Here is a 66,669-nt window from a genome sequence, read left to right as displayed (position 1 = left end):
TGCACAATCGGCGTCATGACGATTTTCAACACCGCACACCCCAAAAAATGCCTTTTCCAGAAAGATGTCAAAACAGGCAAACTTGCATCGACTCACAAGACAACTGGGAGTCTTCTACCTACGATATCGTTGAATGTAATTGTAGATGGCTCTACATAGTTTGTGCATTTTTGGTTTTAGTTGAGTTCCCGGTCCTTAGTGATGTGATTCATATCGCCGAGGACCGGCAACTAATCGATTAGCTTCGCATTTTAGCCACGCCGCTTGAGACCCATTTCAAGGCAGTGAAAAATGCGCCAGTGGATGTAATAAGAGACGGCGTTACAACGCTGGGGGGTGGCACCGTGCAAATAGAGCAGCAGCTGACGGTCTACACGCTCTAGGCTTTTGGCAGTGTCGAGGGGGTTGTGCAGTGTGGACTTAAGAGTCAATTTGAGTGCTTTGTTATTTTGTTTCGTATTGTTCATAAATGCCTACCGTTGGTGGATAAGAAAGTTATATCATCTTCTTGGTTCTTTCGGTAAAGTCACGTAGAAGGGAAATAATTCAATCATAACATTCTAACATAATAAATAAAAAATTCTCACGACGTTTCGGCCACAACACAAGTGGCCATCCTCAGGTGAAGAAACAGAGCTGTCGGAAAGACAGCGTCCCCTGAGGACAGCTGCTTGTGTTGTGGCCGAAACGTCGTGAGAATTTTTATTTTATAATGTTTTATTTTTATTATTTTATTATTTCCCTTCTACGTGACTTTACCGAAAGAACCAAGAAGATGAATCCCTGCAGTCACGAAAGCTTTAAATCGAAAAATCAAGATAGAACACCATCTTTCAGAGGTCACTCACAACAGCCCCACCTAGTGGACATGTCAAGAGCCGCCACTGGATATGAACCCTGACAAAGGCTTCCCCCCTTTTTCGAAAATGCCACGTGGTCCTTAATGTCCACTTCACACAGCTGGTTAATGAGCCCACACACTTTGCCACGGCAGCACTGTAACGTCGCACACGCAACTGGTTCAGTTAAAGACGAATTTAAAGTTTAAGCCAAACATAAGCGTTGCAGTGCTTTGCATTAATAGGTTCCTAAAACAAACTGATTTACAACATCCCATGACATCTTTCAGGAAAAGCTCACAATGTTTATCTTGTACAATACACGGGGTTATTTTTTTTATATGAGAGAGAAAAAAATAATTACAGGACAAAATCGATTTTAAAAGGTGTACAAATCCAGCTTAAAACATCCAGGAGTCATGTCAACGTCAAACGCTTAAGGAAACTATATCCCGCCGCTTCAACAAACAGGAGATTCGTTACGATACACTTTAATTTATATAAAACTCCCCCCCCCCCCCCGACCGATTCCGTGCGTCCCTCTGCGCGTGGCCGGTTCGCGGAGGGCCGTCACGTGGAACTCTTGCCGATTCGCGAATACCGCCACCCCACGTATTTTACGGTTCACAACGAAATCGTAAAATTTCGATTTAAAGCTTTCGTGACTGCAGGGATTCGTTTTCTTGGTTCTTTCGGTAAAGTCACGTAGAATGGAAATAATAAAATAATATCAATAAAACATAATAAAATAATTCTCACGACGTTTCGGCCACAACGCAAGCAGCCCCTCTCCATCCCAGCTTAAATATTCGCTCCAAGCCTGGGGTGTGTCATTCAGACTCTGTCTTCTCGACAGACCTGTTCTCCACCTGAGGACGGCTGCTTGCGTTGTGGCCGAAACGTCGTGAGAATTATTTTAGTATGTTTTATTTGTATTATTTCATTATTTCCATTCTACGTGACTTTACCGAAAGAACCAAGAAAACGAAAGCGCGCGGTTGCTGCGACGCAACAGCTTTGGGGCGAATCGACTCGTCGAGGTTTCACTATTATTTTGGCGTCGGCAATTTCAACGCCGCGAGCGAGGACCGATGTGGCGCGTAACGAAACGAGGGCCAAGAGACGGCCGCAGCGCCCTTACCATCGTCCCTCTGGACACGGTGAAAACGATCGTCGCGTTGCTACGTTGCGTCGGTTGTTCTTAACGGAGAAGAAGCCGGTGCTTGAATGGGGCCAATTTTCACCCGTCGGCTCACGAGGAAGGGGGCGCAATGTTTACGCGAAGCGTGGGGCAACTGATCTTCGACAGGCAAGAAAACGAGCCACAGGTCTGTGTAACAAAAATATAACGTACGCAATGCACCGCGACAATGATCTCACAGTTAACGTGGCTGTTATGCTGGTATGTGTCTCAGGTAGGCCTCGGCAAGGTAAGGTAAAAGTGTAAAAATAAGCCTAACTTTACCCTACCTTTTACCTTACCACAATACAATCACTCTACCCTACCTTTTACCCTTTAGCAGGTAAGGTGAAAGGTAAAAAGCAACGAGCCTACATTTACCCTACCCTTTACCCTTACCCCTTGGCATGTCGACACCTTTACCTTTACCCGGTAAAAAGGGTAAATTACCTTACCTTGCCGAGGCCTAGTCTCACGGCCGACAATTTGGAGCCGAGGGTTGGTGGATAATACAGCTTTCTGTAATGGTTCAAACCTGTGGCAGGAACCAAAGCGGGTTTGTGAACAAGTCCGCTTGAACCCTTGAGCGCTATTCCCTCGTTTGAAGTGGGGTTTCTCCTTTATATGAAAAGAAAAACTCCCAATTCAAATTTTTAAATCCTTTATATTAAGTTCACTTGCTTGCTTGCTTAGGACCGTGCAAATCTTTCGGTCGTTTTTTAACCCACTTCCCGTGATCCAATCGAGCTGACATTTTGCACACAGACTCGTGCGTGACAATTTATTTTCCTGAAAAAAAATTGCTACAATTTTCCACTTTTTAGGAAAAACATTTTTTCATATTTAATTTAAAATACCAATGTGATAAAAATGAAACTCTTACTCAAGAAAAACAGAAATGAATAATAAAATAAAACCGATGCCACGCATATAAAGGATTTATAGTGAAAAGCTTTGTTTTTACGGGTTAATTTTTTTTATTGGTCAAATGTCCCAATGCGGGGCCGTCCTGAAATTGAGCCTTGAGACTCAGCGAGGCTTTCCTGGATAAATAAAACACCGTATTATCAATCCACCGGTTAATTAAACAGTGGCCCTCGCATTACTCAACAATAAAACATCTCCAGATATATTCCCTCCTTATAGAGAGACACTATAGGTGAGACGATGTGATGTTAAATCACTTGAACTGGATGCATGACACGTGGAAAAACAGTAAGAATTCAGGTCGGTTTACAAAAACATTCAGGACCAAGTTGAAATATTACGTATGATTAAATATAAATATATATATCGGCTCGGTTATAAATACATTTCCTGATAGAGCGCCAATATATATTCTTTCTAAACAATCAAGCTTTACACAGCCCTGGTTTGAAGTCTCGGTGGTTTAGAAAAAACAAGACCGGTTTGAGTTACAATGCAGAAAAAAAATCACCCAGAATTCACCGCAAACTCTTGAGGTCTCAGAAGCTCAACACGCTTGAGAGCCTGCCTGCTTGGACGATCACCACATGTGTAACACATGTACCACATGTACCACGTGTACCACGTATACCACGTGTAACACATGTACCACATGTACCACATGTACCACATTTACATGTACCACATGTAACACATTTACATGTACCACATGTACCACGTGTACCACATGTACCACGTGTAACACATGTAACACATGTACCACATGTACCACATTTAACACAGGCCACTGTGAAGCGAGGTGGTCGGCAAAGGGCACGTGCAGCAACATCGATTTGTTGTTGCGCCGCACGACACTCCACAAACGTGCGCCCTCCTCACCTCCACCGAAACCCGCACCGACCAGCTGGGTGAAGCATGGACAAATCACCCCCCCCCCCCGCCCTTCACGAACCGAACAGCGTGGAGCGGTCCTCATCTAGCAGTGGATCGACAAAAGGGTTGCACATGTTGGAAGTGATGCCATGAAGGAAAAAGGCGAGTTCCCCTGCCAATGCATCTGCATGTTAACGAGGCTCGATGGAAACAGAGGCCAGCAGCTTCTGAGATCCAGAGTACGAGTTTGGGAATACTCACCCTGTGACCTCACGCGCGCGGTCTGTTTCATAGTGTCAGCCTGGTCATCTCTGAGTGTTTCATGGTCTCAGCCTGGTCATCTCTGTGTGTTTCATCGTCCCAGCCTGGTCATCTCTGTGTTTCCTCGTCCCAGCCTGGTCATCTCTGAGTGTTTCATAGTCTCAGTCTGGTCATCTCTGAGTGTTTCATAGTCTCAGCCTGGTCATCTCTGAGTGTTTCATAGTCTCAGCCTGGTCATCTCTGTGTGTTTCATCGTCCCAGCCTGGTCATCTCTGTGTGTTTCCTCGTCCCAGCCTGGTCATCTCTGAGTGTTTCATCATTCCAGCCTGGTCATCTCTGTGTTTCCTCGTCCCAGCCTGCTCATCTCTGAGTGTTTCATAGTCTCAGCCTGGTCATCTCTGTGTGTTTCATAGTCTCAGCCTGGTCATCTCTGTGTGTTTCATAGTCCCAGCCTGGTCATCTCTGTGTGTTTCATAGTCTCAGCCTGGTCATCTCTGCTTGCATTAAGCTCTACCAGCAGAACAATCGGTCGTTCATCACTGTGTCAAATTAATTGGTCAACTGACCACGTGAGCCAAAAAATTGGTGCGTTAAACGCACGTACACCAAGTGGTGATTTCATTAGTTTGGCTGTCTGGTGGTGGTAGAAGGTCCGACTGGTGCCTAAAATTTGGCAGAGATCATTGCATGGCCGAACCGACAAAATCAATAACGAATCATCAATATTGATTAAGTACTCGACACATAAATCCAATAGTGCACGAAAGAATCAGTTTTTCAATTAATGTGTTATACGCAATGGGTTTGCGTGACCCCTGCAGCCACTAGAGGCCACTATATTCACGGCAATGTTGAATAAATCGCACGACTCCAAAATTGCGACTGTCTCAATCTTTCAATTCCACTCTCTCAGCCCGACTCAACTGATGAAGACCAAAATTGACGAAACCGGTCAAATTTGCTTGCTTAAACAAATGTTTCTCGAAAATATACTTCAGCCGAGAGCTTAATAATCAGATATTTACACACTCACTCTTCCACACGGCAGAAGCAGCCACGTGCAGTGGTTTCTCAGTGGATCTGCGACACCGCTTCCGGGTTCATTCCGTAAAATGTTGTGAATTTAAACTATTCAAATATTTTTTTATTTTACCAGGTAAGGACTACTGGGCTATATCGCTCTTTTCAGAATCGACCGGATCACAAATGACAGCTAAACGAAGTGCCTTACGTGGACATTTATGGCTGCCGAATACTCTAAAACGCGTGATTCTAAATGCAGAGGGAATAATCGGAGGACCCGGAGAAAAATCCACACGACCACGGGAGAAGAGACACGCAAGCTCCAAATATACAACAGGCGTCAGGGTCGGGATCGAACCCACAACCTCCTCCATACCAGACGGGGTAGTTAACATCTCACCACTGTGGCACCCTGCACAGCCATTCCCCCAATGGATGTGCATCTCTGATGGATGCAGAGGTGGGAGGGGGGAGGGGGGGAGAATCCCCAGTGTGTTACACCTGCGGTCCCATTTCACCAGCCTTTAAAGTCGACCTACAAATGACTAAATTCGGACCGTACATAGTCAATACCCTACTGGCAGAATAATGCCCGGGTCAAACTTGTAAATGATGCCATCTTAGTCTCTCGAGTTCTCACCTAGCTCAACGAGATAACTTCATTTTTGGGGTTCCGCAATTTGAATGCAATTGAAGGAAAAGGGGAAATGAACAAACTGACAATCACACTTTAACGGCCCAAAGAATTTCAACCGTACGCTAAACGATCCATTATTTATTACAAAATAATCATCAGCGGCGTGGAAAATATTTGTAACAAAATAAATAAGCACACAATACGTCGTCTCCTTCATATATTTATCTCTCCACGTAAAAAAATAAGTTTTTTTTTGTTTACATCCCATCAGCTACAAAGCCTTCTGGTCATGCATAATTTCAATATTCAATACGAGAAAACTCTTGACCGGTTTCAACACACAATGTCTCATCAGCAGAGTCAGCCTTGCTTGAACAATATGCTGGTGAACTGCCAGATGCTAGTGGTAAAGACCCTAACATGCAATCGTAAGACTACATCCTACATGCCTTGTTGTACAGAATCCGTAAAATCAAATTTTTTGTTCACAAGGTTAGATTTAAAGACTTTGGTTACAAATTGGCAAGGTAAGACATTACTATCATACTTAAAACGCTGTCTGTTCTAAGACCAAGACTTGTTAAGCCAGTTAAGGGACCACATGCCATAAGGATGGACTTATAAAAACATGTTATCAGATTGGAACGGTGTTCATATTTTTTTGCAAATTCAGCTTTTTGCATCGTAGTGCACTTATAAGAATTGGTAAAATCTGTAAAAAAAAAACGGCCTCATTCATTTGAACAATTTAATTTATTTTGAAAATCTTTATCATGAAAAAAATAAAACTCTGCTATAAAGGTTAACAAATTTACTGCACAAAGGACAGACGCGACATTAAAATGTGGAAAATGTGTCCATTGCGACGCTTTTGTGGGTTACATCTCATCGTTCATTCCAACAAAAGACGAATCAGTTGTTAAACTTCTCCGTTTCTTCTCCCATGTCTCTATTTTACAGCGTTTTGCCCTGTAGGTTTTTTGACATTTCCCTTAAAACTCTATCCACAACGCCCACATTTAAAAAAATAACCCACTCAATCAGCTTAAGAATATTAGCGCGCTGGCCTCATTTTAAAACCCTTATCCCTTAGACGTTTATACGTGGAGCAAAGGCTGAATCAACTATCCATGAGCCGTACAAAAAACACTCGTTTAAGAGATGCCAACCGCCGCTCATCAAGCGGGCCACACACCCCGCTTCGTTCAGCTAAACCCCCGCGCAAAACAATCTCACCACGGATCATGACGCGCTTCCCATCTCCAAACGATTCACCAACACTGGATGACAAAAAGAGCCGGAGATATCGGAAACACTTCGCCGCAAAAAACACCTAACGACAATCCACCAATTTTTTTTTTTTACTTTAAAGAAACTGACTCTCGAATATTGGGGGCGGGGGAGGGGGGTGGCTTTTTTGTACGCACATTTCTGTAATCTGATTCGTGCTGCCCCATCCAATATTTACAATCGCATTTATAAACTGGGGCAGTACTGGCCAAATCACAACATCACTACGACTGCAGTATTTCACATGCGTGCGCCACAAATCGGTGCGTCTACGAGAGAATTCCTGCTGGAAACTCGGAAGGCTGCTGGATACTCGCAGGCCTCTGCAACAAACCTCATCGGGGCCGTTCCCTGAAATGTTTTGTTCCGAGTTACTATTTTAGTTCTGCCGCATCGCTTCCAGAAAAATTGATGAGCCTCCGACACGAATCTATCCAGACGTGGTTGCACGTAGGCAACCGCTAGTGTCGCGTCGGATCGGCCAGGGTTTTTATTTGGAGAGGTTTTAACAAATTGTGTAGGGTGAACCGCGAGTACATGATGAACAGAAAATGTTCATGGGAGAAAACTTCCATCCTCGCGCTTGCAGTCACTTAAAAGAAAAAGGGTTGCTCAGCCACAACAGAGGTGGGCATATTGCAATTTTTTTACACGTCCGGAAAAAAACTGTGACGGTGCGTCCTGGTCTCAGCTTGGTCATCTCTATATTTCGTAGTCGCTATATTTTTCCTCATCTCAGCCTGGTCACCTCCGCATTTTCACTGTCAGACGCGTTTGTGAAAGTGTAGCCACGTGCACGCGTGCGTCGTTCGGTCAACGTCCGCGTGCAACAGCGGGCAAACGTGCGCGGTGCGTTTCAGTGGCGAGCTGCTTACCCAAAAGTAGTCCACAGTATCACCGATACGCTACTCGCCCACGTCCGTTCGCTCCGCCGCTGACAAGACACGAATAGGTACACACCCACACACCGCTGGCGGTGCGTGTCCCCGCATCTTCACCCTCGCACACGCGTGGGTGACGCGCCCAAGTACAAGGGACGTCACATGAAGTTATCAAGCTCAGCATCGAGCGCAGCTGCCATCTCGTCTGCCTCCGAGCTGCTTCCCTCTGGCTCCTCTTCTTCCTCCTCCTCCTCGCTCTCGTCTCTCCTGCGCTTGTGTCCTCTGTTGCGCGCGAACACACGCACGCATGCACACACACACGGGCGGTTCTCGTTGCGTGCACACAGCAGCGATGTCACCTGCCCGTCGAATCCACGCCACGTGGCGGATGACACAGTGTCCGCAACTGCTTGCGCATGTGGCTGAGCAGATGTGATCTAGTAAGGAGGGACAGCCTAGGATGAACCAACTTATATGACAACTCACGTATTTTTTTGTATTTGGTGTGTGGTGGTCACATGCCTGTGAACCGCCAACTTAATTTCCTCAAATGCCACGTATATTTCCACTTTGGGGCAATGCTATTGATGAAAGTTAGGTTATCGTGATGTGTGATTGTGCACCACTGCGTGAAGCAATGATGAGCGATGCGATGTTTACGATGGTGACAATGCGGAAAATTATGCCAACTACCACGATAAAAGTAAGAATATGCCGATGATAAACACAAGAATGCCAGCACTACTGGCAACGCCATTGGTACGGCTCCTGCTGCTGACGATTACGATAATGGAGATGATGCTGACACTACCATTAACGACACTGATGCTGATGGATGATGCTGCAGTTTCAAAAATAACACCGGTGATGCCAAGATAATCGTACGTATTTTTATTATTGCGCCTTTCATGACATCATTAATCCACGGTGCCTTACCAAGTACTGCATAGGTAAAGATAAAGATGCAGCCCTGCAATTAAATCGCTCACACCGCTGTTAGCAGTAAGGGCCTCCCCCCCCTCCTACTCTCCCACGCTGCTCAATCATCTTGGAAGAGGGTGAGAGTACTTCCCAATTGAGCCCGCTACACGGGACCTGCATTGTTTCAACTGTCGCGCACGATACACCAAAACCGGTGGCCTCTTCTAGATTGCAAGTCCAGTGTGAAATGTGCCAACCATTAACCCAGTGGTTCTTAATTTTTACTGCTGCCTTGCACCGCTTTGGTTCTCATTCGTTAAACAATGTGCAATGTTAATAAACACATAGGCGCGATGAAACAAAGTAGTCGTACTTACATACCCGTGTTTAATGTGTTTCGATGAATTTACCTTCTAAACCAATCTGGCCATCTTCCTGGTTCTTTCGGTAAAGTCACGTAGAAGGGAAATAATAAAATAATAAAAATTAAACATAATATAATAATTCTCACGACGTTTCAGTCAGACGCTGTCTTCCCGACAGACCTGTTCTTCACCTGAGGACGGCTGCTTGCGTTGTGGCCGAAACGTCGTGAGAATTATTTTATTATGTTTTATTTTATTATTTTATTATTTCCCTTCTACGTGACTTTACCGAAAGAACCAAGAAGATGAATCCCTGCAGTCACGAAAGCTTTAAATCGAAATTTAATCTGGCCATGTCTCAAGCGCCCAGAAGGGGCATCTCGCACCCCCAGCGGATGCATGCACGCCAGGTCAAGAACCACTGCATTACACCATGGCAGCGTCCCTACCAAGTACGTGACAAGAATCCAAATACCACCACCTCCACTAATGCTTGTGCAACACTGTACCCATGGTGCACACTTTAAACCCATTTCACTCTAGTCATCGCTTCCATGCCAAGTTCGATTGGAAAGGGCACTAGGCTCATTAGCCCCTTGCTATGACGCCTCGTTAAAATAATCGGAGCCCACGACATAACTTTCTGCAGGAGATGATGAGCTACCGAGAAAACTCAAACTTGATACAAAAAAAAGCATCTATCACCAGAACAAATTAAGCATGAGCAGAAATGACAGCAGACGTGAGTCAGCTAATCTGGCCTCCAGCGACGGGTTGTGATTCATCACATTTACTAAATATGAATCTGGCTCAACCCACCCACCCCCCGACAATTAAAGAAATTGTCCCAATCAAGGGACACGCTTCAATTCAAGGTTATTTGTGTAATTGTATGCGTCTCACCCGAACAACCTTTGCCACATGCTTAGTCGATGTAATGTCTGCCTCACTTGTACTGCTTTTCATTTGCTCGCTTATTTGTTGTTGAAAACTAGCCAAGAAAAAGTTTGCACGTAACTTACCCCGGCCCCCCCCCCACCTTATCCCATTACCTTTCCACGGATTTATCGTTTCTTTCTCGCACCACAGCCGTGAACGTCACACTGAAAATGACCATTCCAAAAAGAGCAACCCTCGTCATTATGTGAATGCGGATGATGCTGCCGACAATTTAAAAAAAGATGATAACGCGAATGTGAGAAGACGCTGGGTGACTGTGATATGACAATAACGTTAGTGGAGATGACGCTGAGTGACTGCCAAATGATAATAAGCGTGAGACGAGTTGACGCTGGTGAGACCACGACGATGTGAACAGTAGGAGAGGATGCTGGTGTCCGTGAAACCACATTGGGCCTCACGCTGCCAGGCGCTCATCACCGCGGGACGCTGCCTTCAAGGCTGCCGCCGCTCGATGACGAAGGGGGCCTTTCGATGAGCGTCCCCAGCTCCTCCTTGCTTTGCGGGGGGGCCCTGCCTCCGGCCCCCCGCTCCACCTCCATCTCGGACACAGAGGGGGCACCGCTGCGGGCAGAGCTCCCTCCAGCAACCTCCGCCTTCTCCGCCGTCTCCTCCTCTTCTTCCTCCTCCACCTCTTCCTCCTGCTCCTCCTCCCCGTCGCTCTCCTCCCCAAGGATGTCATCCACCTGGCCATGCCACCACAATGCATCGCTGAGATGGGTAGCCCTCAAGGGAAGTGGCTCGGTTGGTCACAGCGGCGAAGGGTTACGATGCCCGTGCCACAACAGTGAGAGGCAGCTCCTGGTAGCCTTTGTGCCGTTAAGGTCGGCGTCTGGTGGCTAAACGGTCGAGCGAGCGGCTCACGAGCAAAAGGTTGAGAGTTCAAATCCACGGCTTGGGGCGTGAGGGGGGGCGTATGAGAGGTTGACTCACTTCCTTGTCCATGCTGTCCAGGTCGTCCTTGGACAGGGTGTAGAGCGGCAGGGCCTCCGACATGCTGGGCTGCCTCTGCCTCCGACTCCCCTCAGGAGCATCCCTCACTTGCTGCTGGCTCAGGCACCTGTGTGCAACGAGGCAGCGAGCAGAGGAACGGCTGGTAAAGAGTCTGCATGCGTCGGGGGACACCCAGAATTTGTTCGCCACTGAGCAAGTTTGCGTAGAGAACGACGGAGCAATTAAACTATTCTTTTATTTTACAAGGTAGGCTCACTGAGCCACAGAGCTCTTTTTCAGAAGCGACGTGACCACAATTAATCGGTCAACGGAACGGCTTATCGCGCGGACATTTATAGCGGCCAAATACTCTGAGAGCAAGTTGATTCTAAATGTGTTGGGGAAAAAACTGGAGGACCCGGAGAAACATCCACACGACCACGGGGAGAACATGGCAACTCCAAATACACCGGCGTCAGGGTTGGGATCGAACTCACGACCTCCTGTATGCTAGGCGAGATATGATAATTGGTTTTTTACCCTTCTATCTGGCAACAAAACTGACACCTTTTTACAAGGAGTCATGTTTGCATAGACCGCAATACCTGCAGTCATAATACAAACAAAAGAACATAACTCTGATAATATATGCACTGTCCTTGAAGTTGATTGGTCCACACCCGAGACAGCTTTCCTTAGAGCCTAGTCTCACATGGGTTGGACCAGATGACGCCAAAAGGCGCACAACTCAAAGACAATGCACCATCAGAGTATGAGAGCTCGGGGCAAGCATCTACACTATGGGAACCTCATTTGCCAGTAAAAATATGATAATTGGTTTTTTACCCTTCTATCTGGCAACAAAACTGACACCTTTTTACAAGGAGTCATGTTTGCATAGACCGCAATACCTGCAGTCATAATACAAACAAAAGAGCATAACTCTGATAATGGCAAATGAGGTTCCCATAGTCTAGGCGAGGTAGTTAACATCTCGCCACCGCGGCACCGGTTGAGCTGCCACATCGACCCGGTAATTTCTGCCGCGGCGTTACTACCAACGCGCGGGCCAGGCATCAAAAAGCACATCATCCACAACATCATCAGAATGATAATGGATTGTCAGCCGAGGAATGTAATGCGTCTGAGAAAACGTCCACCGAGGAGATGCAGACGCTGGGTGGCTTATCACGTCGCAGGATCGTGAGAGGCGGTGGCTTGGGGAGGCCTTCGTCCAGCACGGTTGATGATAATTGACCGTGGATGATAATGATAATTATCCTCATCATCCACAACAACACTAATTAGGGTTAATGGATCGTGGATCACTACGACGCCACTCTCATGTTTTGAACATGTCAATGCAGTGACGCAACTTGGAAACCATGACGGCGCTCCTGATTTTCTCACGAAGCTCAAAACCCACGACGGACAATCCGCGACGCTAACGTCTACATTCGTAACTACTCAGTCTTTTTGATACCCGAGCCTTTCTTTCATGACGCGGAAACCGGTTCAACACCCCGACTGGCGCCTTAGCGCTGGGCAGCAGCAGCATCAGCAGCACTCTCGTACCTGAAAGGCGAATGGTCGTCATGCCCCAGGCCCCCGGCAGGCGCCGGCGTTATACTGGGCACCTGCAGCTGTTGCTGTTGCTGCTTCTGCTGCAGCAGTTGCCGTTCCTGCCGCTCCTGCCGCTCCTTCCGCTGCTGCTGCTGCTGCTGCCCTTGCCAGCTGCTGGCTCCTGGCGCGCACGACTGGACGCTGCCCTTCCTCAGCAGGCGCCCCGTGACGGGGTCGTACACGCGCGCCTCGGGTGGCGCCGGCGCCGTGCTGCCCCGCGGGTGCATGGGGGTGGGATGCAGCAGAGCGTGGCGGGTGCCGTCACTGGCGCCCGCCTCCGTGTACGTCGCTGGGCTGCTGCTCCTGTCAGGAGGCCACCGCGGTGGGAGACGGTGAGGGGGGAGTGTTGTACGTATTATTATTTGTATTGTTATGTTGTTGAATCAGAAATATTGCATTTCACAATACGATGGTTTCGATTTAAAGCTTTCGTGACTGCAGGGATTCATCTTCTTGGTTCTTTCGGTGAAGTCACGTAGAAGGGAAATAATATAATAAAAATAAATATGAAACATAATAAAATAATATTTTATTATGGTTTATTTTTATTATTTTATTATTTCCCTTCTATTTTTATTATTTTATTATTTCCCTTCTACGTGACTTTACCGAAAGAACCAAGAAGATGAATACGAGGGTTATCAAGATATCGTGTTTTCATATTTCCAGTTTCTCGTAACTTTGTAATTGGACTTGACGTTTTCCGTCATGGTCTCGTGCTTTGATGTACCTCCGGTTTGAATAAGAATTACTGAGCAGTACCACAACTGCAATTCACTCGACATAAGCCTGCCACGAGACTTATACGCATTGTAAACTTACAATCCATACTGTGTTTAACGCACATGCTGCTGCCAGTTACACAACAAATAAATTACAAGCACGAATCACTAAATCTTGACTTAAAGCTTTCGTGACTGCAGGAATTAATATTCTTTGGGTATTTTGGTCAAGCCACGTAGATAGGTGAAAAAATATCGCTACTTCTTCACCCGATGACGATTGCTTGTGTTGCGATCGAAACGTCGTGATATTTTATTATTTTTCTATTTACGTGGCTTGAGAGGAATGAAATATAAAAAAAAAAATTCAATGAGCAATGCTAATCACAAGACTATATTTTGAAAAATTTTTACAGTTCCGCTGATCTTGAATTATACGAGATTTTGTAGTATCGCCATATCACGGCGAGCCTCTTCCCAACTGCTACGCGAGTGATTAGGGATGTATCAATTCCCGACATCCACAACTCGAGGAAACATTACAATTCAACAGGGTTCATGCTTCAACTCGCATATTATCATCTTTTTTTATTGCGGTGCGTGTATTACAACGCTTGTCTACCCTGGAAATCCTCATCAAGTTTTCAGAAAGGTCCCGATACATTTTCATAGTCAGGGGCTGACGATTGGGAAGTGTTTCACAATGAAATAATTAGCAAATAATTTTTTTTAATCTTGCAAATGTGAAACATGATGCAGCCACACATGACCTACTCTTCTTCGAATGACATCACAGAGTCTTGAATGTCTGCAATGAAGGAGATGTGTCCTATTATGGTTAATACACCAACAGTATTAACCAGGGCGGCCTGCTGATTCAACCCTTGAACCTCTGCAACTAGCAGAAAACGCAACACGTCACCACCCAAGAATCTATAGTTGCACTAATCTACAGGCCTTGTGGTCGCATGAACATTATGTACGGGACATTTTTGGAACACGAATGATTCAATGCATGGATCGTGGGGTTATGAACTTATTTTCATGAGCGAACCAGAAACATGATAGCATCTCCGTTCTGCTCAAGGCTGATTTGTGTTTAAATTCCAACTTGCTCATCTTAATCACAAGTGCGTGTGATGGCTCAGTGATGTGACCAAGGGCATCACAGTTTCCCGAGGCACTCAGTTCCTTCCACAGTGCCAAAACCTTACCGCTATCAATTCATTTATACGGCGACTAAAAAGCTAATTAATATGACTTTGCAATGGTCAAGAAACACGATTACCAGCTATGGTTACTGACCATTAAAACCACGGAAATATATTTTGAAGTCTGTTCAAACAACTCCCGATCACCGACTCTGCTTGCAGGAGGGCCAATGTACGAGCTCCATCCCTGCAGCATCTCCGATTAACACGGTTGGCTAAGTACGGCGCGAAAAAAGTTCAACGTACGTACATGCAAGACTCCACACCAGAGGTCGCAAACGGGTTTTGAGTCCTTACCCGTACCCGGCCGCACCAGGGTCGCAAATTGGTACCCGTACCCGGCCGGGTACGGGTAGCCGTTCCCTACCCGTACCCTACCCGAAATGAGTGACAAACGGCTACTCACCAGTGACTCACGGCCTACCCGTACCCGGCCGCACTAGGGTCGCAAACGGCTACCCGTACCCGTACCCGGCCGGGTACGGGTAGCCGGGTATCGGGTAGGGTACGGGTATTGGGTACCCGGTTGCGACCTCTGCTCCACACGCGTGTTGTGCAAGCAAAGGCTGGGGGGGGGGGGGTGGTACCTGTGCGTGCGCGTGTACCCCTCGGTGAGTGTGAAGAGGCACTCCTCGACGTGGTCCCAGCGATCGGCGCAGGCCCACAGCCAATCGGGCGTCACCACACGGACGCGCCGCGACTCGAGCGCTCGCCGCACCTTGTCCGTGCCTAAGCAACGCAGAGCCACATGTGTTTGTCCAACATCAATTTACGTTTTCATATACTTTCGGAGGTGGGAGGGAAGCCGGAGGTACAGCGGAAGAAAGCCGTGCAGAATAGGGGAAGAATATGCAGTAAGGCACCCGAGTCAGGAATCCAACCTAGGTTCTTGTTGTATGTATGATGAACTTCATTCGCACCGTACGTAGCCAACCGTGCTAATCGGACGTGCGGGTGAAGGACAACAAACTAAACACAAAAAGGAGTTCTAAAGAAATTCGTTTTCAATCTCGATGATTTAAAAGTGGATAGCTCCGGTGGCTTCCTAATACCGGAAGAGCGTTCCAGACGGCCGCAAGTGTTCACACTGCCGCATCACCCTGCCCACTGATGCCTTACTCCGCAAGTGTACATGCGTGTATGTTGAACTCCTTTCGCATCGTACGCGGCCAACCGTGCCGATCGGAGGCGCTAGTCGAAGGACCGCCCTGCGACAGCCGCTATCGCTCACACCCACCGGCCTTAGCAGCGACGAGATGCGTGGTGGCGCACTGAGCGCCGCTGGCATCCAGCACCAGGCTGGAACTGACGATGGCTCCCAGCGCAGAGGCCACCCGGTATTCGCGCGTGCGGTCCGCCGGGCAGTTCGTCGGAAACACTGCCGGAGAGACACCGCGCGCGGTATGAGCACCCACGGCACCCTTTGGCCGTCGTCGACCGATCCGGGAGCTGCTCTCGTTCGGTGCTCTACAAGAGCGTCGCGGTGGTGAGATGTTAACTACCTCGCCTGGTATGCAGTAGGTCGTGGGTTCGATCCCGACCCTGACGCCTGTTGCTGTATATTTGGAGTTTGCGTGTCTCTCTCTCATCATCATCACGGTGGCTAGGAGATGTGAACTACCTTGCCTGGTATGCAGGAGGTCGTGGGTTCGATCCCGACCCTGATGCCTGTTGAATATTTAGCGTTTGCGTGTTCTCTCTCTTCCCGTAGTTGTGTGGATTTTTCTCCGGGTCCTCCGGTTTTTCCCTCCACATTTAGAATCAACATCACACGTTGAGTATTTGGCTGCCCTACATTTCCACACCACAATAAGCCACTTCGTTGAGCAATTGTTTGTGGCCAGGCCGATTCTGAAAAAGAGCTGTATAGCTCAATGGGCCTTACCTGGCAAACAATATTTCGATATATATTAACAATCCATGACTGGGTAGTTAAGGCTGCGCCAAGCTGACACCACAGAGATCCTGCGTTTGGGGATTAAACCGGGCGCTCCAGTGCAGTGGTTCGCAACCGGTACACCGCGCTAAAGTCCAAGGTTTAGCCGTGGTTTTTTTCGAATTATGGAAAACGAAAAAAGAACATCACTGTTCACAAGCTAGGACAGACAAAGTCCCCTCCGTGCCGATCAGTGACCAGTCGAGGCTACCGTTACATCAGTGCATGAGAAACCAGCACAAATGTTAATCGTGTCACAATATTCTGGCCGTAAGGTCAAGAGTGCTTACCATTACACCGTGGCATGGACCAAATTGTCATCTGAAAGGCGATATATCTATGGGACCTATATATATATACTAGCTGTACTACCCGGCTTCGCCCGGGACTTGTATCCACCACGGCCGGCCGCCTTTGTCTCCCCAGTGGCGATGTTAATACGCCACACCAGTTACTCGTTTGAGGCTGAGTCGACGTAAGGGAGGTTCAAATAATCGTCACCGGTGGTGGCCGTGAGCGGGAATCGAACTCGGTTCGCCGGGTTTGTAGCGCAGCGTAGCGTTAAGCACTACACCCACGCTCCTCACACACCACACACGCACAGACACACACACAGACACACACACAGACACACGCAGACACACACAGACACACACAGACAGAGACACACACACACAGACACACACACAGACACACACACAGACACACGCAGACAGAGACACACACACACAGACACACAGACAGCACGCTAAGCACTACACTACCGCTCCCCACACATCCACACACGCACACACACAGACACACACACAGACACACACACAGACACAGACAGCACGCTAAGCACTACACTACCGTTCCCCCTACACAACACACGCGCGTCCATAGGTACACATACACGCGCTTGCTGCAGACACACACGACTTTGAGGGTGCTTACGGCAGTAAACGACTGAAATAATAAAGCGGCAATGGTGCGCGAGGAACGCCTTAGACCTGCAACACATTTGTGTAATGCGAGCGTAAACACACAAACACATACAAACACATACACACACATACATACACACACATACACACAAACACATACACACACATACATACACACAGACATACACATACACACACACATACACAATACACACACACATACATGCAGACACACAGACACATAATACACATACATACACACACATACATACACAGAAACACATACACACATACATAGACACACACATACATACACACAAACACATGCACACACGTACATACACACATACATACAGACACGCAGACATACACATAAAGACATACAAAAAAACCCACATACATACACACACATACACACAAACACATAAACACACATACATACACACATACATACAGACACACAGACATACACATAAACACATACACACATACACATGACCCGGCTTCGCGGGGGACTTGGATCAACGATGCCCGGCCGCCTTTGTCTCCCCAGTGACGATGTTCACACACGACAGCAGTTACGCGTTTGAGGCTGAGTCGACCTAGGGGAGGCCCAGGTCCGTTTGAAATAATCGTGAGCGGTGGTGGGCGTGAGTTGGAATCGAACTGGGGTCGCTCAACCAGCTTAATGACTATTTGTACAAAGAACATATAAAGAATCGATTATAATAAGCAGGCTACAGTCCACATTATAGACTGCCAGTACACGCAGTCAGCTTCATAAGCAGGCTAGAGTGTACATGATAGAGTGGCAGTACTGCTCAGCGAGCTTAATAAACAGGCTACAGTCTACATGATAGACTGGCAGTACGCTGACCCAGCTTAATGACTATTTGTACAGTGAACATTTAAATAATCGATTGTTGGCGCGTTGGGTTTAAAAGTAATATTAATTGCACACATTGTGGTGGGGGTGGAGTGAAGAGGACGATAAACTTTGATGAATTTACCTCAGAGTGGCGTGGTGGGTGTCGAGGCCTAGTAGCGTGCAGAGCCTGCGGCCTCGCCAAAATTGTGCAGCCGGCAGAGGCAGGGTACAGGTGGCGTGCCTTCCCCCCCCCCCCCCTCAGCGCTCCAACAATACTGTGTAATAGCTATTATTTAATTATTTACGGAGCCTATGAAAGTGGCGAAGGCGTGGCTAGCCGTTGGCAGGGGCAACCGCCGTCCAATGAAACTGCAGCCCTTGGCGAAGGCGTCGCTAGCCGTTGCCAGGTCCAATGAAAGCGGCGAAGGCGTCGCTAGCCGTTGCCAGGGGCAACCGCCGTCCAATGAAAGTGCGTATGGTCCGAAATCCACACACACACACACAGACGGACAGACAGACATGCACGATTTTATATATATAGATTTTAGATGAAAGAATGAAACCTCCACTGAAGACGACGACGACCCCACGCAGCACGGAGCGGCGTAGCTCCGGCACGACGGAGCGCAAATCCGGCTCGACCACCGCCCCCGCCGGTTCGCTCTCTCCCTGCCGCCCCCCCCCCTGCTGCTGCTGCTGCCAGCGGTCCTGCTGCACGTAGAACATCGCGTGCACGCGCGACAGCACCTCCTCCAGGTGCAGCAGGTAGTCGTCCTCCTCCTTATCGTCCACCTCAGCGGCGGCGGCGTCCACCACCACCACCGCCGCGCCCTGCCAGCGAAAGGTCGCCAAGTTTATTTCGTTTCTTCCCCTACGGCAGTGCTCTTCACTGCAAGGCCCGCGGGGCGGCTGGCGGCCCCTGGTGGCTTTTAGTGCGACCCCTGACGTGAGGAACCACCCCCCCCCACCCCCCGGCAATGTGAAAACACCCCCTATCATCGTCATAGTTTCAAATGCGTAGCGGTCGTCACACCTGGTGACGTCTCATCGGCGAAAGTGCCCCAGCCCCTCTGGAAAATTAGTGAAGAACACTGCCCTATGGATTTTGGGGAGGCTTCCCACGTTGTGTAGCGCAAGGGCGCTTTTTATCAACCGCATTAAAAACAACCGAACCCCGTTGTTTAAAGTGCGATGCAAGGAGATAGAAACAAACCAGCGACCTATGGATCGCAAGTCCAGGGCACTGATCATAACAACACGGCAGCTCCCTTTGTATTTCCAATAAAAAAAGGTTAAAATGTTGCGTTCCTTACGAGACAAACCGTTAACCGATATCCGACCAGATTTGTTTCTACGTAAAATTTACCAGTCGTGCAATAAAATATTTTAAACAACCCTAATCCAAACACAGCATTATATGGCTCAGTACTCAATGAGATATGAGCCTCACGAAGCCACCCCATAGTAGTAGGCGCCGCGCTACTTTGATGCTACGTCACCTCCGTACCTCGTGGGCCTTCCCCTCCTCCTCCTCAACGTCGAATTCAGGCTCAAAGGACTCCCCCTCGGTGATGCCCGACTGCTCCGTGTTCTGCGACGCGATGTCCACGGTGTCGTGTCGCGTCTCGACGCCGCCACCGGCACCACCGCCGCCACCGCCGCCACCGTTCTCACCCACCACCTCGGGCTCGCACGCCAGAACACAAGGCCCCGCGGCTTCGCCCAGGCGCTCCTCCCTGCCCCCCGCCTCCTCCTCCTTGGTGGCGTCACGCCCGCTCCGGACGCCGCCGCACAGCGGTGCCGCCATCTCCGCGTCCAAGCGCACAGCGTCCGCCTTCGCGTCCGCCTTCACATCCGCCTTCACGTCGGCCTTCAATGTCCTCACATCGTCGTCGCCTCCGCCGGACGTCGGGGGAGCCACCGCCTCGCCCTCTTCCTTCAGCGCGGCGGAGGGCGACGATGGAGAGTCGCTGTCGCTCGACAAATCAAAGTCCAGGTCGGCCTGCGCGCCGCTGCCCGCGTCGCCCCGTTTCTCGTTGTTCTGCTTGGGCTCGGCTCCCACGTCCGCCACGTCCGCGCCCGCTCTCGATTCCTCCTCCTTCAACGAAGCTGCCGCGGTGCCGTCGTCCGTCACCGTCGATACGGCCGTCACCGGTTCCTTGGCGCCGTCCCTGAACGTGGCGTCCTTCGCACTGCCGCACCGGCCCGTGCCGTTGTTGGTCGGAGCAGCCGGGGCCTTGTCCGCCGCGGGTTTGAGCCGCGAGTCCACCGCCGCCACCGCCGTCGCTTTTCCCGAACCGTCGGTTTCGGCGGCCGGGGGGCATTTGGCGACCCGCTCCGGGGCGCGTTCCGCAGGGCCGCGCGAGGAAACCGCGTTAGGCGACTCTGCCGATGCCTGAGAAGAACTCTCCGGGGTAACCTTGGCAACGTTATTTCCTGGAGAATTGAAAACAAATTTGCACGTAAACAAAGAGTTGACTTTTGAACTATGTTGTTTTGGCGAGTGTGATCGCTGAGTGTTGTGGTGGTGTTAGAACCATGTAGGGCTGCTTGTTGTCTACTCAGTATCGCAATGCAAAAATACTAAGTATGGTGGCTGCAGAAATTGTGCTACTTACTACCAAGCACCTGGGTAGTAAGCACATTGTGTAAATGCAACTGTGTACAAGAACCACAGATAGATGGATTCCTGTAGCGCTACTACTACACTTAATTGAATAACGGTGCTATTGCACATGTAGAAATCCTAGTGACAAGAACAAATAAAATCCATATTTTACGAATATCCTAAAATGACGCTACAAGCCTCCCCCCCTCATGTGCCCACACCACATCTGCGTGCTTCACAAACCCCAGTCCATGCTCCATCACAGTCAAGCTTTCCATGTTCACCAGCCTCCGTTTAAATGCAAATCAAGTATGGATGTATGTGTGTTGAACGTCTTTCGCACCGTACCAAGCCAACCGTGCTAATCGGACGTGCGGGGGAAGGACAACAAACTAAACACAAAAAGCAAGTCAAAACAAAAGAGTTTGTCAATTTAGATTACTTAAAAGTGCACAGCTCCAGTGGCTTCCTAATATCAGAAGGAAGAGAGCGTTCCAGACGGCCGCAGAAGCGCATCTGAAAGCGCGCGATGCGGTGACCGCCATCTTTATTCAACGGCCAGCCAAAAGCCGCTGCTGCGAGGATGACCGGATTTCGCGTGATGATGTTTTATTCTCCTTGACGAGATCAGCAAGATAATTTGGTTCATTTGTGGCAAGTCTCGGACAAATTGCACGCATCCCACTCATGATAAATATGGCAAAGCCTACATTGCAGGAGGGGTAATGGAGTTCAGCGTTCGGGAATCCGTGCGTTATCCTGAAACCTGAAATGTGCGTGACTGCCATGTGACTAATCCGAATCAGAGACCAGCAGCAGGGCATGTGAGAAAGTTGATGCCACTCAGTGTGGATAAGATGCAACTGAGAGTACAAAAAAAAAGAGTTGGTTCTGTGTTGTCATCTCCTAAGCGAGTGGTTCTTAACCTTTCTGGACCAGCTGGCCACAAAAACGCAAAAACCAACCATACACTCAAAACAAATTTTGTGGGCTTTTTCAAACAAACAAAACAAAATCGATTGGATCTGCAACAATGTGGGTCCACGCTCCTGCGGCGTAACGCTGCGCATGCGTGCAGGAAGGGACGTACCCCTGCGCTGAGCCTCGCGCGAGCCAGGCGGGGCGTTGATGTCGCCGGTGCCCTGGAAGTAAACGTACTTCCGCACGGCAATCAGATTGGGTGCCGACCTCCACACATCTTCGCGGTCATCGATGATGCACACCATCGAGTCACCGCACGGAAAAAGGTTTCTGCGCAAGGAAAAAAATAAATGAAAAAATACACATTCACCGACGGTGCATGCTCGCGTGCAGCAAGCAAAGGTGCGCATTCATGTCACCGTGGAAATTACTTTCATGAATTTTCCGACAGGATCACTCACTTGAGGTTGCCGGTTTTGCAGTAGGGATCTATGCACTCGTCTCGGGAAAGGATTCTGTGCGAAAAAAGCTTCTTCTCCGGATCCAAAAACCCTGCGGTCACGAGCAACAAATGCATTCTTTCATCCTCCCGTTGGAAGGAAGCATGAAGTGTAACACGATGGAGAGGGATATTTGTTTTCGTGATATGTTTGACGTACGTAACCGCACCTTTTGCGTAATTATTTGTGGTTAAAGTGGGACCATCAAATTGAAAATGAAACGCTTTAAAATATATTTCAAAGTCACATTTTACACCAACTAGGCGTGGTGTGCACTCTGTCTGGCTGCTCCTTTTCGGCAAATCATGGTACAGGTTGATAGTTGTTTTTTTACCCTTTTATCTGGCAACAAAACTGACACCTATTTTCAAGCAGTCATGTTTGCATTGACCACAATACCTGCGGTCGGAATGCAAACAAAAAACACAACTCTGATAATGTATGCACTGTCCTTGAAATTGATTGGTCCACACCCGAGACAGCTTTTCTTAGAGCCTAGTCTCACATGGTGTTGGACCAGATGACGCCAAAAGGCTCTAAGAAAAGCTGTCTCGGGTGTGGACCAATCAATTCAAGGACAGTGCATACATTATCGGAATGTTTGCATTCCGACTGTAGGTATTGTGGTCAATGCAAACATGACTCCTTGTAAAAAAGATGTCAGTTTTGTTGCCAGATAAAAGGGTAAAAAAAATTTCAATCATATTTTGCTACTGGCAAAGGAGGTTCCAATGATGGTACAGGTTTTCACTGCACGTAACAGCAAAAGGGTCTGATATCTGCCGTAGGCAGACCAAATATTTTAACTAAAATATTTGCGATTCAAAATGTGATTTTTGGGTTAGGCCACGTAATAATCTAGCCAAATGTATATATTATTACTGTGGTGAGTTGCAGTTGTAATGTTGAAGTCGTTGGTTGGTGTCGTAGCTGTGATTGTAAAAGTTGCTGTTGTGGTGCAATGCGATTGTAGCGTATGTTTGTATGTTGAACTTCTTTCGCACCGGACGCAACCAACACCTGTGCTAATCGAAGGTGCAGGGGGAAGGAAAGTTTTCACGTCAAAAATAAATGATGAATCGAAAAATATTGGCTGTGAAAACCCCCGCCTGTTAAAGTTAGCCAAACATTCAGTCCGGTCGATTTTACGGATTTAAAAAAAGTTCGGCCCTGACAACGACACGCGTGGCCGGGCGGACCCACCAGCGATGGTGTGTGCGTAGAGGCGGCTGCCAAAGGTGAAGACGTGTAGCTCGTAGAGCTCGGCGATCTTCTGCAGGAAGGAGCGGCAGTGGGGCCGCAGTCGCGTGTGCAGCATCGGCTGACCCTGGCCAAGCTGGAAGTGGAAGATTCCCTAAAGGACGTCGGAGCAATGGAGGTCATTGATGTAAGCATTAGCGACTTCCTGCTAAAATCAGCATTGAGGCGTGTGTGAGTGCGTTGAACTTCTTTTGCGCCGTACGTAGCCAACCGTGCTAATCGGAGGTGCGGGGGAGGGGGGGGAAGGACAACTAAGCACAAAAAGCAGTTCTTAAGAAACGAGCTGTCAATCTCGAAGGCAGTTCTCATCTCCTACTGCGAGCAAGAGACCAGATAAAACACCTACAATAACACCTCTTCATAAGTCACATGAAAGAAGAAGCCACGAGCGAGCAGTGGACATTCCACGTTCCTTTGTCAGGGGTGTGTCTATCCACAGGACATAACGACTGTTGACTTGTCAGCAAAGCAGTACCCAGAGAGACGATGGGCCGAGTCAACCCCCAACCAGGATTGAACTCGCAACCTTCCGATTGCGAGCTGCTCACTCTCCGGCTGAGCCACCTGACTGGAACTTTAACACATTCCTGCGGAGGGAGCTGGTAGGAACGTTAGGTTGCTCGGTCAATGGCCAGGGTCAACGGCGGCGTGGTGTATTCCGCAAATATGCCCGACTGTGAGGGCGGGCACAAGCCGGCGTGAGTAGGTTAAACGTTGAGTTTTATAAGGGCACCACGGGGTGACCAGCCGCTCCCCACCCAGCCCCTCCTACCCCCCACCCAGACCCTGTGGAGGGTAAACCCACAACATTTCCAATTCGAGTACGGCGTTTCTCTGGTGATTACAACCAGCTTCATTAGGCAATAGCTTTGCCGACGGCGTTTCGCTGGTGATGACAACCAGCTTTGTTAGGCAATAGCTTGCTGACAATTTGGCAACGCTGGTCGGGGGAGCTTCGTCCGCTCTTGCAACCCAAGCACGCTGCGAGCGGCTCTTGCAACCAACCACGGCGGTCCCACCTTGCTGCTCATGTGCGGGTAGCTCTGCTCCGTCGTGTGGATGAGCGTCTGGTCCAAATCTACCATGAGCACCAGCTTGCGGCTCCGCAACAGCCGCTGCTGATCCTCACGTCCCAGGCTCTCGGCTTGCTGCGACGGAAAGCGCGCGCGCGCGCGCACACACGCACGCGACACAAACGACACGAGCGCGAGAGCAATGAACAGACCTGCGTGTCGATGCGTTCACTACTGGGACGGTTAGCAAGAGCGCGCGCGAGAGGGCAGAAGCCACGTAGAATTAAGTCGTCGCCTGCTGTATAGCAAAAGCTAACGTGTCCCAGCGTGACAGCCCAACTATATTTACGGGGCATTTTTTTTGCCAGTATCAAAAGTATGAAAAAATAACAATAGGTTTTACCCTTTCTGGCAATAAAACAGGTGAGGAGATGTTCAAACACAAAATAGATACCTTCTGCAAGGAATAAAGTCTGCATTAACCACACGTACTTGTGGTGAATACGCAAACAAACGAAGTCGCGTATTTTTACGTGCATCTTTCGCCAATTGTATACCGATTGCACCATTGGCGTCGTAGCATACACAACACAAAGAATCTATTACATTTTCTACCTTACAAGTGAATAGGGTAGTTACCATTTTTTCTAACTTTTGTAAGTGAACATTTTGAACACAACACATATAACGACCGAGGGGGTCCTCATCACTGCAGAGAATAATGAGCATCACGCGCCACAATATACCAGCGCGCACGGGCACAAGGGCACTATACATATTGCACATATGTATGCCAGTGCAACCGGACCTTACCTCGGATGTGACCATGAGCTCGGGCACGCTGTGAACCATAGAGATGTTGGCTGCGGAACTCGAAACCTGCGTCTGTCCGCCTGCCTTCGCCAACCTGGGGGGGGCAAGGTCAGTGGATAGGATCACCAAAATCCACGCACACTTAAATAATAACATTCGTTAAATTGTTATATTTAAATGGCACGCAGTCACGCGAGTGGAAGACGGATGAAAACTATTTTGTTGATAATTGGTTTTTTACCCTTTTATCTGGCAACAAAACTGACACCTTTTTTACAAGGAGTCATGTTTGCATAGACCACAATACCTGCAGTCATAATGCAAACAAAAAACACAACTCTGATAATGTATTCACTGTCCTTGAAGTTTATTGGTCCACACCCGAGACAGCTTTTCTTAGAGCCTCGTCTCACATGGTGTTGGACCAGATGATGCCAAAAGGCGCACCAATTATCATATTTTTTCTTCTGGCAAATGAGGTTCCAATGGTGTAAACTATTTTGTTACATGAAAACGAGATAACATGTCGATTTGATTTTACCCTGCAGGCTTAAAACACATATTTAGAATTATCCTCTGACAAAAATGAACATAAATGCACCCGATCTCGTCAGATGTCAAAAGACTGAGCCTGGTAGGTACTTGAATGAGTAACCACGGACACTTTGCAGGTGTTGTAGGTGTAAAGCCAAGCGGCGGGAAAGAGGTGGCAGCATTGAGTGTGACCCACTTAGATGCGTGAGGTTTTTCTCTGGGTGCTGTCGCATGTCAAACACTCATTACTGGTATTGGCCAAACACTCCAATGCGGGACACTCCTGATAAAGAGTCTTTAGACTCCTTGAAAATAATCAGCGATATTATTTGTAATAAAATTCAAAGGAACACCTTATCCATGATCATATAATTCCGTTTTCTTGGAAGTTGTAAATATTTGTAAAATTCCAGATTATTTCCTGCTGCAATGAGCGTTGAGGCAAGGGCGCTTCACCTCCCGTGTGTAGCCCTGAACCATTGTTGGAAATACCTCATTTCTAATTGCAGGGCCCAGTCTCTTCATAGAACAAAGACAAAGATCCCCCACATAGCCTTTAACAGACTGTTGGGGCAAGTGCTGTTAGTGAGCACCCATGATGGCCAGCACAGCACACGAGGAGGTGGGTGGCCAACACTACGCCCGGCCGCCTTTGTCTCCCTGGTGCCGTTGTTCACACATGTTTACACATTGCACCAGGTACTCATTTGAGGCTGAGTCGACCTAGGGGAGGCCCAGGACCGGTTCAGATAATGGTCACTGGTGTTGGCCGTGAGCAGAATTCGTAGCGCAGCGTGCTAACCGCTACACTACCGCTCCCCACGACACACACAGACACTCACCTCCTGAGGTCCTGTCCACACTCGGCACAGAGTCCCTTCATCACAATGGGATGGCGACAAGCCTCCAGCCGCAGCAGCTCTCCTCTGTTCCACCCACGGAAACATGCAAACCACACAACAGCAGCACAGAGAAGCAGTGGCGAGAAATGTTGTCTCCCTCGCCAGATACGCAGAAGATCGCGGGTTTGACCCCGACCCTGACGACCCCTGTTGTGTATTCGTAGTTTTGCGTGTTCTCTCTCCCCGTGGTTGTGTGTATTTTTTTTCTCCGGATCCTCCGGTTTGCACCCTCCACATTTACAAGCACGCGATTATATTATTTGGCTGCGAATCTAAATTCACACACGTGACGATATAAGGCAGCGCAATGAGCTATCGTGTGGCCAGGTCGCCTCTGATAAATAGCTAATAGCTCAGTGGGCTTTACCGAATGAATGAAATAGAAGTAATGGTAGTATTAGAGGTTTTCTGCGTAAATGTTGTGGGTTTACTCTCCAACACACTGGTGCGCTGAACGAGAAATCAATTGACATATTTTGTTTACGTGACAAAACGAATTGGCTGTGTCGCGTGGTGGCGGGTTTAGCGACACATTTATATTTACGCGATCTAACCCAAAAAAAACTCTATTGTGGATAATATTGGTTGCGAAAGCCAACTACGTGTTAAACAGTAATGGTAGTAGTTTAGAACTCTTCAGCAATCGGGCCGGCCCAGTGGTTAGTCGACAGACGCTCGATGTTTTGAGGTCTGCGTTCGCGCAGTAGTTAAGCGAGCATTCGACAGCGTCACACATTGCGCAATGGTTTTGTATCGAAGGAAGTTTTTTTTTTAAATGTACCGTTAATAAGAAGCACATTTCATGTTATTTATATAAATGTAACCACATCCCTAAGCCGTAATCTTAACCACGCTCACCTTAACGCTTACACTCTCCAAAGCTGAAGCTCGCAATGATTGTTAAACATTCCTCATTTGGTGTAAATAAAACATATCGAAAATGCATAACTTTGCAACGCCACAAATACATTCACACTTTGCACACATTTAAATGTTTCACAGCATCACTGCAATGGGTTTTCTCCACGGTGGTTTGTCAATAAATGTGAATGTATAGTAGAGCTGGAATCCTGATGGGTTATTTTTAAAAGGGTGCGATTTTAATGTGGTGCATAATCAATAAGTAGTGCATTAACCGAATGTTTCATCCCATCCATAACATTTGAAACAACCACACTTGCAGGTTAAAACACTTAAATTCCTGTTCATTTCGTGTCACTGCTCAGCTTTGAAATTCTCCCAGAATCTCTATCCACGAATGATGATCACCCTTGCTCAATTCAAAACGTGTTCATAAATTATCACTATCTGGAAAAAATCAGCCAGGTGGCTCAGCGGTAGCGAGTTAAAATCCTTGCTTCAGGAGTTTACTCAGCCCATCATCCATAAGGGGTCGATAAAACAAGTACTACTTTGTGGGGAAGTCAACAGTGGTTGTCCTATCAAATTGATTTGCCCTTGCCACAGGGATGTGGACTTTCTACCACTTGTGCAGGGCTGTAATCAGGAGATAAGCACAACCTCAATACTCATTTGAAAAGGAAATCGCTATTTCTGTATATGAAAGTTAATTCTACGCTTAAAATCTCAAAATGTCATGAACCATCTTCACAGATTAGCCACTTGAGCTGTTATAATGCATCAGTCACGGAGCTGTTTTTTTTTCAAACTTCACAAGGCAACGTGACGCTTTCTATCACCCGTTTCACATAAATCTAGAGTTGTCAACACCTTGGAATATAACTGTATTGCGCTGCAGGCGTCTTGACATGACTATAATAACTGCTATTCTGGAACCCACAACAACAGTGATATGATGTCAAAAGTGTTGGTGAGTTCACAACTCACATCACAGCCTATGTATAATATCATTCAAGGGTACAAACACATTTGACTTAATTCAGCTGCTGCAGATCAGTGACTGGGATGTGTGTGCATTCTGAAAATCAAGCCCTGCAGCACTGGAAAGAATTGATTCAAGGACGCAACACCAAAACTATGAGCTCTTCCTGACACACAATACTTTCTCTATGACGTATACGAATTCGTTTGAAACTTGTGTCAATGCAAACAAAGAACTTCAAAGGAAGTGAGGCGTACCATCAAAAGCAAGTTATTACTCAGACGATGCATTAAAATGTGTGCGAGTGAAATTAAGTGCTACAATGACACATTTCACCATTAACTCAAACCCTTTTTATCTTCTTCTCCTCACTAAAGAAAGTTTTCCAACTCCTGTCAGACAGCTCTCAGGAGACAGCTTAAGGAACACATCTACAAAGCACTATTTTTTTGAGTTGTGCCATCAGCCTTCAAGTTATTCAACGACAGACAACCAATAAATGTTGCATTTACTATTCAGGTCAAAAGATTGGAATGTATTATATTCGTTTGGTCCTTGTGCAAAATCAGGGCGCTGCTAAATTTCCTTTCCTATTGCAACCTGGTGACTAATTCATGGACTGCTCAGCTCCTCCAGCACAGCTGACACTGCTGAAGTCGTCATCATCGTTATGCTGCTTCCACATTCGTACACTGTTCTTACCTCCCTTCTCTTTTACCAGATTCACACACTGAAGCTAAATAAGTTACTCCGTCTCTCCCCTCAGTCCCTTGTTTACATCATTCTGCGAAGGAAACGATTTGCTCCATATGGGTTTGTCCCACCATGATCCAAGAGCTAAACCTGATCATTACGTAACCACTTTCACCCGTAATGCAACCCCTCACTGCGAGCATTAATCTTTGACCTTGTGATAACTGCTTTCGATCACAGTGAGCTGAAGCTGCACTTACATCCACCAATCTATACGAGCTTGCTACCATTGGCACTCAGGCCCTGTGGAAGCCAAATTTGTTCGGGTCTGAGTTGAATGCTAGTTATTAGGTTTTAAGAATTGACATTTTTTCTACAGCAATCAACCGTGGATAATTTTTTTTCACACTCTCACTCAGTTTCACAACGCTGAATGTGAGTCGTAGAACGATGCCCGAATTCATCAATCAACATCAACGATTGCACTTATGGTACTTGCGCATCAAAATGCTCATGAAAGAAGCAACGTTTTGCAATTCATTCATATGGTTATATAAAGTGTTCATTGCACCCTTGTAACCACCGGATGCAAGGATGTAAACAAAACAAAAATGTATTAATTGGCATGTTTACATGACAGACCTTACTAAGTGGCTGTGTCAGGTGGTGGCGGGTTTAACGACACATTTATATTTATGCGTTATAACCCAAAAAAAAACAATATTATGGGTAATAAAATCTTGAATCGAAGTGAGACTCTGAAACACGACCATTCATCAATTTGCCGGGCATGGAGGAAAGCTGCATTATTCCAAGGTGTTCATTTGTTCCTCTGTATCCATTGCCCATTAAGAGGAACTTCCATGAAGCAGGCTACTTTATTGAAAATGGATAGGACAATCACCAATTAAATTGGTTAACCGTAAGTCACATTTTTACAGTTTTCCAAAACAAAATGTGCCAGTCTGTGGAGGTTTTCTTGTGGATGGTATTTTATGTACATCAGGCCATAACATTACTCTATTATCGAAGAATACTGGAAGTTTTTAAAAGGTGCATTTAAAATACATTAATAAAGGGCTCACAATAATATCGACTCATTGTTGTTAAACAAAGTATCATAAACATTGCTAACATGTTTTTTCCAAAACATAAAAATCAGTTATATATAATTGTATATCTATATAATTCATAACATACACAACAGCTCTGTTATAAAACTATGAATGAGCAAGACAATAGATCCCTACATTTAATTGCATTTAATTGTACTATGATCAATTTAGCAATTGACGTTGAGAAAAATGCCTCTTACAAAAATATACAAAAACCAGCTATTGGAGGAAACTTCCTCCTGTCATCCGAGCCGTTTATGCAGATAAGGAACTGGACGTTGCCTCCCGAAAGCACTCAATCCTATTATCCGTGCCGTCATAAGGAAGAGAGGAGAAACCCAGAAGTGGCAGAAAATTCATCCTGTCATCCACGAGTTTATTCATGCTTTACCGTTTGGATAAAACAAGTCATTTGCAGGAATAGCACGATCCGTGTACTTTCAGATTTTTTTCCAAATACTTTGTCAGATCTCATGTTTCCAATCTATGTCATGACAGCGAGTATGCACTGATTGAAAACGTTATTCTTTAGGCACATGCATCATGGGTATCCCTTGTTAAATAGCCAGGTAACTGGCTAAAACAGTCATCTGTGTAACATATCAAAAAACTCAAACTCACTGGTATGTGGCTTCTATTACTAATTTTTTTTTTTACCACTGGATCCTGCACTTTCTTGCATCTTTATTTAATCTATTCAACAGTGTTGAAGTGTAACTTGCATCGCATACGCTTGAGATCACTTTCTGTCTTGAATTTTCCGAGGACAGGGAAATCTCATAAAATCTGCAATTTGTCCTAGAGAATCAAGTAAGTTGAACACGTAGACTTTCGCGACTAATATCATCCACAATACAGATTTTTATTTGGGTTAGATCGCGTAAATATGAATGTGTCGTTAAATCCACCACCAGCCGACACAGCCAATTAGTAAGGTTTGTCACATAAACAAAACATGCCAATTTATTACTGGTACAGCACACCGCTGTGTTGGAGAGCAAATCTACAACATTTACAATCCGAGTACGACGTTTCGCCAATAATTACAACTAGCATCATCAGGCAGATTTGATGATGCTAGTTGTAATTATATTTACGCGATCTAACCTAAAAGAAACCTGTATTATGGAGAATCAAGTCAGTAAAACATTTTATGTCCCCATTTGAACCCTCCAGGTACATATTCCCAGACTACTTTCATATGTGACCAGTATCTCAATGTCTGAAGTTCTCATTTCATCCACACCTCACTTATTACAACTGTCCCAATTCATATATCTTGCTTTTGACTCGAATTCAGCAATATTTGATTATCGTGCATTGCATGTGACAGTGGTCAAATCCAAACGTTATGCTATTAATATCCTCTCCTTCTTCACCTTCGCTGCCAATACCATGACTGGTGGAACCAGATCTGCTGAGGAATGGGAGTCGTGGTTAAATGTGCAACAGACTTTTTACCGTACTTTGCCATGCTGGTCAGTGCAGGTTGGCACTGACAAGTGAATGTACCAGTCATGCGAGGTGAAATCTACTCGCAGTTCCAAACAATAACAATACAATCGCAACCATCACCACCACTGGTGTTTAGTTTGTGGGCCTTCCCCCCGCACATCCGATTCGCACGGTTGTCTACGTACGGTGCAAAAGAAGTTCAACATACAACGCTACAATTACAACGCACCACAACACCAACTTCTACAATCACAGCAACCAACAGCATGATAACTGCAACTCACCACAGGAATAACAAACAGCAATGCACCGGTCAATTTATTTTCTTTCTACGTGACTTTACCGAAAGAACCAACGAGTAATTCCTGCAGCCACGAAAGCTTCGAATCTAGTTTCAACAAACAGCAACTTTTCACCACTGGCCACCGCGCATGCTACAACTATCCAAACAACTAAACGCCACAACACCTGCACGCTTCATCACAGCAACAATCGCCACAACATCAACCAAAAGTTGCATCGTGTAGTGCAGTTTATTGCAATGCAGTCAATTTTGTTGCATCGCTGTACACACAGTCTTGCATTATATTATAGTGTCACAGAGTCGAGTGATTTTAATTACGGTATGTTAGTGCAGTACATTCGAGTGCATTGTACGAAAGTGTATTATAGTCTACACTCAAAAGAGCTGTCACACCAGACGAGGCAGACAGAAAACAGACAGACAGACCCAGTCGCATGCAACCCATCACAACTTCTCACGTCAACAAAAACTCACTAAAACCTGCACCACCACCACCACACATAACAAAACACTCTTAACAACCCCCTAAACAGCATGATAACATCAACCCAGGCGGCGGCGGCAGCGGCATGCTCACCCCGAGGCCACTATTTGTCCGGGCGCGCAGCAGAGGCGCACGACGACGCCAGCGCTGCTCGCCTTCAGCTTCACCTCGCGGGCAGAGCGCCCAGGCGAGACCGTGGTCGCGGCCTGCTCATCCTTCGCCTCGTCCGCCTCGGGCGCCACCGTCGCCGCGTCTTCCTCGTCCCTGCCGCCACCACCGCCGCTGTCCTCCACCGCCGCCACATGCGCCACCACCGAACCCATGCGTACGGCCGAGCCGGGAGCCACTTTCCACTCCAAGAGGCGCACAGCACGAAGCGTACCGGGCACTCGAACAACGCCGGCCTCTGCCATTGCTGAGTGTGAATCGACAGCTTTCGATTCGAGACCGCGGCGCAATTCAATCCGGAATCGATTCGTGTCCCGTGAATTGGGTTGAAGGGGGAAATGGATCGATTCGCCGTGTGAGAGGGTTGTTGATGGGAATCGGAATCGACTTCGTTTGCTGGGAGGATCTTGTTTATGAAGTGAAATATGGCGGGATTTTGGTCGGTGCCTCATAGGGTTCTTATATTTAAGACGTAATAATAATGCTGTTGTTGTGAGGGTTATTTTTTTGTTAGTGATGTTGACCCCCAGTGATTGGATGGGCCGCGGAGAAACTCTCACGCATTTTTAACGGCGGTGGGACAATTTCTCGTGTATTTCACGAGCGCGTCACTATCTTTATACATGATTTGTATTTAGTAATAGTTTCCCGCGAATGTAAAGATGTTACCTGTCACCAGCGAACTCACAACCGCTCTGATGAAAAATAAGAAATGGTTTTACCCGTTCTGGAAATAAAACGTGAGGTGTTAAAGATGTTCAAACACCAAAATAGATAACCTTTTGCAAGGTATCAAGTCTGCAAACAACCACACTCATGTAACAAAATATGAAAACAAACATGCTCTGATGATATCCATTGTCTTTGAAACTGGTTGGCCTACACCAGAGACAACCTTCTTCATGGCCTCGTCTCACCAGTGTCAGACCAGAGACAAAGGCTGACAACACAAAAACAATGCACGTATCGGAACACTTACAGCTCAGGTTGAGAAGTTATATCTATGGGATAGTAGCAAAAAGGAAACACCGCTCTCTCATTCCCCTCAGGCTGGTCTCCCTCCTACCACTGGTGAATCTCACTCCTACCACTGGTCAATCTCACTCCTACCACTGGCTAATCTCACACCACTGGTCAATCTCACACCTACCACTGGCTAATCTCACTCCTACCACTGGTCAATCTCACTCCTGCCACTGGTCAATCTCACACCTACCACTGGCTAATCTCACACCACTGGTCAATCTCACTCCTACCACTGGTCAATCTCACTCCTACCACTGGTCAATCTCACTCCTACCACTGACTAATTTCACGCCTACCACTGCAGACCACGGGTTGAAAAACCACTGCTCTGGATTGAGGTACCTTAAATCATCCAGTTCACAAAAGGTTTTTAAACGTGACAGATTTTGCCAATATACAGGAATACAAAAGGCAGTGGCTTCCTGCTCAAAGCCAGACGTATACATTCCACATTAATATGGCGGGAGCAAGCCATTGCAAAGAAGGATGTTTTACCTCTGCACAGCGTTTTGCTATTTCCAGCTGGGGCCCACGGCACACATTCCTCCCCTCAAGGTTCTGCAGTCCTTCATATATTAAGGTATTACCGGCCAACTAATGAGTGCTTGCATGTGTAGTGTCAACGACTCAGAGACAGAATTTATAGGAGGCAACTTCTTTATGAACAACTTCCACGGTCTCCTCCACACACTCCGCACAGTAGCTTAGCCTAGCCTGTACACAACACCAGCCGTCTAACGCTGACGGCGCTGACTGACATAGCAAACTGCTTTCCTTCGTAGCGCAATATCTAGCGGAGACGTTTAGCGACGAAGATGACGACGAGACGAACCCACTCTCAGTGCCGACAGCCTCGAGCCCCCCCGCTCTCAACTCCTTTTATGCTCCCAGCGCGGCTTGGCTCCGCCCTGACCGCACCTCCCTTCTCGAACCCGCTAGCAGGTTCCAGCGGCCTCCAGATGGGGTACTCCGTGACCCTTGCCCCAGTTCCTCCTCCCTGCCAACACCGTGCTCACGCCCTCACCGGCGTGTGTGCTGCTGTCTGTCCACCACAGTTGCCGCTGCCATCCACCAGCCGGCGCTATTACACTGCACATGTACTGTAGGAGGAAGCAGGACCACCCACGGCATAGCGACGCCTGCGGACACAACATTTGCTGTACCGCCTTCACCTGGCAAACCAGCGTATGGCACCTCGACGCCCACCAGAAGGGAATTTAACAACATTTGCGTGATCCACCAACCGCTCGCCTCCACCGTGCTGGATTAGAGGCAACGTGCGTGGCCACCGCGTGTGATTAAACTGCGTTTTCGCGTGTAGCAAGTTAATGGTCTCCATCTGGTCACTGATAACTACGTAAAAAAACGGGATAAATTATTACAATACTTGGTTTTTCACTTGAGTATTTAATTTATGAGGACTGAAATATGGTTTGCCGTGCGATTAACATCTCTAGAGCAAGAGGATGTGAGATATATTGTCATAGTTGAATCATCGATCATTTTAGGCACCTCAGATAAAGCTCTGTCATGTCATTTCCAGAGGAAGCTCTTTAACACGGGCAAACCACTGCATAATTCGAGAATTCGCTTATTTTCTTTCATTTTCTAAGGCTCATGGCATAATGCCAAAAGCACAGTTGGGATATTATAGTAAATAAGAAATATGTAAGGCGGGGTTTTTTTTAAAATTGTTTAGTATTTCTCTTTTTCTCTAGCCAACTCACGCTGTGTATGTTTGTCTCTTTATCTGACGATTGACACGGGCAATCCGGAAAAGGAAAACGTTTGCACTAGGAAAGTGTTGCTCATCTGGGTGAGGGTTTTAGGTTTAATCTGTGGGCGTCTTTGACAGACGGCCTCTAAGCCTAAATTCCTTTACATGTCCGTGTCATCGCACTCAAAACAACCGTCAGATGCACACCTGCACCCACTCGTGCAACATTGTTCGGCTAACATGCATACATCAACCACGCTGATGTATGTTGAACTTCGTTTGCACCGTATGTAGCCAACCGCGGTGTTATATGAGTCGTCGTTTCTGATGTTGATGGGTTCCATTTAGGGGGCAACATATTTGCATTAACTTTGACTTTTAATATACGTTTGGTAAATCCACAACAGTTTGGGCCCAGCAGTGGATAGACAAATGCAGAAATATATATTCCGTTGGAGGGTTATTGAAATTCGTCAGATTTTATGACAATAATTGGCATTACTTCATGGAGGCTACTTTACAACAATTCTAATTATCATCATAATCATCAGCCATAATCAAATAATTCGATCCACAGCTGGATGAAGGTCTCTCTCCACGTCGTTGCCATCCCTCGCACTCCAACTTGCTGCCTGCCTTCCCATCCTTCAGGTGTCATCCCGTCACCGGTATCGTCCATCGTCCCATCATCCTCCCTCCTCGTGATGTATCCTGCCTCAAAGGCCACTTACTTTTTTTTTGTTCAACAGTCTTAAGCAGTGTTTGTCATTGCAAGGCCCGCGGGCCAATGGCGGGTCCCCTGGTGGCCTTTAGCGAGGCCCCTGACGCAACCCCATCATCATCATCATGGTGCTGCTGTCACCAACCCCATCATCATCATCATCGTCGTGGTCCTGGCACAAACCCCCCAATGGTTTCAACCGCGTGGCGGCACTCACACTGGTGGTGTCTCATCGGCGAAAGTGCCCCCCCTCTGAAAAAGTAGTCAAGAACATTGGGCTCAACGGTGAATATGATGAATAGGAAAAAGAAAGACGGACGCACGGATCCGAGAATGGACGATAACATCATTTTGTGAATTCCCCAGACGATGTTCGTGCATCGTTGGGATTTGCGACGTTGACCCAGCACAGTTCAAATCACTAGAAAGCTTCATATCCATTAGGCTGCCCCCGGCTCATCAATAATTTAATCGTGTTTACCGTTCCGTTCCTGAAAGCTGTTCACATGGCGCTCTGCAATAGCGTTATTTCGCCAGAAGAGGATGGCATTTGCTCGTGAGAATGGGACTTTTAAATTATATCCTTGGCGCATGATGCCAAAAATGTGCAGGAGCTAAATACCAATGTCGAGGTCTTCTCGCCAACAGAAGGCTTCCGGACAGAGTTCGTGTAGTTTTGCAATTCCTCTTGCGTTGAAGGAGCGCAGGCTATAGTGGTTTACATATATATTTAAAGGCTTTTTACCCTATCTGGCATAAGTACATGTGCTAAGGAAGCTCATTAACTTTGCACTATAATCCAACATGCTAATCTAAGTTCATTTTCTTTAACATGCCACGCTAGAAGGGAAGTAATACAATAATAAAAATAAAACATAATAAAATATATATTTTTTACTTCCCTTCTTCGTGACTTTACCGAAAGAACCAAGAAGATGAATCCCTGCAGTCACGGAAGCTTTAACTCGTGACAGGTTGTTTTCCGAAGTTGGATGACCAGGCAAAGAGCGCACTTTAAAACTTGGTTTAATCACGGGTGACTGCTCAGATTCAAACCTATGATCTCACACAGTGCAGCTCAGTTGCCTGATCCTCCGAAGCCAACCAGCCATCACCCTTTCCTTCAAAAAATGTTTCAACACACCACATCAGAGGTCGAACTTTTTTTTTGTTGTTGATTTCTTTTTCAGTTCTCGAACATTTTCTCAGCTCCGCTTGGCTGCCACCGTGTTTATGAGCCACTGTCCCAGCCTGCCTTGGTGATGTTTTCGACACCTCGCCTCTGTTCTACCGATGATCTCCTCTTATCCGTGGGGGTAGTGGTGGTGACGTTTGCGACCAACATCTCGGAGTCCTGGGCTATTCCCGATTTTTTCTCCACGTATCCAAGGAGGGGAGGGGGGAGAAACAAAGATAACTGCGGATAATAGAGGGCCACGGAAAATAGGAATGTTCGTGGAGCCGACACTTCCCATGGAGTATATGAACCACAGATCATAGTAAGGAAGTCTGAAAGTTTGTTATCGGGCACTTGAATCCAGTCTATCACGAATGCGTGCATGGGGTTTTGGATAAGAGCAATTTTCTATTTAAACTAAACTATAAACAATTTTGTTTCATCTTATCAGGTAAGGCCCACTGAGTTATATACTGTAGCCCTTTTTCAGAAGCGGCCTGGCCAGAAATACTTTAAACGCATGTTGATTACACTACATAACACAATTTTTGTTCCTGGGTAGTAAGTGTTATTTCATAATTGCTTATGCCTAAAAAGTAGAGAAAATGTGAATTATTCCCCACAAACTTTGCTTTTGTGACCAGGACAGTGATATATTGAAATGTATCTATTTTCATTGAGAAAACGGGCGATTTTGTGTCTTTTCGTTCACATAAAGTCAGAAAAAACTACATATGAATCAAATTTAACATGTATTTATACTAAAGTAATACAAAATGACTACAACAGATTTAGAAGTGTCGTTTTTTGATATTTACGATTATACTGTAAATTACTTTCACGAATCAGCCCCCAAATGTAGTCTCCCATCATGTTCTCGTTATACTGTCCTTGGTAGCGGCGTTCAAATTCAGCAAGGTCTTGATACTGTTGTAATCATCTTTGAGGTGCACCGAGTGAGCCAGGGGAAGAGACGGGTACTTGTTACCATGATGGAGCAGCACGGCTTTGAGGCTCCTGGATGACCTGCCAATGAAGAGGCGCCACTCATTCTGGTTACAGGCGATTCCGATTGCCTCGAACAGACTGGCCACATTGTGGCAGAAGCAGGGCCCATTTTGACGGGTAAAAAAGCTGCCAAAAGTTTGGTAATGCTTCTTCTGATCTTCGACTTGCACACTTCATCCAACAAGTTCCACTGCTTGAGCCGAGACGTCAAAAGCTCGGCATTGGACTTGGCGAGACCAAGATCTCTGATTAAGTCGTTGAGGTATTTTTGGTTGGGGTAGTATGGGTTTCTCTCCTCAGTTCCACCTCTGAAATTGTCATCTGGATCTACAACGTCTTCCTCGCTCTCTGACTTGCTGCTCTCTTCTAAAGACGGCTGCTCTCTCGCCGGAGGAGTGGGTACGGGGAGCTCATGGCAGTGTGGCACCGGGGCGATGGATGAAGGAAGGTCCGGATACGTGAGAGCAGGGGCATTCTTGCCAGTCCGACGTTGGGAAGGGTCCACCATGCAGAAGTAGCAGTAGGATATCGAACTTCATGGCTCTCTTTTCCCCTCTGTACCATCCAACAAAAATAAATGTATTTCACCCATGACTAATGTGTAAGAGATCCTCGCAATATTTTTCATATGCGATATATGTTTTCAATAACATTGAAAATTGTAAAACATTTTAAAATTAAAAACTTTTACAATAAAAAAAATTGTAACAAATTTTATAACATAAAATTCCGAGCCCGAAGTTTGTCTTGATCCCCGACAGGCATGCCAAAATATGCCTTGTAGGCCTCACACATCTTAGCAGATGCTTCCACAGAGTAATTTTTCGCTCTTGTCTTGATAAATTGGCCGCAGACATATAAAAATGTGTCTCCCGGATGCTTGCAGCCTCTTAATGCTATCTCATAAAATGCAGATATGTATCCACTTAGGCAGCTGAAACTAAACTGAACTGGTGGGCTTAATGCCCCTGTATTTATACTACTACTAGCTGTACTACCCGGCTTCGCCCGGGACTTGTATCTACCACGGCCGGCCGCCTTTGTCTCCCCAGTGGCGATGTTAATACGCTACAGCAGTTACTCGTTTGAGGCAGAGTCGACCTAGGGGAGGTTCAAATAATCGTCACCGGTGGTGGCCGTGAGCGGGAATCGAACTGGGTTTGCCGTGTTGGTAGCGCAGCGTAGCGTTAAGCACTACACCCACCGCTCCTCACACACCACACACGCACACACACAGACACACACACAGACACACACACAGACACAGGCAGCACGCTAAGCACTACACTACCGTTCCCCCTACACAACACACGCGCGCGCGTCCATAGGTACACATACACGCGCTTGCTGCAGACACACACGACTTTCAGGGTGCGTACGGCAGTAAACGACTGAAATAATAAAGCGGCAATGCTGTGTAAGGAACGCCTTAGACCCGCATTACACATTTGTGTAATGCGAGCGTAAACACACAAACACATACAAACACATACACACACATACACACAAACACATACACACACATACACACACATACATACACACAGACATACACATACACACAAACACACACATACATGCACACAAACACATACACAATACACACACACATACATGCAGACACAGACAGACACATAACACACATACATACACACACATACATACACAAAAACACATATACACACATACATAGACACACACATACATACACACAAACACATGCACACACGTACATACACACATACATAGAGACACACAGACATACACATAAACACAAACACACATACACATGACCCGGCTTCGCCCGGGACTTGGATCCACGATGCCCCGCCGCCTTTGTCTCCCCAGTGACGATGTTCACACACGACAGCAGTTACGCGTTTGAGGCTGAGTGGACCTAGGGGAGGGCCAGGTCCGTTTCAAATAATCGTCAGCGGTGGTGGGCGTGAGTTGGAATCGAACTGGGGTCGCTCAAGCAGCTTAATGACTGTTTGTACAAAGAACATATAAAGAATCGATTATAATAACCAGGCTACAGTCCACATTATAGACTGCCAGTACACGCAGTCAGCTTCATAAGCAGGCTAGAGTGTACATGATAGAGTGGCAGTACGCTCACCGAGCTTAATAAGCAGGCTACAGTGTACATGATAGACTGGCAGTACGCTCACCCAGCTTAATGAGTATTTGTACAGTGAACATTAAAGTAATCGATTGTTGGCGCGTTGGGTTTAAAAGTAATATTAATAGCACACATTGTGGTGGGGGTGTAGTGAAGAGTAGGAAAAACTTTGATGAATTTACCTCAGAGTGGCGTGGTGGGTGTCGAGGCCTAGTAGCGTGCAAAGCTTGCGGCCTCGCCTAAAATTGTCGGCTTGGAAGAGGCAGGGTACGGGTGGCGTTCCTTCCCCCCCCCCTCAGCGCTCCAACAATACTGTGTAATGGCTATTATTTAATTAAATACGGAGCTTATGAAAGTGGCGAAGGCGTGGCTAGCCGTTGGCAGGGGCAACCGCCGTCCAATGAAACTGCAGCCCTTGGCGAAGGCGTCGCTAGCCGTTGCCAGGTCCAATGAAAGCGGCGAAGGCGTGGCTAGCCGTTGCCAGGGGCAACCGCCGTCCAATGAAAGTGCGTATGGGCCGAAATACACACACACACACACAGACAGACAGACATGAACGATTTTATATATATAGATTTATATTACTAGAAGGTTCTAGAATGTTCTCGAAGTTACTCCAAGTTTACTCAGCACTGAATCTATTTAGAATGTTCTGGAAAATAGGTAAATTTCAATATATCACTGTCCTGGTCACAAAAGCAAAGTTTGTGGGGAATAATAGCCATTTTCTGTACTTTTGAGGCATAAGCAATTAGGAAAGAGCCGTGCAGCGCATTATAAGGTGGCATCATTCATTCTTTTTACAAAAAATATTCTGCAGGATTAAAACGCGGGCGTTGTTGAAGCTATGGTGCAGATTTGTCCTGGACTTTACATTATCCGGCCGGGAGGGTCAGCGGCAGCGAGCTCGACTTGCAATCGGAAGGTTACGAGACGAGATACTGGATGGGGAGGTTGACTCGATCCATCATCCCTCTGAGTACCACTTCGCTGGGAAGTCAACAGTGGTTGCCTTATAGATAAACTTTGCCCTCCCCCCTGTCATAGGAACGTGGAATTTCCACCACGGGCTCAGGGCTTCGAACGCAGCAGGAAATTACTTTAATATACTTTTAATGCGTATACAGGATACGGATCATACTAATCCAGGATCCCAACGTGGGCTGCGTTTAGACTGTGCGAATTACGAAGGGACTCTTTAACCTCATTTATGTGCTATAAGGGGACTCCAGCAACGTATCAGAAGAACCTCCCACACTTACCGCAGTAATGGAGCTCCATAAATTATGCAAGGGCAGTGAAGGCTGTTCTGACAAGTACAAATCACCTCCCATTCATAATGCATAATGCCACCGGACCCATTGGCAGCGTGAACCCCACATTTTCAGCCTTTCAAAAATATATTAATAACCGCACGTTTTTTTTTTAAACCTCATATAGGCCCATTATGAGCTTTAAAGGGCTTATCAATGGAGCGGTATATATACACGTTGAGCTGACGCTTTGCACGTGGCTATTTGCGTGAATGCAGTAAGTGTTGGCCAATTGGGCTGAATGTTCGCAGGATTTTATTTTTTGTGCTTTCAAGTTGAACACCGCTGCAACAACCCCACCCACTGACCGGATTGGTGATGTATGGTCGAAGAACCCCCACAACCCTAGAGGGGTAGTGAGGGTCTCTCAGGGCTGTCATATTTTCTCCAGACAGCTGCCATGGGTAATTCAATCTGCAAGCCTTCCCAGGACATTAAAAGTCCCGATTTTTTTTTTTACCACCACTTCTTGACGATGCATTTGGTTATCCCTTCTTCCGTTACTGCAATATATTTTGTATTCCCATGATGCATCCCAGTTTGTTGAACCTCAGAAGCGGGCAACCCCATCGATGCCTCCCTTGATCACAACCTACTTGACATCTGTGAAAAAGAGATTCACAGATCATCGGATTCCTCCAGGATAAATAAAGATTCTGATTCTGACAACCGCCCCAAGCCCTCGGTATTCGCTGCACCAAACATACGCCATCACGTGACCGTGTGAATTACGTCCAGGCACGCAATTTTTTGTTTTATTTCAAAAATGAAAATAAAGTTGTTTTATTTTTTTTAACTCGTGTCAGGTGAAGTGTGTACCCGGTCTTGTGACCTTGCGCAACCACAATGATGTTGTCCAAAGTAAAAATGATAATAATGATGATGATGATGAAAATGCACGGCACTTTGTCAATCCACCCATGACTTAAGGCCTCATCCACCCTTTGCTGCGTCGCTCGCCGGCGTTGGAATTGGCCAAACATCGCAATGTAGCCAGACCCTCCTTCACGCAGAGTCTTGTGACTCGGTGAGGATGCCATGTATTGTTGTCATCATCACCATCATCATCGCTATTATTAAACTGCTTTTCGTGTTTAGTTTGTTGTCCTTCCCCCGCACCTCCAATTCGCACGGTTGGCTATGTACAGTGCAAAAGAAGTTCAATATACACACATATCCATAATAGAGGTTTTTTTGGGGGTTAGATCGCGTAAATATAAATGTGTCATTAAACTGACACAGCCAACTAGTAAGGGTTGTCACGTTAACAAAACGTGGCAATTCATTACTAGTTACAGCACACCGGTGTGTTGGAAAGTAAACCTACAACATTTACAATTCGAGTACGACGTTTCGCCCGTAATTACAACCAGCCTCATCATACACACATACATATACGTACATCATCATTCTAAAACGCTTAATCAGTCACACATTAAGACCGTGTCATCTGCTTTGTGTTCAAGCACTCTTATATTGCAGCTATGTGAACATTTTATTGGATGGATGCCCCCTTCGTGGTGAAGGGCTGGATGTTTGACCATACTTCACTAGGATGGTCGGTCAGTGCGGCTTGGCGACGATTGGTTCTCAGATGTCACTCGTTGGTGACGTTATCCGTGTCCGGGAATCAAACTCAGGTTGCCTGAGTTCGAGCGCGGTGCGAGATAATGACTAACAACCGCTGGTTTCCGCCACTAACCAACGTGCAACAAAATGCGGTGTTTAGTTTCGGTTGAAAATTGTCACAAACTCGAAAATTCTTAACCGGGAATTACTTTGGGATTTTATCACTGTTTGTAATTTTTTTCTTGACAATTATTGATCTTAGGCTGCTTCTTGCACCATAAATGTTTTGCTTTTCATTTGAAGTAACACTTTTTTCTATTTAGTATGTGGAATTAATAACGAACTATATTTCTAATTGTTAGGGTTGCCACAAAATATATATATTTTAGCCATACGATAGTGAATATCACAAATGGACGATTTTCACCATGTGAGTTTTCCTTTAATTGCATTTCAAGTTTTTGTTGTCGTCTTGCTTGTGTAGTAGGTTCCAGGAGACTTGGACGACGTAATTGGAGGCACACTTATTTATTAACCACAATGTACATAACAGGCCGAGATATACAACACTCGAAGGGGTATCGGCCCCTTCTCCCGTCTAACAGGGAGATCACACAATCTCTGTCACGGCTAGCCTACTCCTAGGTCCTCCACTACAGGGCTAGGGGAGGCTAGCTGACCCAGCTCTGGTTAAGCTGGGATTACGGCACCCTGAGTCCCCAGACCGGCTCTCACAATTGCATCGGCTCTGGGCTCTCGGGGCCACGCCACTGGCTTGCCCTGGTCGGTCCTGAGAAGGACAGCGATCCAGGGGAGTCCCAGGGCCTATCTAGCCGGTCTTCTTGCTTCGCTGGTTAAAGCTGAACACTGAACCCCGAGCCCTCCGGCTCACCGCCTTATATAGCAACTCCCCCACTGAGGGGTGGGGCCGTGGGGGATCCCAGCGCCGTGTCAGCCCCCCAGGCTAAACGGTGCGGACGTGGATGTAAGCACCTCTCGGCGTACGGGCATAACCACGCCCAGTGTGTTTGTTTGCCCTCCGTAACACCTCTACACTTGTACGCTTTCATGCACTTCTTGTACACATTCAACTGTTCACCCGTGGCACAGCACGGGAAAGGGAGTAGAGTCAAGGATGTTATGAATGGGAAAAGATAACAACAAAGGGACAAATGCGACAGAATTCCCCAAGGCGGACAAAGATGAGGGTACGGCTCGAGATGAGCAGCAGGAAGAGAGAAAGAGAAGCACCGGGCTTGAAGGGCAGGAGGCGGTGGTGGGGGAGAAGGAATGACCGGGCCAAGTTGTTGGGAATGAGAGGGCGATAATGATGATGATGATGATTGTTCTTGGTTCTTTCGGTAAAGTCACATAGAAAGGAAATAATAAAATAATAAAATAAAACATTATAAAATAATTCTCACGACGTTTCGGCCACAACGCAAGCAGCCGTCCTCGGGTGAAGAACAGGTCTGTCGGAAAGACAGACCTGTTCTTCACAGACACTGTCTTTCCGACAGACATGTTCTTCACCTGAGGACGGCTGCTTGCGTTGTGTCCGAAACGTCGTGAGAATTATTTTATTATGTTTTATTTTTATTATTTTATGATTTCCCTTCTACGTGACTTTACCGAAAGAACCAAGAAGATGAATCCCTGCAGTCACGAAAGCTTTAAATCGAAATTTAATGATGATGATGAGAGGGGAGGGAGGGAGGGAGGGAGGGAGGGAGGGAGGGATGAGAAGGGAGCAGGAGTGAGCTGTACGGCGGAGCAGCGTGTGTTTTCACAGTGGGCGGGGAAAGGGGAGGAGTTCAGAGTGGGGGGTGGTCACGAAGAAGTCACGTGATGTATGTATCTTGAACTTCTTTCGCATCGTACATAGCCGACCGTGCTAAACGGAAGTGCGGGGAAAGGACAACAAACTTCCTGACATGCTGCGTTGCTACCGGTGTTTGAGACAGGGAGTCGTATTTGTGTTGTCATTACAGCTCAAAGCTCTGGGTATTAACAATGCCATCTTAAGGCCCTCGAACATAGGTGCACGTGGTGAAAGGTAAAGGTGCAGCCCTGCGCGATGCTCACTCGCGCCACTCATAGTGGAAGGGCCTCCACTAGCGGGACCTCTAGGGAGTGTTTGGCCTCCTCTTCCACGCTGGGGGGAGGGGGAGGGGTACGGCGTGACGTTCCAATGAAGCGTTGTAGATGCAATCAGACAGTGGGGGGGGGGGGGCATTGTGGTGGGCGGACCACGTGGGTAGGGTTCGAAAGGGCACAGATTGACCGCAAGTCCGTGACCCAGGGTAACCTAAATCCAGTTGGTGGGTTCAGAGTTGAATGCCCTTTGTATAACAGAGGTTTGAGTGGGTAAAATGTACATATTACTCTTAAAAGGCGGTGATTTAATGGACAAAATATCATGCAACTGATGCTCAAATATATTGTTATCTTCCTACTAACCTGGGAATGGTATTCTGTGTTTAGTGGCTGAGTAAAATTCACTGATCGATGGCTGTAAATTGTCTAAAAATAAATACTTTTTCTTCCATTGGAACCTCATTTGCCAGTAAAAAATATGATAATTGTTTTTTACCCTTCTATCTGGCAACAAAACTGACACCTTTTTTTACAAGGAGTCATGTTTGCATAGACCACAATACAAACATGACTCCTTGTAAAAAAGGTGTCAGTTTTGTTGCCAGATAGAAGGGTAAAAAACCAATTATCATACTTTTTCTTCGTTTACCTCTTTTTCCAATCGTGTCCTCACTGTGCTATCAGTGTCACGTTATAAAACGAAGTATCCATTCGGAGACCTCGCAGAGCAATGAGACCCACGGAAGCGATTATCACAGAGCTACCTCTGAGATCTCTTCACGTGACCATTGGTCTACACAATAGCGGACGACACTTCCCCACCCACTTTGCCCCTGAGCTGAAATATTGATCTCATGATGGTCAAACCATTATATATATACAATCTCTCTATGAAATAATCAGAGCTCGAAATTTTGCCAAATTTGGTGTAGAACTATATTTAATGTGGTCGGTTTTTTTTTGGGGGGGGGGGCAAACATTGCCTGTTGAAAATCATCAACTCACTGCAACTGACAACAACTCACTACAACTCACTACAACCGAAAACATTTTTCGATTTAAAGCTTTCGTGACTGCAGGGATTCATATTCTTGGTTCTTTCGGTAAAGTCACATAGAAGCTTGCGTTGTGGCCGAAACGTCGTTAGAATTATATAATGTTTTATTTTTATTATTTTATTATTTCCCTTCTACGTGACTTTACCGAAAGAACCAAGAAGATAAACCGACAACAACTCACTGCAACTCACTACAGCTGAATACAATTCACGACAACTCACTACAGCGACAACTCGGGTTTAACTACAGGCAGCTGCTCTGGATTTTAGCTGTGGATCTCAGCGGTGCCAGGTAACCACTCAGCCTCTCTGAGCCACACGTCCGACTCCTAAACATAAATCCTCATACGACAGAGTTGCTATTAGTGGGCTCGAGACACAATTTAGTTAAATCCATTCCCCCCCACCAACCCCCCATGTTTAAATCCCCTTTTATCGTAATCTTTCAGCTAAATCCGATACCGTGAAAACAAGAGAGTTGAATCGTGATAGTTTTACAGGGTAAGACCACGTAATGTTCCGGCTGCATTTTTGTCGTAAGACCCTCCACCACCCAACACAGTCACCCCAATTCAATTGGCACGAGTACAATCGTTTAACGGCACGCCAATGACTTCATTGGAATTTTTTCGCGACGCTGTGTTGACAGCGGTGCACAATCACAACAAAATTACTCATTCGTTAATAGCACGTTCGTCAATAATATTTAATAGGCGACGTTTAAGGCAATGACCCTTCTTTAGAGCACATGACTAGAGAGGCCACAGAGATAGAGTGGATAATAAGAATTGGAGACTCCACTTTGCACCAGATGCGAATTTCATTTAGTAAAAATTTTCGCTGGTGACCTGAAAATTATAATTAGTGTCAATTATGAAATACCCAAATGTATCGGTGGGACACGTGACATTTCACTTGAAAATGTGCCCCAAGCATCTTCGGGACAAAATCCAGGAATAATTTTTTTTATCCCAGAAATGTAAAAAAGAAAAACATGAGAATATGGCTTTCAGAACTTCGTTTTGGATACCCACGTAAGCGCTGTTATAAAAGGCCCCAATTGATCAATTGAGGAACATTGCCGAAGATCCCACAGAGGTGTGGCGATCTTGGTGCACACTTTGTTATTGCCCGGCTAGATTACCGCGACGCTCTGTTTGGCAGCCTCTGAAATTCCAACCAAAATTCGGCTCCGACCGCTTAAAAAACCCTACAACGAGGGTGCTTACTGAAGCCTACGCACACGGCCCTGACGAAATGCTACCCCGCGGGGTTCTAAATCACTGCACTGGTTTCGTTCGGTTCAGGATATATATATATTTTTTTTAATCTGCTTACTGTGTACAAGGCCTTCCGCCATGGTCGTGGGCATTCACATTTACAAGAACTGCTGACACCTTGAGGTAAGTGATTTCTGAAAATTAGAAGGGACAGAGGTCACAATGCATCCCGCCTCTGGGAAACGGCGCTATATGAATGCGAAATAGAATAGAATAGAATCATGAACGCTGGCAGAATTGAATATTTTCAAATAAAATTGAAAGACATTTGTTTTGAGTCAGATTGTAGACACACTTGCTGCCAAACGCTCGGCAATGTTCCTTCTTGCTTTGTACAGCGTCCATATTTCGATTTAAAGCTTTCGTGATTGCAGGGATTCACATTCATGGTTCTTTCGGTAAAGTCACGTAAAAGGGAAATAATAAAAAATAAAAATAACAAAAAATTCTCACGACGTTTCTTGCCGTGGTTTTCACACCTGATGATGATTGCTTGTGTTGCAATAGAAACGTCGTGATAATGTTATTGTTTAATGTTTTATTATTTCCCTTCTACGTGACTTTACCGAAATAACCATGAATATAGCGTCCATATTGTTTTTTTTTATTTTGCAAGGCTTATCAATCATTCATTACAATCGCAAAGTGTCTGCCCTCTGAGCTAGGTTATGCCAAGTTGGAAACCAAATTGAACGATGTTGTCTTGTAGACTCGCTTGTGACAAGGCTCAATAATAATACAAATAAAATTCATAATTAAGAACTTCAAGAAATCATAAAGTGGCTGCCCCCCGTTTAAAAGCTTTCGTGACTGCAGGGATTCATATTCTTGGTTCTTTCGGTAAAGTAACGTAGAAGGGAAATAATAAAATAATAAAACATAATTTAATTCTCACGACGTTTTGGCCAGAACGCAAGCAGTCGTCCTCAGGTGAAGAACAGGGCTGTCGGAAAGACAGCGTCCTAATGGACGTCACCTGAGGACGGCTGCTTGCGTTGTGGCCGAAACGTCGTGAGAATTTTATTATGTTTTATTTTTATTATTTCCCTTCTACATGACTTTACCGAAAGAACCAAGAATATGGCTGCCCCCGGTTTGGATCCAGGATCTCAGGAGGCGCTCGCTTGGTATCACGAGAAGGGGGGCATCGACCCATCAACCACGCGGTCATCCCACTTCCCTGGCAATCTCCGTGGGAATAATCTCCACGTTCAACCTGCGCACGCTGAGTCGGCATTCGACGCATCGGGAAACCATTCACGAAAGACCACCACGTGGTGAACGGTGGCCCCAATTTAAAAAAAAACACTGCATTGTAATTGATTCACAAGCCGAACCCTAATTTTTTTTATCAACATAACGACTCCTGTGCAGACAACAACGTGACCTCGCCACGTACGCACAGACATTGAATCGTGGGGGACTCTCACCCCCCCCCCGCCCCACGATCGAGTGAAACGAAGTGCTGCTGTAGCCTTGACAATAAATAAGTCGGGGCCCTTGGTGAGCTTGCCGGAGGCCCACGTGTTTCGGGATGCCGCTAGGTACAAAAAAAAAAAGGAAACCCATCGGGTCTGCTTCCTGGAAATTGCCGCTGCGGTTGTGAAGTCGGTGGAGTCGTTTCACCTCAAGACACGCCGCCACGGCTGCCCACTTTCCGACACCTGAAGCTCCACCACAGCGTCACACCGCTTGACACCAAACCACCGCCTGTTCCGTACCCCCACCCCCAGCCCCCCAATGGCTCATAATTGTAAGATGAACTTTCTTACCGTGTACTTGTTAAACTTTGAGAGGTGGGAAGGGTGGTTGCGTCTTATAATCTGGTAGGGGTGTAGTGTAGTGTGTAGTGTAGTGTGTAGTGTAGTGTGTGGTGTAGTGTGTGGTGTAGTGTGTATTGTAGTATGTAGTGTGTGTGTGGTGTAGTGTGTAGTGTAGTGTGTGTGTGGTGTGTAGTGTAGTGTGTGTGTGGTGTAGTGTGTAGTGTAGTGTGTGTGGTTGTTGTTGTAGTGTAGTGTATAGTGTAGTGTGTGGTGTGTGTGTGTGTGGTGTGTAATATAGCGTGTGGTGTAGTATAGTGTGTAGTGTGTGGTGTGGTGTGTGTGTGTGGTGTGTAGTATAGTGTGTAGTGTGTGGTGTGGTGTGTGTGTGTGGTGTGTAGTATAGTGTGTAGTGTGTGGTGTGGTGTGTGTGTGTGGTGTGTAGTATAGTGTGTAGTGTGTGGTGTGGTGTAGTGTGTAGTGTAGTGTGTGTGGTGTGTGTGTGTGGTGTGTAGTATAGTGTGTAGTGTGTGGTGTGGTGTAGTATAGTGTGTAGTGTAGTGTGTGGTGTGGTGTAGTATAGTGTGTAGTGTAGTGTATTGACACCGGACACACTACTTGTGGTGCGTGTTACTTTACAGGGTGTCTGGTAGTCCGGAGACTACGGCGTTGTTCGTGAGCTGTACAGAAGCCTTTGTCAATCCACTGCTGTTTGATGGCCTTCCCCACGCCGTGTCCGTCATGAGGCTTGTTCGACCCTACTTCACCACACTGGCCGGTGCGGGTATTGTGAATGGGAGGTGGGGTCCCGCATCGGTTCAAATGTCACTGCAGCAGCGGCCTGATGGCGGTGCGCTAACCGCTGCGCCACCACTCCTCCACCCCATTCTATGTAAGTATGCGGAACTTCTTTCGCACCGTACGTAGCCAACCGTGCTAATGTGATGATGCGCTTTGGTTCTTTCGGTAAAGTCACGTAGGTAAAAAATAAAAATATAATATATAAAAAGTCATAAAAATTATAAATAACTAAATATAATTGACATAAAAAAGTTAATTAAATCACGACGTTTCGATTGCAACACAAGCAATCATCATCAGGTGTGAAAATCACAGCTATATTCTTTTTTACTAAAATGGGAGAAATGCCGGGGCTACGGAGTTTATATAAGTGTGGACGTATTTCTCCCACTTTAGTAAAAAAAATTCTAGCTGTGATTTTCACACCTGATGATGATTGCTTGTGTTGCAATCGAAACGTCGTGATTTAATTGACTTTTTTTTTACCTACGTGACTTTACCGAAAAAACCAAAGAGTATGGATCCGTGCAGTCACGAAAACTTCAAATCTAGAATGTGATGATGTTCCTGTAGCTGGGAGCAAAGTTTCTTGGTTTGAATCATGCATGATTGTGCACCGGGGAGGCCTTCATCCAGCAGCAGATAGACCACGTCAGCAAAAAACTACAATAAAAAATACAAATAGTAAAATACTATAAAAATTTAAACATTAAAATAAATTGAAAATAAAAGCAAAAAAACGCCCAATTGTTTCAACTGCCTCGCCAGGTGAGGCCCACTAAGCTACACAGCTCTTTTTTAGAAGCGACTTGGCCACAAATGATAGCTCAATGAAGTGGCTTGTCACGTGGAAACGTTTCGCAGCCAAATGGTCTCATCGCATGATTCTAAATGTGGAGGGAACAACTGGAGGACCCAGAGAAAAATCCACGTGACGACGAGGAGAGAGAGAGAGACACCGCAAACTCCAAATATACAGCAGGCATCGTCAGGGTCGGGATGGAACCCACGACTTCCTGTATACCTGGCGAGATAGTTAACATCTCCCCTCTCGGTTGCAAGTCCAGTGTGCTGACTGTTGCACCAGGAAAACTTCCAGAAACAGTGTAACACCTAAATTATCATAAATAAAAATCACGTGCATTGCATTTAAAATGGAAAATAAATCACTCTTGACCTCCCGTCGCACCTGCAACATGCAGGTGCGACACAGATTTCCAACCGAAAAATCGGCGTTCCATAGATTAGGCAACTCAAATTTAAATAGCGCTCCACTGCGTGGGCTAATCAACCTTTGTCAATGACACTGCGGTAAGGTCACACGCAGGGTGCGCGCGTTGGTGACACATTGGTTGGCGCGCTGCGTTAATACTCTTAGTTTTTTCGGTAAAGTCACGTAGGTAGAAAAAAAAATGAAATTAAAATTTATAAAAAATAAAATAATAAAAATCACGACGTGTCGGAGGCAACACAAGTCTCCGTCATCAGGTGGGACCGTCACAGCCAGATTTGCTGTATCATTGGCTACCACATTCTGATAAGCTCTCTCCCCCCTCCCCCTTAACTTGTATTTAAGAACTTGCATCTTGGAATCCCTGCCTCACTTCAACGTCGCGATTTTTATTATTTTATTTTTATTAACTTTAATTTCATTTTTTTTCTACCTACGTGACTTTACCGAAAAAACTAAGAGTATGAATCCTTACAGTCACGACAGTTTCAAATCTAGCGCTGCGTTAACTCACGAACCGGTCATCTCCCCTCTCAGTTGCAAGTTGTGGCAGTGATGAGCGATTCTAGATTTTAAGCTTTCGTGACTGCAAGGATTCATATTCTTAGGTATTTTTTCGGTAAAGTCACGTAGGTAAAAAATAGAAATAATAGAATTAATATAATAGAAATAATAGAATTAATATAATAACTAGTGGCCACAGCAAACCTTGAGTTCGAATCCCAGCCACATACAACATCAGCGGCGAGCGATATCCAAATATCCCAGTCCTGTACCCCCCCGCCCGCCCGCCATCTCCTCCCACCCGTGCTAATCTTGCACGACAGCAACATCGTGTAGTATACAATGTATAGTAATCGCACTAGAATACACTGCATAGCCACGTATACAATGTGTACGTCAAATGCAATGCTATACCCTAACGCAGTGTACTTCTCCCTCCCTCCCCCCACGTGCATACCTCCGTCCGTTGTCACACCACGGTAAGCACTGCGGGCAGCCGTCACTGCATCCCTCCTGCCTCTCAACAGAATCGCCGAAGCCATGTGGGCAGCGTGCAGTGATCTGCGACCTGTCACATTTCTCGTGGGAGTGGGGGGCGCGCGGGGGGGGGGGGGGATGAGCCTGTATATGAAGGACCTTCACTGATCCTCATGCAATTAAAGAACTGAAAAAAATAATGAAAATAATTAATGATGATGATGATGAAGATAATTTAATGCTGAGTCTCCAGACCCTCCTATGGGGAGCGTCGCAATCGGAAGAGTCTGAGTTCAAATCCTAGGTTGAGAGCTCGGGAGGGGGCTGGGAGAGGGGCACATGCAAGGATCGATACAATACGTACCACCTCATGCAATTATAGAACTGACAAAAAATATAAATGAAAATAATGATGGTGATGAACCCATGTGGACAGCGTGTAATGATCTGCGACTTGTCAAATTTCTAGTGGGAGGTGGTGGTGGTGGAAGATCCTGAATATATATGATTTCACTGACATCTCGTGGGGAGATCCTCATGCAATTAAATAACTGAAAAAACGAATGAAAATAATGATGATGATTTATCGCTGAGTCTCAAGACCCTCTTATCAGGAGCGTCCTGCTACATTGCGGTGTTTGGCCAATCCCAGTCGTGAGGGTTTGGCTTCTTGTGGGAGGAAGCCGGAGAACCCGGAGACAAAGCCAGCACACGCACGAGACGCCGTGGGCCACAGATCCAACTGGACTCTAAGTGGGGCCCTAGTGCAAGCCCAGAACGAGAAGGCACATGCACTCGAGAGATATGTACTGGGTGGGTGCTGAACTTCTTTCCCACCGTACGTAGCCATAATAAAGGTTTTTGGGTCAGATCGCGTTATTTATAAATATGTCGTAACCCTCCACCACCCGACACGGCCAAACAGTAAAAAAAATGTGTCACGTTTTTCAAAGGACAAAATAGTTCACTTCACTTAATAATATTGGTCGCGTACGCTAATTGGAGGTGCGGGGCGAAGGTCAACAAACTAACACACAAAACGCAGTTCTAAAGAAGTGAGCTTTCAAACTAGATGATTTAAATCTAGATGATTTTAAAACCGAATAGCCTCCAGTGGCTTCCTAATATCGGAAGGAAGAGCGTTCCAGACGGCCGCATCGTGCGCTTCTGCGGTGACCACCTTTGTTCGATGGCGAGACAAAAGCCGCTGCGATACACAGACATAGACCCAAAAAGATAGACAAAGAGTAACATATACAATAGAGAGCTCCTATATGCAGACAGGGAGACACAAAGACCAATATCCCTCGTATAGCATGTCGGACAAGAGCGCTGATTGACCATACTTCACCACGCTGGTCAGTGTGGTGCTGCGAGGATGAGATAGACACAGAACACACACTTACGGATACACAGACATAGACCTATAAAGACAGACAAAGAGTAACATATACAATAGAGAGCTCCTATATGCAGACAGGGAGACACAAAGACCAAGATCTCTCGTATAGCATGTCGGACAAGAGCGCTGATTGACCATACTTCACCACGCTGGTCAGTGTGGGTTGGTGGAGGGGCTCGGGACCTATTCACATATTGCTCACCGCTGATTTTATCCATGGCCTGGGAATGAAACTCAATCTCAGCTCGGTTCATCGGGCGTCCTGTTATTCATCTGACACAGCTGCACCCTGTTGACATTATCTGCGGATAAGAAGAGATAAAATGTGTTGGGGTGAGTGAGTGAGTGAGTGCGCTCTAAGTGGCTGGCACCAGCGGTGTCAGGATTGATCTCCAGGGGGCGGAGGGGTGCTTGCGAATGACACTCATGGCAGCTGGCATCTGCCATCCCGAAGCAGCAGCAGCAACAGGAGTTGGCAGAGCTACGCTCACATCGAGCAGCCCGGCCAGGGCGGCCGAGACACAGCGCACTGCTACCAGGTCTCAAGTTGATTTGTTTTACTCGGTGAGGACTCAGAGTCGTTCGCAAGAGAGAGCTTGGGGTTATCGATGATGACAAATGCGGCTTGCACGTGGTATCATCTGGCAGTCGCCCATTGATCTGCACTAGACATTAACCAACTGCTACTAGACATTAACCAAACAATAACATTTTGTATAACGAGATCATTTATAAAGCTCACACGGCAGGGGAGCCTATTTCTGCTGTGCACGTGTCACTTTTATCATCTGCATAACGATTTTACTGAGTTTTTCATAATATTTTTTAAAATATATATTTTAAAATATCGTTGCTGCTGTTGACATTGTTGTTGTTAATGTGCACGAGCTGCGAAAGAGAGAGAGAGCGGCACAGGAACAAAGAATCTCACTGCCGTGTACCTCGTGCATGCATGGGTGAGTGATCAATAAAGCCTAGATTTGAAGCTTTCGTGACTGCAAGGATTCATACTCTTAGGCTTTTTTCGGTAAAGTCACGTAGGTAAAAAATAAAAATGAAATTAATAAAAGTAATAATAGAAATAAAATAATAAATCACTGATTTATTATATATTTTTTCATTATTACTTCTATTATTATTACTTCTATTAATTTATTTTTATTTTTTACCTACGTGACTTTAGAAATAAAATAGTAAATCACTGATTTATTATTTTATTTCTATTCTTACTTCTATAAATTTTATTTTTTATTATTTTCCTACGTGACTTTACCGAAAAAGCCTAAGAGTATCAATAACGCCGACTTGACTTAATAATGACGTCCATTCCTGAACCTCTCCCGCCTGTTTTCCTGTCACCACAACAACACCACCACTCTTAGCAACCGCACTCTTTATCTTCACCACTATCATCGTATGTACATTGTTTGAATTGCCGTAATGCGACTTTATATACATCTTCTTCTTTGCTATTCACTATTTTTTATGTCACCAGGTAAGGCCCACTGAGCTGTACAGCTCTTTTTCAGAAGCGACCTGGCCACAAATGATAGCCCAACGAAGAGGCTTATCATCATCATCGCTTGGCAAATGTATAGCAGCAGCCAACTGCTCTAAACGCGTGTTTCTAAAAGGGGAGGAGGGGTGAAAGAACCGGTGGACCTGGAGCAAAACTCCACGGGGAGAAACGTGCCAGCTAACAGTCGTCAGCGTCGGGGATCGAACCCGCGACCTCCTGCACACCAGGCGAGGGAGTTAACATCTCGCCCACAGCGACGGACAGATCTCTACTTTGCCACATTCACAACGGGGCCGGCTCTTCCATCCTGCGTCTGTGATCGCGTGAGAGGCGGCGATCATCCTTGGGGGTAGAGGCCTTCATCCAGCAGTGGCTGCTGGATGAAAACAGCTGTCACTCTGCATGATACTCCTCCTGTTAGGGTGCTGAGCGTTGTTTGCAGCTGCAGTGTTGGCGCTTGCTGGGTCGTATTTTGTTTGCCGGGGGACGGAAGTTACGGTGGCACTGGAAACATCTTGATCAGCTCTGCCCGTTACACGATATCGGTGTCCTTTTAATTTATTAGTTATATTAGGAAGGCCGGTGTACTGTTCTACCAAACTTAGTTTATGCTGCCAAAAATAAAAAAGTAAGAATTTCCCAGCTACTTTTCCAACTCAATAACACAAGACAACAATGTTTTTTTTTATATCCGTGCCCTTTAATTAACTTATCGCACGCACACGGAGGGCATCCAGATGCTGCCGTTATATTCGTGCCATGATTTTTTTTAAGGTTTCCAACTCCAGCTTGAAGTTTTGAACGCATGGAAGTTTTTTTTTGCATCCACACAATACTTTCACATGCCCCCCACCCCCCCTTTGTCCATCCAATGATTGTTTACGCGATGGACATTTCCACACGTCGTAATCGTTCGCTCACGTAGATTTTGTCGAACCCGTTTGAGGACCCTCGATTAATGAAGCCTCCGATTTCGCACCTCCGATCAGCACGGCTGGCTACGTACGGTGCGAAAGAAGTGAACACTGCGAGCACATTTCAAGAGGAGTGAAACGAGGTCATTTCCCTTTAAAGCTTTCGTGACTGCAGGGATTCATCTTCTTGGTTCTATCGGTAAAGTCACGTAGAAGGAAAATAATAAAATAATAAAAATAAAACATAATAAAATAATTCTCACGACGTTTCGACCACAACGCAAGCAGCCGTCCTCAGGTGAAGACCAGGTCTGTCGAGAAGACAGAGTCTGACTGACTGAGTCTGACTGATTCTGAGTCTGACTGACTCTGTCTTCTCGACAGACCTGTTTTTCACCTGAGGACGGCTGCTTGCGTTGTGGCCGAAACGTCGTGAGAATTGTTTTATTATGTTTTATTTTTATTATTTTATTACTTCCTTCTACGTGACTTTACCGAAAAAAACAAGAAGAGGTCATTTCCTTCCAGGGTTCTTCAATCACAGAAATTATTATCGACGCGGTTGTTGTTATATACAGATAGTCCCCGAGTTACGATGGTCCGACTTACGATATTTATTTACTTACGATGGGGTCGTCGTAACGCATCTCCATCGTAAGTAGAGGACTACATTTTCTTACCCTGGGCAGAAAACTAAAACTGAAGCCTGTGTACTAATTTTGAAGACCTAGTTTGGTTGCTCCTCGGCCAGAGATCCTCTAGAAGTTCTAGATTTGAAGCTTTCGTGACTGCAAGGATTCATATTCTTAGGTTTTCTCGGTGAAGTCACGTAGGTAAAAAAAATTAAAATTAATAAAAGTAAAATAAAAAATAAAATAAAAATCACGACGTTTCGGAGGCAACACAAGCTTCCGTCTTCAGGTGGAACCGTCACAGCACGATAGCTGTAATCAAGTGAGAGAAATTCCAAGAAAACAGTCCTTGTATATATACTGGTCGTGACTTTACCGAAAATAGCTAAGAATATGAATCCTCTAGAAGGTCAGCGTCTGAAACCGACGTGGGAGCAGTGACACCCGTGGCACGCGCGACGCACACACGAGGGAACGCAGCTTGCGTCCAGACCGAGCGTAGCGTGGCAATCGTCCCGAGACCCGAAAGGGCAAAAGGGGCTCCAGAGTGATCAAATGTCCACGAGGAGGGGCCCTCTGTTCAACAAGAGCGGCGAGGTGGGTTGGTGGGGGTCGGGGGAAAGGTAACTCAGAGAAACTTCTTCTTGGTTCTTTCGGTAAAGTCACGTAGAAGGGAAATAATAAAAGAAAAAAAATAAAGCATAACAAAAAAACATAACAAAAAAATACGTCTTATTATTATTTATTATTTTATTATTTCCCTTCTACGTGACTTTACCGAAAGAACCAAGAAGATGAATCCCTGCAGTCACGAAAGCTTTAAATCGAAATCAGAGAAACTTCTCCGAGCATTTGGCGAGCCTGCGGGGTCACCAGGAGATGTAAAAAAAACACAACGACGCGAAACTTTCCAGCCAAGCGCTTCGTTACGTAAGATGCTCTCAATCAAACGCACGGACGTCTCCGAGGCGCGCAGATAGATATCGGATCTCGCGTTTAATGAGCGGCAAAACAAGAGATGTCCCAAGACTGCGCGTGACCTGAGCTCGCACGGCGTAATTCAACAATGGCAGGCTGCGAAGAGAGCTGATGGCAAGTTGCACAATTTCTGGACGATGGTTTAGGTGGTGTAACGATGTATGAGTGAGCGTATTGATTGAGCGCGGCATGATGTGTGATGCGGAGGCTTATTGTAGGCAGGGCCGTCCATGTGTGGGGCAACCCGCGACGCCTTCAAACTAAACCTGAAGTGTGACATCTGACGCCGTGAAGTCGAAGCGTGGGAGGGCGCCCCCCCCCCCAAAGCGCGGGGCCCGGGGCAGTCGACTCCCTGGATCCGCCGTGTACCCTAGGGACGGCTCTGCAGTGTAGGGCCACCCTAGGTGTGATTGTTGGATGAGACACGTGCAATCCAAGTGCGAATTATCATTGTTCAGGGGTCTAAGAGAGCTCCACGCTTGCTCTGCTCACATCCCCCGTAGCGGAATTGAGCAGCGTAACACGGAGGGTTTTTTTGTTGTTGCAGTCAGTATTACGGTTAATAATTTAGTTTTTGGGTTGTCCTGGCATCTCGGATTTTCATCGCGCCTTCCTGGATCTCGTCCCGAAAGCTTCGAGCGAAACGTCGCCGCTCGCCTTAATAGCGGCGAGTGAGCTGAGCCAATAAAAAAACGCTTGTACACCACGTGACCATTTCATTTGTTTCTCTGCGTCGGGTGGTGGGGGGCCTACAACCCAAAACCTGAAATTTTCATCATAAGTAGGCAAGTTGGTATAAAAAAACACAATGGTTTTGACGTCAATTGAAAATACCGTAGACTCACAAAGAGACCCATAGACTCACATAGAGACCCATATACTCACAAAGAGACGCATAGACTCACAAAGAGATCAATAGACTCAGGAAGAGACCCACACACTTACATAGAGACCCACACACTCACATAGAGACCCACAGACTCGCATAGAGACCCACATACTCACAAAGAGACCCACGCCCTCACATAGAGACCCACAGACTCACAAAGAGACCCATATACTCACAAAGAGACCCACGGACTCACATAGAGACCCACAGGCTCGCATCGAGACTCATGGACTCACGTAGAGACCCATATACTCACAAAGAGACCTACAGACTCACAAAGAGACCCACGAACTCACAAAGAGACCCACGCACTCACATAGAGACCCACAGACTCGCATAGAGACCCACATACTCACAAAGAGACCCACGGACTCAGACAGAGACCCACGCGCTCGCGTCGACTGAGTTCGTGATTAAACCCATTGGCGGAGGTGGCGTTCGCGATGCAACGGAGGCGCAGTTTTGCGCAGAGCCACGTGGCGTTCACTTATTTCTGGAGCGGTGGTGAAGCGGGGAGTGCCACACCACTCGGGTTTCCGTACCGGAAGGTCCAGCGCAGCTGTAGGGCGAGCACAGTGTGAGCGCCCGTGACTGGCTTGGCACCTCCGCCAGCATTTCCATCTCTAAACTATTCAAAACTATTCAAACATCATTAGACCTCCACTATGAGACCTCCTTTACCAGTGGCAAAATATAGTAGCAGGTTTTAACCCTTTAAACTGGTACAAAACTGACACCTTTATACAAGGCATCATGTTTGCAATAACCGCAGCACAAGTAGTCAAAATGCAAACAAACAAAAAGAAACAACTCTGATAATAGTAATGATATGCACTGTCCTTGAAGTAATATTTTGCCACTGGTAAAGGAAGGTCTCATAGTGTAAATGCTTACCCCGAGCTCTCAATACTCTGATAGTGCACTGTTTTTGAGTTGTACTCCTTTTGGCGTCATCTGGTCCAACACCAATGGAGACTAGGCTCTAAGGGTGTGGACCAATCAACTTCAAGGACAGTGCATATCATTACCATCATCAGAGTTGTTTCTTTTTGTTTGCATTTTGACTGCTTGTGTTGCGGTTATTGCAAACATGATGCCTTGTATAAAGGTGTCAGTTTTGTACCAGTTTAAAGGGTTAAAACCTACTACTATCATTTGACCTCCTTTGCCAGTACCAAAATATAATAATAGGGTTTTTCCACTTTTTTTTTTCTGGCAACAAAACTGAAACCTTTCTACGAGGATTCATGTCTGCATTAACTACAATACTTGCACCAAGGGACGGCTCTCAAAGAAAGAAAGCCGTCCCTGGGTGTGGACCAATCAGTTAACTATTCAAACGTTTGTTTATATTTGTTTGTATTGTACCACCAGGTAAGGCCCACTATGCTGTATGGCTTTTTTTTTAGTGGCAAGCTCGGCCGCGAATGATCGCTCAACGAAGTGGCTTATCGCTGTGTGGACATTTCTAGCAGCCACATACTCTAAACGCGTGACGTTGGCAATAAATGTGGAGGTAAAAACCGGAGGACCTGGAGAAAAATCCACGCGACCACGGGTGAGAGAGAGAGAGAGACACGTAAACTCCAAATGTACAACAGGCATCGTTAGGGTCGGGTTCGAACCTGCGACCTCCTGCATACCAGCCGAGGGAGTTAACATCTCACCACCGTGATGATGATGATGAGAGAGAGACACGCAAACTCCAAATATACAACAGGCATCGTCAGGGTCGGGATCGACCCCACGACCTCCTGCACACCAGGCGAGGGAGAAACCATCCCACAACTGTTTGAAAATGCCCTCGGGATAGAGCAGGGGCACAAGTGTTAGCGCACTCCACCTACAAACGCGGGGGACCTCGGTTCAATTCCCGGCCACGGGCCAACATCAGTGAGTGTCAAGCGATATCCGCTAGCTCCCCCCCCCCCCCCCCGCTGCCTTCACCAAGACATCGCTTGCGCCTGCGTTCGGCACCAGAGCAGCGCCATGCGGCACCCGCCGCTCCAGTCTCCATCGCAGCAAACTCCACACGCTCGCAGCACCCCCCTTTGTATCTTTGTTTTACGATCAGTGGAAACAAGAAGATGCTCGGTGTATTCGGTACTATGCTTCGTTCATCATTTCGTTAAAAAAATTGTATTTAAATTTTAAACTTTGCTTTATGTAAACCCCCACCTCTCGCTCGCTCTCTCGCGCTCACTCTCTCGTTCACTCTCTCGCTCACTCTCTCGCTCACGCCGGTGATGTGCACGTATTCATCGAACGCTGGGGAGCCGGAAAGGCCCTTTGCACCTGCGTGGACGGCACCCTCGTGTTCACTTTCTGAAACGCTCGCTCGTCACCGTGGCGTGCGCGATGACACCACAACCACGTGACTTTTTTCTTTGTGTTGTGTGCGGTGCTTTCAGCACCACAGCACGTAGATTTGTAACGATATGTAACGTTTGTTTTCTTTCGTTTGTTGGCGACTGTTTTCATATTGGAATCGCCTCCGGTGCTTTTGCTGCTGGCGGCAATAAAAGTTGTTTAAAAGTTAAAGTCTCTCGCTCACTCACACTCTCGCTCACTCTTTCTCTCTCTCAACGAACCTCCTCTCCCTCTCGGAGGTAGTGCCCGTCCCGTGACGCACGCGTAGCACAGCCAGATGCGTATTTGCGGCTTCGAGTTCTCACTTGTTTTGTTAACTCTGCATTTTCACACCTCCCGTTGTTTCCGGCTTTCAGGAAACGTATTTGTTTTTTGGTGGCGGGCGGGGGGGGAATCATCTTCTTGGTTCTTTCGGTAAAGTCACGTAGAAGGGAAATGATAAAATAATAATAAAAATAATAAAATAATTCTCACGACGTTTCGGCCACAACGCAAGCAGCCGTCCTCAGGTGAAGAACATGTCTGTCGGAAAGACAACGTCTGAATGAAACACCACCAGGCTTGGAGCGTATATTTAAGCTGGGTTGGAGGGGGAAGAGCGCGTGAGAATTATTTTATTATGTTACATTTTTATTATTTTATTATTTCCCTTCTACGTGACTTTATCGAAAGAACCAAGAAGATGAATCCCTGCAGTCACCAAAGCTTTAAATCGGGGGGGGGGGGGGGAATGTTCATTTTTTTTTTCAAAATGTTCGTAAGGGTTTTTATTTTTGGTGGGGGCGGCAAGAGGGGGCCGAGTGATGTGTGTGTGGGAGGGGGTATCTTTCATTTAGGAGCTTCGTATTAAATGCGGAGGAGAATATAAGCATTTTGGGGAAGGTCCCTTCTCCGTTATTCTGTTGTGGAACACACGCGATATTTAATCATTGGAGTCATTGCGGAGAATTTAAATAAACCACATCCCGTCAGCCACGCGGCCTTCTGGGAGTGCGTAATTTCAGCAGCAATGGTTCAATTAACACAAACATATTGGCCAATGTTCACATTCAGAGTCTCATCAGCAGAGCAAGGCTTGCTTGAATGGATGATGCTGGTGACCTACCAGGTGTTGCAGGCAAGGACCTCTGTTAGATACGGATATTTTTGTATTTTGTATTATTTCGTTTTGGATCAAACAACGTTCGGTAGTTCACCGTGTAAACTGAGGTCGCAGGGTTCACGGTAATTACTTACTCTCGTCTTCATCCCCTACGGGACGTCAGGCTGCAGGGTTCACGGTGCGGTGTGCTAATTAACGCGCCACTGCTCCACCCCATTCTGCCGGGGTAATTCATTCACGTTTCTCCAGTGCACTCCGTGATCCCCCCCCCCCACCCTGTTTATTCAACCTGGAATAAAATATCTCAGCTTCCATGACGTCGTAGATCAGGGGGCATCGCCACCGTCTCTTAAATGCCATCTCGCGGTGGCTAGGAGATGTTAACTACCTCGCCTGGTATGCAGGAGGTCGTAGATTCGATCCCGACACTGATACCTGCTGTGTATTTGGAGTTTGCGTGTCTCTCTCCCCGTGGTCGCGTGGATTTTTCTCCGGGACCACCGCTTTTCCCTCCACATTTAAAATCAACATGCGTTTAGGGATTTTTGTGTGACGTGCCTGCCTTCATAGGTGCTCGCTAACAGCACTTGCCCCAACGGCCTGTTAAAGCTATACGGAGTGGTCGGTCTTTGCCTTTGTGCGTGACGCCAAACGGTGACGCTGCACAACCCGGCGTGTTTATTGCTTCAGATGAAGCCCAGATTGGCCGGTACCACCGTGACAAAAAAAAACCGTGAGCCACCAGCCAGCTACCACCGCTCGCTTCTCTGCCAATAATCCGATTGCCCGCCCACTCGTTCGTGAGGTGCCCCGTCCCCCCCACCAGAACGGACCCCCCCCCCCCCCCCACTCTACCGAGTGAGTATATCCATGCCTTTCCGCTTAAGAGTAGTCACGTTGCGTGCACAATTAAAACTGCGTAGATTTGTTTTGGCCCAAATAATAGCCTGCTCTGGTGAGCATCGAGGCATTGCTAATTTCCTGCTTACAGCCCTGAGCCAATGTCGGACATTCCACATTCCTGCGACGTGGACGAGTCTATCCGCGGGACATCTCGCCAAGGAGCATAAACCATCATCACGCGAACTCCGATCATCCTCGCAGCGGCTGTTGGCTGGCCATCGAACAAAGTCGGTGGTCACCGCATCGCGCGGCGCTTTCAGATGCGCTTCTTGCGGCCGTCTGGAACGTTCCTTCCTTCCGATATTAGAAGCCACTGGAGCTATGCAGTTTGATTCCTCGCAAAAAGGTTTCTATTTGGTGTTTGCACATCTTAACACCTCCTGTTTTCGATTTAAAGCTTTCGTGACTGCAGGGATTCATCTTCTTGGTTCTTTCGGTAAAGTCACGTAGAAGGGAAATAATAAAATAATATTAATATAAAACATTAAAAATGCTCACGACGATTCGACTGCAACACAAGCAATCATCATCAGGTGTGAAATCACATTTTTTTTTTCTAATTTTCTTGCTGTGGATTTCACACCTGATGATGATTGCTTGTGTTGCAGTCGAATCGTCTTGAGAATTTTTATTGTTTTATATTATTTTATTATTTCCCTTCTACGTGACTTTACCGAAATAACCAAAAATATTTGATTGAGTTGTTTGTTCGTCGCGCATCCATAACAACCCATCCAGGGAGTGATCGAGTCGAGAGTTGAACTGCCACGTTGCTCAACAGATTGCCACGCAGACGCGCGGACTCGATGAGAAATGCACTGCCGTGGAATGAATGCCTCGCGTGAGCTCAGCGAAACCCCGACGGTCTGGGAATTCCCTAACCCGTCACAACAAAAGACAAAGATCCCCCGTATAGCCTCAACAGACTGCAGGGGCAAGTGCTGTTAGCAAGCAGCGAAGAAGGCCGGAACGGCACACGAGGGGGTGGGTGGTCACCACCACGCCCGACCACCTTTGTCTCCCCAGCGGTGATGTTTGTACACACCGCGCCAGGTACTCGTTTGAGGCCGAGTCGACCTAGGGGAGGCCCAGGAACGGTTTCAGATAATCGTCACCGGTGTTAGTGGCCGTGAGCGGGAATCGAACTCGCGGTGCCGGGTTCATAGCGCACTACACCACCGCTACCTACATACACACACACTCCCCCCCCACCCACGCAATTTCACTTAAAATATGTTGTTATATGATGATGCACTAACGGGCTCTCAGCATCAGAACTGACGGGGGTGGCGGTGTGACTTTCTCTGGCGAAACAGACCGTGCGTATCTTCTTGGTTCTTTCGGTAAAGTCACGTAGAAGGAAAATAATAAAATAATAAAAATACAGACCTGTTCTCCACCTGAAGACAGCTGCTTGCGTTGTGGCCGAAACGTCGTGAGAATTATTTTATTATGTTTTATTTTTATTACTTTATTATTTTCCTTCTACGTGACTTTACCGAAAGAACCAAGAAGATGAATGAATCCCTGCAGTTACGAAAGCTTTAAATCGAGACCGTGCGCGTAATTCCACCGGCATGGTTCGAGTGAAGGTGCAGTCGTTGGCAGAGGAGATGTGGAGAAGGGGGTGGGCTGGTGGAGCCGGACTCTATTTTACGATCGCGATTTGCTGAGCGACATGTTCCGAAAATGTCAAGCGGCCAGAAAACAAACGGCGCTGGTTGAGGTGTTAGGGGTCGTCCATAAATGACGTCACGTACCTATGGGGGGGGGGTGCAACGCCACATTAAATACGCCCTACAATGATAATAGTTTAAAGCGATTTGAAGCATGTTTTATTTGGGGGCGGGGGGGGGGGGCAGAGCTTTGTGACGTCATATTTGAGAGGGGGGGGGTCTGACTTTTTGTGACGCCGTGCGATGAAGGGGGGGGAGGGTAAAAAATCGTCCAAAATCGCGTGACGTCATTTATGGACGGCCCCTTATCTCAAATGCGGCGAGGCTGTATATTTGGAGACCACGTGTTGTCTCTCTCTCTCCTCTCGCTCTCCCCGTGGTGTTCGTGTGGATCATTCTCTACCGAATTCCTCCAGCCTTGCGCCTCCCTCCACATTTAGAATGGACACGCATTCAGATGATTTGCTTTGCTACGCGTGACGACGACTACGGTGATGTCGATGACATAGGCCACTTCGCCTCTGAAAAAGAGCTGATAGCCCAGTGGGCTTTACCTAGTAAATAAAATAAAAAAAATATCAAGAAAGTAAACACGAGTTAATACGTGTATTGAATTGAGCGGGGCTATTCTACGAACTTGGGAAATGAGACGACGGGAGGGGATTCTAAAGTTCCAGACTTCACGAAGCGGAGAGTAAAGTCGTCTGATGTGCAGCATCGTCCAGAGCGAGCCCAAGGAGCCGTCAGCACGGGCGCTGAGTATCAGCATCATCAGCAGCAGCATCATCAGCAGCAGCATCAGCAGCAGCAGCATCATCATCAGCAGCATCATCATCAGCAGCATCATCAGCAGCATCATCATCAGCAGCATCATCATCAGCAGCAGCATCAGCAGCAGCAGCAGCAGCATCATCATCATCAGCAGCAGCAACAGCATCATCAGCAGCAGCATCAGCAGCATCATCAGCAGCATCATCATCAGCAGCATCATCATCAGCAGCATCATCAGCAGCAGCATCAGCATCATCATCAACATCATCATCAGTAGCATCATCATCAGCAGCAGCAGCATCAACAGCATCAGCAGCAGCATCATCATCAGCAGCATCATCATCATCATCAGCAGTATCATCAGCAACAGAACTTGCGCTCACCAGAGCCCCCCAACAGAACGTGAACTGACCAGGGTCCCCCAACAGAACGTGAACTCACCAGAGCCCCCCCCAACAGAACGTGCAGTCACCAGAGCCCCCCAATAGAACGTGAACTCACCAGGGCCCCCCAACAGAACGTGAACTCACCAGAGCCCCCCCCCCCCCAACAGAACGTGCAGTCACCAGAGCCCCCCAATAGAACGTGAACTCACCAGGGCCCCCCAACAGAACGTGAACTCACCAGAGCCCCCCCCCCCCAACAGAACGTGCAGTCACCAGAG

At 46.7% G+C, this 66,669-nt stretch overlaps 1 protein-coding gene across 2 annotated transcripts; it reads right to left on the bottom strand.

Moving 5' to 3' along the window:
- Window positions 1-8,007: 8,007 nt before the first annotated feature.
- Window positions 8,008-33,234, bottom strand: CTDP1 (CTD phosphatase subunit 1). 2 transcript variants are annotated; one of them, XM_061573273.1, is made up of 15 exons: window positions 32,915-33,234; window positions 26,868-26,951; window positions 25,492-25,585; window positions 24,685-24,813; window positions 23,609-23,759; window positions 22,367-22,457; window positions 22,075-22,235; window positions 19,884-20,812; window positions 18,940-19,207; window positions 15,884-16,024; window positions 15,234-15,375; window positions 12,666-13,016; window positions 11,091-11,217; window positions 10,578-10,843; window positions 8,008-8,193 (listed from the first exon to the last, which is right to left on the bottom strand). In XM_061573273.1, exons 1-15 carry the CDS (start codon window positions 33,232-33,234, stop codon window positions 8,070-8,072), a joined length of 3,378 nt encoding a protein of 1,125 aa, XP_061429257.1. In that variant the 3' UTR covers window positions 8,008-8,069. The 2 variants fall into 2 exon arrangements, with proteins under 2 accessions (XP_061429257.1, XP_061429259.1); XM_061573275.1 differs by having other exon boundaries at window positions 32,989-33,087.
- Window positions 33,235-66,669: the final 33,435 nt, after the last annotated feature.

Source organism: Lethenteron reissneri, chromosome 52 (genome assembly GCF_015708825.2).
Source record: "Lethenteron reissneri isolate LAM-NWPU_2019-01 chromosome 52, ASM1570882v1, whole genome shotgun sequence".
In the NCBI taxonomy this organism is placed as follows: domain Eukaryota; kingdom Metazoa; phylum Chordata; class Hyperoartia; order Petromyzontiformes; family Petromyzontidae; genus Lethenteron; species Lethenteron reissneri.
This window is presented reverse-complemented; position numbering and strand designations above follow the sequence as displayed.

Bases quoted from the DNA above. Each gene is read 5' to 3' on its own strand.
- CTDP1 (XM_061573273.1), bottom strand. From the start codon at position 33,234: ATGGCAGAGGCCGGCGTTGTTCGAGTGCCCGGTACGCTTCGTGCTGTG. The intron at 22,236-22,366 runs GTGAGTGATCCT...TTCCTTGCGCAG, and splicing joins TGCAAAACCGGCAACCTCAA to AAACCTTTTTCCGTGCGGTG. The intron at 8,194-10,577 runs GTGATGAGCGCC...CGCGCGCAACAG, and splicing joins CTTGAAGGCAGCGTCCCGCG to AGGACACAAGCGCAGGAGAG.